The following is a 72,089-nucleotide window of genomic DNA, read 5'->3' as shown; positions in this document are numbered from 1 at the left end:
GGACAGAGTTCAGAGGCGAGTCCCAGGCCCTCAATTATCGGTCAATCACTTCGATCCTGGATCAACTAGCGCTTAGACGTATTCTTTGTTATCAATTTGCGATCCTTATTTTCTACTAATACTCAGGCAATTTTACTTGCGATATTATTTCATTATTTCTTATTAATTGTTCTAATTATTCTAAATCAAGTTTTAATAAAGTAAATCATACTGTACGTTACCGGCGATTCACTCGCGATAGAAAATATTACAAAATTGAGTAATAAATTCTGTGTAAAACTGCGTCATTCCACGTGGAAAATATTGTATATCCGGCATCTACCAGGACACTCCACATATTGTTATTTTGCGAAGCGTTTATTGTAAGTAATTGAATTTTATCATAATTGGCAATGAAACTTGCATTTTTCTAATTCATTCCTTTCACTCTATCTCTTACTCATATCATTTATTATCCTATATTACTGGTAAGAATTATTAAATCGTCTATTAAAAATATTATTAATTAAGTAAGAACTGATGAGTCTATTCATTATAAGAAATCTATTGATAAGTAATAAGCCGTAAGGTAAGTTGTTGAATTTTCCATACGTTGCCAAGTTTGAATAAGAGCGGATCTTTGCTTTGCAAGAGCCCCAGCCCACTGCTCTGTCCGGTAAAATAAAAATTTGTTAGAGGCCAGTCTAACCCAGTGTTCAACCCGTGAATTCTGGTGGCTGCTGGTAAAAATCGTGAAAGTAAAAAGCGATTTGTCATATATTGTGACCGGGTATTTAGCTCGACTGGAATCCGTCAGACAAACTATTTCCGCACAATCTAGTTGGCTTACCTGGTTCGGCTTCTGCAGTTGTTGGGCGCCAGGTGATGTATCAATCACCAAATTCGATGCTCGGAAGAAGTCAGCTCAGGGTGGCGGATCGGGAATAGGGTAGGCACTTATAATTAACGTCAAATAATTACTCAGGAGTAAACAAAATTAATTAGTCGTATATTACTGGAAAGCGAAATTAGAAACAGTTCGATATTACAAAAATACTCTGGCACAACGAAATATAATTTTGCCGTAGTCGGTGAGCCTCGATATAATTATAGTAAGAACAATTAAACGTACTCTGGGTAGTATCCGGTATTGCGACTTAACGGCAATGTGATGTTAATTCACTTGACAATCGACCGTCGGTAACTCGATCAAGCCGATAATATACTTCAATTCCCCTCAAAATGTTAGCTTGACTAACTACACTAATAATTATGATAATAGTAATATAATACTAATAATATCCGGGAGTCGGAAAATACAAGAAGAGAAACGCCAATAAGGAGACTCGAAATGCGCGGTATCAAATCAAGTAAACAATAATCAAATAAAGTACAAAAAAAAATTAAAGAGATCAAATTTCAAAATAACACTTAAATCTTAATTTTATCCGTACGTACAAGTACGGTACCAAAACGCTGCCAATGTAAATTACAAACAGAACAGAACATCCAAATTGTACCAGCGGAATAATTCGAGTTTGGAAACGCCTGACCCAAATAGAAGTTATCCGATAATTTTATTTATCAACAACTTCGGCGTCAACTCGAGTTATTCCTCGAAACAAATTGATCGGACTCGCTCACCGGTCGATGATCTCAAAGTCCCAGGATCGTCGTCTCCACGTGGTAGAAGAGAATTCGAATGGCGGGCCGGGAACGGCGTCACAGTTCTTCACCAGAGCCTGGATACTCCAAATAGGTTGATCGTGACTTGCTCGATCACTGACGGTGTTGATGAACGTTTGTATGGACAAGGTTTCGATCCAAACAGATATCCGCACGCGGAAAAATAAATCACCGGTATCGGTGTCGTCGTAGACTGTTCCAACGCACCAGCGTTCTATTTATAACAATCGCGATTGCGATGATGCCACCGCACTAAAATTAACTATCGGTTGCAAAGCACGTGTCAGTTTTTCAACGAGGTACGATCCAGAATAGCGTCGTCTGTTTTCGTTCACAGGTTCCCGCCTATAGTTCAGGGCTTTCTCACTTGGCGGCGCTTCGGTAAAGTCTCAACCGGGCAGTCATCCCCATTGTGACGGTCAGTTTCAACTCCCACTTGAGACGGTCGGTCACTTCGAAGTCACTCCGGTTTTCATGATAATTACTCGATCCACGCTACTATCTGCTGTGAAATCCTTTGCTCTAGCTGTTCGTGCCCAGTAACTAAGCTGTTCGAAGATTTTGATCGTCCGGCAGGTGAAATCACGATCCGATGTCAAATTCGGACATTTCTGCTAGCGTTAATTTCCATAAGTCGTCTCTCGGCTGGGATTGGCTGTTACCTACTCGGGCCGTGAGATGATGGTCAGCGACTCGGTCATGTCCTCTTGGGCTCTGGTGACCAGCAAACGAGTACCTATCTTACAACTACTAGTACCAACTTAAACTAACTTAATTCCTAATTGACTTAATACTATTATGACTATGACTAATTTTTCGAGTCTCGGATCTTTCTCGTACCACGCTGCCAACTGAACGAATTGATTAATTTAAATTACGCGGGCGAATCATTCGAACGTCGGGATCGGCCAAGTCAAAATACGAGCTGTCACAATAACATAAACTTACATTATTTAAAATAATGTAAGGATTAAAAATAACGTACGAATTAAACAACTAAAGTGACCACGTGTCGGCGTCGAATTATGCATTGAAATTTTAAAAGGTCACAATATATATATGTTTTTTTTTAAATTAATCATACAGAAAAAAATAGAGTTTCGAACGTATTATATATTAATAATTAAATACTTAATAAATCAGTTTTTTTTTAATTGGTTTTTCAAAGAGTTTATGTCTAAAAATCTAAATAATTATAAGGAAAATTGATTTTTTATATTAATCATTAAATACTTTATAAATAAGTTTATTTTAATTATGCTATAGAAAAAATAATAATGTAGACAAAATTTTTAAAAACAGTTTAGAAAAACTTATTCATCAAGTATTTAATTATTAATGCGAAATAAGTTTGAAAAAATTAATTATTTAAAAGAAAAAAAATTTTAATAGATTATAAAAATAATTTTTTAACTACTTACAGATTTTTTTAAACTTAATCCATGATTTAAATTTGTCATTAAGAGAAAAAACTTGTACTTTGTTGAATGTTCGGACCTAATTTCTTTTCTTTGTCTATTATGACAATTTTTAACATGAACCTACTCTCACTTTAAAAAATCTTATATGTAAGACAAAAAAAATTAACGGGTCAATCGGAAAAAAAAAATTTTTTCTCAACCAATCAAAAAAATTCTGTATCTTCTATTGTTAGTCACTGTGAGCACGTAGGTGAAAACCTATTCTGGTTTGTTTACATGTTTACAAAAATTTATTTAATCAATGTTTTACAAAAATTATATGAAAACATGAATTAGTAGTATAGTCTATTATCGTAATCATAATTTTTTTATTCATAGATTGGCCAAAAATGAATAAATTCATTCTTAACAAAATTTTGGCTCGTAAAGTTAGATAACTAAAATACCGCCACCTATGAGTAAAAAATTTAACCAACATTGTATTTGAATTATTGATTATAAAATCCCAGCCGTTTGAAATGCATCGATATTCATTGTAATCAATTTAAATATAAATTATAAATACCAGTTTTGTAAAAGGTGAAGCATTAAAGTAATAATAAATATTATAACGTTCTCTTCTATTTTACGCGTCCCACGACGGAGTGTGGTAGGCCCTCAATAGCCGTTATGACTCTCCGTTGGTTGAAAAACTGAAAATAAAAATAATAACAAAACAAAATGTCCCACCTGGAGATATCCTGAATCTCCCTAGACCCGCAGCTCTGCTCAGGCTGGGTTAGACAATCCTAGTTGGGCGCCAGTTCGTGTGCCTCACGAACAAAATTAACTTAAAATAAAACAACGGAGAAAAATGAAATGAAAATAAAAATAAATACAGGATAGCGATTTTCAGATTTAGGAATAGGATAGCAAGACAAAGATAGCAGTAATTAAAATAATAAAGTAAAATAATACCGAGTTGCTGACCATTTGCATTTAATTATCATATAAATAATAAATTCATTAATCAAGTGTATCGCATACTCACATAAACAATATCACAAAATAATAGTAGTTCATTTACAAAAAAATAATAGTAGTATGCGTATACAAAATTAGAATCAAAATAATAATACTGAATAAACAATAAGTATATCAGCCGCAAAATAATTTATCGCATACACAGAATATAATCACTCGCCTGTGATTTCCATAAGAAAATATAAATACTAGTAAATAATAATTTCACTCGCACGTGAACATAAAAAAAAAAATAAATATAATGAACTGAGAACAATCTCAAAATAATACTTCAATAAGTATAAATTATTATATCACTCGCACGTGATCATGGAAAATATTAAATAGATAATCTCACATCGGAATTCGAAGTATTCCCAATAAAAATTCCCAGTAATTTCCAATGGTGAATTTTTCCGGCATTCACAAAATAATATTATCCAATACCCAAATAATGAATATGGGATAGTATTCTTGGATCAAAATAATTGGAAAAATATTTTGATCTTTGTATCACGCTCACGTGATGAATAAAATAATAAACTAATAATACACACAAGAAAATAATTCTAATGATAATAACTCAAATTAATAATAAATGATAATTTAGCAACTATATTCGCATATGATATATATTGAGAACCCAGTCGCATCTGTTTTGTCACCAAAAAATTAATATTCACCACGTGACATAAAATATAAATAATATCAACATATTTCCCAGAATTAATATCCGGTGTTAATAAACAATAATAAATATTCTCGATCAAAACTTAAACATCCACTGGGTTTAATAATCATTCACCTCATCATATGCTTGAAGCCAATATTATTACTAGAGAATTGCTATCTTTGTTACGATCACGCGAGTGCAAATGGCCACCAACGCGGGAAAGCAAAATTACACGCCAATGAATTAGTCAAAGGTACTTACAGTCGTCGTCGACGTATAAAACCGTTACGGGCTTCATTGGTGCAACCTCCTCAGTACGAAAAAATAAATACGTATTTCCCCAATACGCTACCAGTTCAAATGGCAAAATAATAGATATGTATTTATACAATCAAGATCAAATGGCGTCACACAAAATGCCTTTTCTTATTAATTATTTGCGAGAGCAACTAACACACACACTGCTCTAACAATAGATTATCCACGTCTGACCATGGCAGCACGTGAGTTTCATGCCGGCACCTCGGCCGGCGTCATCTTTATATTTCTCTCTTGCTTTGACCAATGGAGTTTTATACCCGTCTCATGCTAATATTCAACTAGTACCCCCACCAACATAGGGGATGTTAAATGTGTAATTTCACTTGCTTCCCGCACTAGATGTCCACTTGCTTCCCGCATTATTAGTTAGAAATATTGTGAATGCCAAATCACCAATGATTTATGCGTAAAACCGGTAATTTATTTATAAATTAATAAACTTAAGACGCGTTTTCATTTGTTTCTCTATTCGCACTCAACTGGATAAATGGTACTATCTCTGTTGCACTTGTACATCAAATAGGAACTTTGTTCAAGCTTTTCTCGTAAACAAATGGAAGTTATCAAAAAATTCAAGTGCACTTCGCTAGTTCATAGAGTAAAGAATCGGGTCGGTTCGAGAGAATCTCGAAAACTATGATAGATACAGAAATGGTCTTGGTTTCGCTTTAAAGAGGACACTTGGGGCTATCGAAAAAAAATATTTTAGAAAAAAATTTTAAAAAATGAGAAAGCTTTCGAATTTAATATTTTCAAAAATCGTATGGCAACACGAAATTTCGGATTCAAATTTTTTACCACACTACCTTTGAACAATCTTAAGAGATCCTAAAAATTTCAGAGAGGTATTTGTTTTTTTTTTTTTTTTTTTTTTTTTTTTTTTTTTTTTTTTTTTCAAAATTATGAATTTTTTAATTTTGGCAAAAAAAAAAAATTTGTTTTTTTCACCCCTGAGTCTAACATAGTTAAGAGAAAAAATGTCATTTTATGTAAAAGAAAGTTTGTACAATCTAAAATAAAATTGTGGAACGCATGCAACGCATAAATGTAAGAGTAAAGAGTGGAGCAAATTATGAGAAAATTCACACATCGATTCAATTCATTTACAGTGCAATGAAATTGTTAGCTAAACTATTAATGTATCAATTATCGGTTGCATGTGTCCCACATTTATCGTTTTAGATCTTAAAGGTATTTTCATAAAACTCACAATTACAAATTTTCAGGACTATCTGTAAGAAGTTCGTAATCTAAATATGATTTTAAATCTTGATGAACCTCAGAGGTATGATTTTACAGTTGTGAGTCTGTTCAAAAAACATGGTATATTAATAAGTTTTTTTATTTCAATCATCATTTTCTGCTTCTTAATATTATGCGTGTAAAATTTATTCTCTTATAATATTCGCTTTTTTTTTTTTTCATTTTTTTTTTTTTTTTTCTTGCACTGTCATCTAGTTTTGAGTCATGCTTCAAATTTTAAATCTATACTTAGTTCATCGGAAAGTTAGTTAAAAATCGATAACGAAATTCCACCCGAACTGTTCATGAAAGCGCGTTAATAAAAACGTGGTGAAATAGTCTTTTTTTTTTTCTCAAAATGACGTTTTTCTGAACTATGCTAGACTCGGGGGTGAAAAAAAAAAATTTTTTTTTGCTAAAATTGAAAAATTCATAATTTTGAAACAAAAAAAAACACCTCTCTGAAATTTTCAGGATCTCCTAATATTGTTTAGAGGTAGCGTAGTAAAAAATTTGAGCCCAAAATTTCATGTCACCATACGATTTTGACGGTTTTTGAAAATTTTAAATTCGAAAGCTTTCTCATTTTTCAAAATTGTTTTCCAAAAATTTTTTTTTTTTCAATAACCCTAAGTGTCCTCTTCAAAACGAAACTAAGACCATTCCCGTATCTAGTATAGTTTTCGAAATATTCAAAAAATAAAGAAAAATTAGAAAAATGGTAAGATTTTGAATTTAGAATAACTTTCCAAATAAAAATTTTCTAACGTTTTTCCTTCGGCAAATCTCTGTTTTAAGGTAAAAGAAAATTTTGAACCAAATTTCGCCCAAATCAAAAGGGGTCGATTCCAACTACTGGTCGATTTGACATGGAATGACCCGTGCATATGCATGATTCTTAGAAAACGACTTTAAAGTTTTAAAACTCAAAAATAATGCGAAAAAATTTTTCCAAAAAAGTTGTATTTTTTTATGAAAGAACGTGGAAAAACGAAACTTCATTATTCTTTGTTTTTTCATTTATACAAATTTTCAAAAAGTTTTAAGCAACAAACCATGAAAAGAGTGGTTTTTTTGAAAATTCCATACCTTTTGAACCAATGATCTAAATAATCTCAAAATTTAGGAGTGTAAGTTTTTTGATGAGTACTAAAAAATATCAAAAAACGACAGAAATTAAAAATTCTTACAATCGTCCGATTTGGCGTGGAATGCCCCATATATATTTTTTTAAAAAATTCGATCATATTTTCAAATAGTCGTATAGATATATTGTTATCTAATTAACGAGCTGGTATCATCTATTGTACATTTAATGTACAACGTGCTCTGCAGTCACTCTATTTGCAGTCGTGAAATTCAAAATATGGACTTACATAATTATTACACGGTTTATTATTTTTTTAACTTCCCGCTGAGAAAATCGATGATTTTCAAAAATTTCAGGAAGTTATTGTTTTCATTTGTCTTAGAAAGTTCTTCTGACTATTTGTAGAATGATGTCCGAATGTCTGTATGTGTGGGTGTGTGTGTGTTTGTGTGTGTGTGACCGTTCTTTAACTTTTTAACTAATGAACCGATTTAGATGGCTAAGGCAGCAATCGAAAGAGCTTGTTGGCCATCAACTTTTCTGAAAATTTCAGATCATTTGATCAAGTAGACTCAAAAATATTGGCAAATTACGAAAAAAAAATTATTTTTTTTTTAGTTTTTTATTGATTTCTCAGAAATGACCTATACGATCGACTTCAAAATCTAGTCAGCTCTAGAATAATAAAACGCGTCAATTGCCACCTCAACCATCAAAATCGGATCATTTTTCTAAGAAGTATCGTGAGATAAAGAAATGGTAAAAAATGGTTTTTTGCAAATATCTTTAAAATAACTGAACCCAACGATTTTAAAATCTGAACAGCTTTAGATTTTATCAAAACGGGTCGATTACTACTTCAAACATAAAAATCAAATCATTTGTCAATGAAATATCGTGGGAGAAAAAAATGGTAAATAATGTTTTTTTCGAAAACAACGGCATACAAAAAGATTTTCGAGCTCGAAGCGCTTGAAAATGTATTCCTGACAATATTTTCGAGCTCAAGGAGTTTGAAATGAGCAGGAAGATTTAGGGCTGGCTCGCAGGGTCAACCGATAGATCGATTTTTTTTTTATTTAAATATTAAAACTTACTTAAATTGTTGACTAATTTTTTGCACGCCGCGTTATTGTTTTTTTTTTTTTTTTTTTTTTTTATTTCTAATTATTACTTTACGCATTTTTATTTATTCTGAATATTGAACTGTAGCCAAATTATGGAACATAAGATTTCTTTAGCTCGAAAACATCATTTTCGATATAACAAAAAATAATAGCAATAAACCTTCTATACACTGAAAAAAAAAAAATAATGCTGCAATAGGAACGTTCCTGTAGCATGATCTTGTGGCTGCAGCAGGAATAACCTGTGGCTGCCACAGGATATTCCTGTTACAGCTACAAGATCAGTCCTGTCACAGCCACAGGTTATTCCTGTTGAAGCCACAGGTTGTTCCTGATATAGCTACAGGAATAATCATGTTGCAGCAACAAGCTTTTCCTGTTGCAGTCACAGGTCTATTCCTTTTGCAATCACAGGTCCATTCGTGTTGCAGCCACAGGAATAATCTCAGATTCATAATAAGGGTAATAATGTGTATTAGTGGAGTTGAAAATCAATGACGGTAATATACATTTTTTTCTACACGCACAGATACATGAGTGTGTACGCGCGCACACACGCATGCACACATACATGCGCACATATGAGTTTACACACGCACACACATGTGTGTGTTCGTGCATATGCATATATATATATATATATATACATATATATATATATATATATATATTAGGGTGGGCCAAAAAAAAGTGACTATTTTTTTTTCTTTAGTTACAGTGATAATATTCTTTAAAATGATGAAAAAAAAAATCTGGTAAATTTTGAGTTCTTAATATTAATATTAAGAGGTGCCTATTTGCAATTTTTTATTTTCCATTTAAATATCATGGAAAAAATTTTTTTTGCGTCTTCTGATTTTTATAAGTAGCCAATGATGCATCATAGGAATAATTGGAAGGCATAATTTTGCAGGTCATTGAATGCTCTACAAACTAAGTGTCTTATCGTTTTTCGATAAATCTATTTGTTCAAAAGTTATTTGAGGTTGAAGTCGAATTTATATTAAATTTTGAGATCATTTCACTTTTCCGGTGGAACTATCAGACATATTACAAAACATCATAGGATCTTTTTCGTAGACAATTTCATTCCTTAAAAGTTATTGCCAATAAAGTTTTTTCGACTGCCACATTGTTTTCTAATTATTTCCATTTTAATGTTGAGCTCTTAAAATCGATCAGAAGACTATTTTTTTTATAAGCTTGACATTAAAATGAAAATAACTAGAAAGCAATGCGGAAGTCGAAAAAACTTTATTCAATATAACTTCTTGGGAATAAAATTGTCTACAAAAAAGGTCCTATGATCTTTTGTAATAAGTCTGCTAGTTTCACCGGAAAAGTAAAAAGATCTCAAAATTTAATATGAATTCGACTTCAACCTCAAATACCTTTTAAACAAAAAAATTTATCGAAAAACGATAAGACACTTATTTTGTAGAGCATTCAATTACCTACAAAATTATGCCTGCCAATTATTCCTATGACGCATCATTGGCTACTTATAAAAATCAGAAGACGCAAACAAATTTTTTTCCATGTATTTAAATGGAAATTAAAAAATTGCAAATAGGCACCTCCTAATATTGATAATAAGAACTCAAAATTTAATAGTATTTTTTTTTTTTTCAGCATTTTAAACAATATTATCTCTGTAACTAACGAAAAGAAAAATAATCACTTTTTTTAGCCCACCTTAATATATATCGACGTTCTAATCAGCAAATGGTCTAACTCCATTTTAGAAAATCCTCCATTTATACGAAAAAAAGGAAGTTAAAATTTTCTTTTCATCTAAAAATCAATTCTATATCTAGTATATGTATAGTATTTTTGTCAAGGTTACTCAGATGATTTTTTTTCCGACTATTAGTATCTGAAAATTGCACACAATCACCTACGAAAAATAATCAGTTAGATACTTTGCTAATTAGAACGTCGATATATATATATATATATATATATATATATATATATATATATATATATATATATATATATAAAAACAAAATATTCTTATCGGGGTTGATTTCCTACTCCATTAATTCAGTTATATTGTATATTTGTCACGATTTTAAGACTATTCCTATGATTGCAACAGGACTGGCCCTGTGGCTACAACAGGAAAGTCCTGTAGCATTCACAAGATCATTTCTGTTGCAGCAACAGGTCCATTCCTGTTGCCACCACAGGACTAGCCCTGTAGCTGCGACAGGATTATTCTTGTGGCTGCCACAGGGTCGTGTCCTGCTGTAGCAACAGTTTTTTTTCCGTGTTGTTAACTAATTAACTAATCTATTAAAAATGTAGTGAGCCACATATGAGATGTTCGGTCTTGGATTTTCCAAACCTTAATATAATTATGCCAAAAATTAAAGGAACAGATATATTTTAGAAATTTCTTAGAGATTTTCGTACGGCTCTAACTTTGTGAAAAATAATCGTATAGAGATTTACAAAAAAAGCATTATACAGCTTGAAATCTTTAGTTTCGATGCATTTTGATCAAAATTTTCTTATTACAACAACTACCGCGCGAACATGAGAAATATTACGAGATAAAAATGTTCAGAATTTTTGTTTTTTGAGAGTCCATGGGCCGTAGAAAAATTTAATTAGCTAAACCAATGCATAGGTCGGTTAGTAAATTTATTCAGCTTTGAATTGCTTTTTTTATTAGCCCTAATAATTTGTCGCAAAGATATCAGCCTAAAAAAGAAAAAGGATCCTTTTAACTTTGATCATTAATATCTCAGCTACCAATGATCGCACGATAAATTGAGGGACAGTGCTAAAAACTTGAATAAAACCCCTACAAGACTCTGTCATTATTTTTTAAAAGAACAATTTTTCTTTACTTCTGATATCCATTAGAAATAAGTGCAAAACATGACTTTCTTTGGCTTTCTAGTAAATCACCCGCTACTTTGTAAATATCGATGAAAAGACTAATCTCTCTAGGTTTCTTTTAGCTTCATGTACCATCAATGACCTTGTGAATTTTTAAGATAATTTTTTTTTTATCCATCCACCCGTTTTTTTGGGGTGATCGATCAAAGTTTTGCAAAACAATTAAAGGAACAAGTTTCGTTCCTTTAATTGTGTAATGATCATCAAAATGGAAAGATAATTTTTAACTTCCCACTAAGAAAATTGAAAATTTTCAAAAATTCGGGAAGTTATTGGTTTCGCTCCCATTTTCGAAAATCAAATTTCTATCAGATCTTGACGTTTTGAGGTTCTAGGAAGCTATTTTGACTAATTTCAAGGTGATGTCCGAGTGTACATATGTAAATATCTGTAACTTTTAGCAGATAAACCGATTTTGATCGTCAAGATGTCATTCGACGCGACTTGTTAATATCTAAACGCTGTGAAAAATTAAGGCTACATTCGAAGATATCCCAAAAATAAAATTTTTTTAAATATATTTTTTTGGATAACTTTTAATGTGTCCGGTGGATTGATTCCAAAATCTAATCAGTTCTAAAACTTCATAAGCCGCGTTGAATGCTACCTGAACCATCAAAATCAGTTTATTCGTTCCAGAGAAATTTGTTAACGAAAGAATTAAAAAAACTTTTTTTTCTTAGTTGTTTGAAATTTCTCAAAAACAGCTAAACAAATTAATTTTAATATCTGATCAGCTCCAGAACTTTATAAAACGCGTCGATTACCACCTCAACCATCTCAATCGGTCAATTCGTTTGAGGGATATCGTTGGAGAAAAAATCGTAAAAAACGTTTTTTTTTCGAAACCAACGGCATACTAGAGTGTTTTTGAGCTCGAAGAACTTGAAAATGTATTCGCAACAATTTTTTCGAGCTCAACGATAGACCGATTTCTTTTTACTTTCCTTCCATTTTTGCGATAATTACTCAGTAATTACAAGAAAAAGAGATAAAAAAATAAACTCCTAAAGAAATGGCAAAGAAGGAAAAAAATTAAACTATTTTTGTGTTCGAATTTTGTTTTTTTTTTTTTTGTCATAATTATGAAATTTTTTGAAAATGTCTTAACTTTCCGCTTAGAAAATCGATGATTTTCAAAAATTTCGGGAAGTTATTATTTTCATCCCGATTTATGAAAATCGAGTTTTCATCAGATGTCGACGTTTTGAGGTCCTAGGAAGCTATTCTAACTATTTTCAGAATGATGTCTGAGTGTCTGAATTTATGTATGTGTGTGTGTGTGTGTGTGTTGGCCGTCAACTTTCCTGAAAATTTTAGATCATTTGATCAAGTAGACTTGAAAATATTGGCGAATTACGAAAATAAAAAAAATTTTTTTTTAGTTTTTTATTGATTTATCACAAACGAATTGAACGATCGACTTCAAAATCTAATCAGCTCTAGAACTCAATAAAACGCGTCGAATGTCGCCTTAACCATCTCAATCGATTAATTTGTTCGAGAGATATCGTTGGAGAAAGAAATGTTAAAAAACGGTTTTCTTCAAATATCTTCTAGACGACTGAATCGATCGCTTTCAAATTCTAGTCAGCTCTAGAATTCAATAAAACGCGCCTATTGCAACCTCAAACGTCAAAATTGGTTAATTAGTTCAAAAGATATCAGCGTTGAAAAGTTAAAAAAATAACGTTCTAAGTTATTTTTTCCAGATGAATCAAAATGTACTGTACTAAAATGTGTCTAAACTCTAACAAACTTTTCCTCTTTATGGTTTCTTTTGATCATCATATAATGCCATCAAATTTGTTCTTTAGTTTGAACCATATTATCAACGAAAAAATTGAAAAAACACAATTTTTAAACATTTTCTCGGATATTTTATATATTATTTCCCTGACCTAAGCCAAAACTCATTCAAATCTTGATTTTGATCACTGACATTGATTTCTGCATCAATATATTTAGTTTGTTGGACATAATCGGTAATTGAAATTTAAAAACCGCTTGTTCATTAATGATTTTCGATTCTCAAATTTTTTTACTTTAGCATAAAGCGTAACTTGTTAGAGTTTGAAAAACTCATAATAAAACAATTGCATGCAATAAAATTTTCGAGCTTGAAGAGCTCGAAAATATAGTCACATTAATATTTTCGATTTCCTTGAGCTCGAAAACAGCGGGTAGTTTTGGGGCTGGCCCGCAGGGTCAACCGACAGACCGATTTTTTTTGCTATCTTTGGGATATCTCAATCATTATATTTACTGAACTGAAAGAGAATTTTATTTGATCCAAAAAAATATTTACTCTATTCAAAAGAATGCCCATCAAGTGAATATATTCGCTGGAATACGCAAATTTTTTTTCCTCACTGTGGGACGATTTGTGGCGCGAAAATTCTCTGCTGTTTGACAGATTTTTTTATTACTCGTGGGCCCTGTATTTATTTCTCCTTTTCTTATATGCATATCTTACATGAGTACTCAATAAATAACAAACTTATATTGAAATTAAAATAAAATCTGTATTTTTATAAAAATATTATTTTACAAAACTGCACAGGGCATCTATTTATGAAATGTGTAACAACACATTCTGATGAACGTTATGTGGAAGGGATATATACCTGATTGCTGAAGAGGTGGAGCCCAACGTATTTGAATTCTTAATGTAGCGGTATCGTTGGGTTAGCTTGGTGGGGAGTCATCTGCCTAACAGCTTACGACATGGACGAAAATGCGCTGCAAAGTAGTTTGCCGGTAGACAGAAAGAGTTAAAAAGAGCGGGTGCTAATATATTTTGAGTTATGAGACTATACCGTCTTTACAAAACTCAATGTATTGTTTATTCTTCAGAAATATAACCATAGTCGTGTATCTATCATGTGATTAGTTAAAAATTATATGAGTTGTAATTTCAATAATAATTTTTATAATGCACGGTATTCTAATGAACATTTAAACTGCATTGGAAAATTCCCAAAGAGGTACATCACCCATTCGCTAAAATTAATAAATAAAAGAATGTATATGAATATTTATATACTTTTTTGATTTCATTCAAATCCTTTTTTCAGTATAACAGTTAAGTGATAGTTTTGAAGTAACTCTCATTGATTATGAAGTTGAGTGTGAATTTTTATAATTAAAGATATTTATGTCAATGAAGATAAAAAAACTAAAGTAAATGTTACAGTTTATCCAAAACAATTTTTTATATGATTCTACCGAATTTTTGATAAATGAAAAAGAAGCTTAGTAGTAAGTATGTGGCAATATTTTTATTATTATTTTTAATATAATCATTTTCAAAAAGTTTGGAATAATTTCATGCACACGGAAGAAACAATATAGCAGTGGCGTCTCTCTGGGATAGTACTGAGTACTTTTAGTAAAAAAAAAATTCAGATAGTACTGGTTGCTATCTAGACTGTATCTACTACTATCTGGGAGAGTACTCAGTACTATCCAGAGAGTAGTAAATACAGTTTAGCTAGCATACAGTACATTCTAAAAATTTTTTTTCACAGCAAGTACTCAGTACTCAGTACTATGCCAAAGAGTTGCCACTACTATATTGTTTTTTCCGTGTGTACTTACAATATATGTACTATATATTCCTGTACTAATCTATTGCTGAAGTTTTTCTTAATTACCTTACTTCTTAAAGGTCATGGCTCACAAATTTTCGCAAATTTTTCTTGAAGATTTCTGATTGCCTATATTCTATATCAGTCGATCATTACATTTTTGAAAAAATTTTCAGCGCATTCTATAAAGTTTTCTAATATTTTAAGATACAATCTAAAGATAAATTAGTGGAATTTGTGGTAGAACATGAAAATAAATAAAAAGTAACTAGTTATCTTTATTTTTAATTTCCCGCTAAGAAAATCGATGATTTTCAAAAAATTCAGGAAGTTATTGTATTCACCCTGATTTTCGAAAATCGAATTTTCATCAGATATCGACGTTTTGAGGTCCTAGGAAGCTATTTGGACTATTTGTAGAATGATGTCCAAGAGTCTGTGTGTGTGTGTGTGTGTGTGCGTGTGTGTGTGTGTGTGGATGTGAACGCTCTATAATTTTTTAACTAATAAACCCATTCGGATGGTTAAGGTGGCAATCGAAAAAGCTTGTTGGCTATCAACTTTTCTGAAAATTTCAGATCACTTGATCAACTAGACTCAAAAATATTTGCAAATTATAAAAAAAAAATTTTTTTTTATTTTTCAAAAAGGACTGACCCGATCGGTTTCGAATTTTAATTAGCTTTAGAATTCAATAAAATGCGCCGATTGCTACCTCAAACGTCAAAATCGGTTAATTATTTCAAAAGATATGGACATTGAAAAGTTAAAGAAATAACATTTTATGTTATTTTTTCTGGTTTAATCAAAATGTAAAGTAGCAAAATTTGTCTGAAATTATACCAACTATTCCTCTTTATGGTTTCTTTCGATCATCATATGATGCCATCTAACTTCTTCTTTAGTTTTAATCATATTACCAGCAAAAATTAAAAAAACAGTTTTTAACATTTTTCTCGGATGTTTCATATATTATCGCTTTGACCTAAGTCAAAACTCATTCAAATCTTGATTTCGATCACTGACATTGATTTCTGCCTCAATAAATTTATTTCATTAAACATAATCGGAAATAAAAATTTAAGAATCGTTTTTTCATCAATGATTTTCGATTTTTCAATTTTCAAAGTTTGACATAAAACGTAAATTGTTAGAGCTTGAATAGCTCATAAAAAAACAATTGCATGGGATAACATTTACGTGCTCGAAGAGCTCGAAAATATATTCACAGTGATATTTTTAAGCTCCTTGAGCTCGAAAACAGCGGGAAATTTTAGGGCTGGCCCGCAGAGCCAACCGACGGCCAGATTTTTTTTTTTGCGAGATAATTAGCTTGTATTGTTATTTCATTTCATTTAATTACATTGCATGTAGCTGTTAATTATCTCATTCAAAAACAAAAATAATTTACTGATCCCTTTCCATTACCGTCAGACATGTTCAAATGAATTAATTAATTCAAATAGCATATTGTCAATTAAGCATATTGTAATTAATATGCCCACACCTTATGAAAATAATTATTTCTTAAATCGAAAATATCGCAAAAACGAAATTGTACACCAATATTAAATGAAAGCTTAAACTTTCAAACTATAAACTAGGAAAAAAGTAGCCGCTGTTTTTTTGACTATGTTATGTCGATTTTACCGATTTTGATCAATCTTTTCGTGAATGCAAGTCATGTTTACTTTTTGTAAATTTGTTGTAATTTTAAAACTACAAAAACGTTGATCAACATCTTACTATGAAAACCGATGATTTTTGAAAATCGAGTTTTCATCAGATGTCGACGTTTGGAGGTCCTAAAATGTTATTCTGACTAATTTCAAAATAATGACCTGGCTTATGTATGTGTATTAACCTTCTATAACCTTTTAACTAATAAACTGATTAGGAAGGCTCTTCTGGCAATCGAAAAAGCTTGGAAGGTGTCAATACCCGTAAATTTTAGAGCAGTCGATCAAGTCAAATCTGAGATATATAAGATTTTCCAAAAAAAAAAATAAGTATTTAGTTTTTTTTAAATTTCTCAAAAATGACAATCAGTTACAATATCTTATTTACTCTAGAACTTGATTAAGTGCTTTGATTATTACAAAATCCATCTTAATCGCTTTATTTTCTTCAGAGATTTCGCTGAAGAAAGAAATGGCAAAATTCCATTGTTTTTTAGATATCTTTGCAATCACTAAACTGACCAATTTAAAATTTAATCAGTTCCAGAATTCAATAAAACCCGTTGATTGCTGCATTATCCATCAAAATCGGTTAATTCAATCAAGAGATATCGATGCTGTACAAATCATCGTTTTAACAGAATCGCAAGTAAATTGCTAATATATTGACAGAATCGCAAGTAAAATGTTAGTATATTACAACCATGAATAAGATATGCGACTTATTACTAATTGATCCAGAATCGAAGTGATTGACGGATAAATTTAGGCGTAAGACTAGCCGTCGGACTCAGTTTCCACTTCACCCTTACGGACATGATAATATAAAGAAGTAGCCAACGAGTATACTGGGGACCAGGATCGCACAAGACTTTTATAAGATTGTTAAATGGGTAGTTTAGAAATGGTGTTAATTTGAATTCCACAATTATCGGAAAATTTTATTACCGTGGCTTTTTCTTAACGAAAAAAATTGGTCTATCAGTTGATCCTGAGGGCCAGCCCTAAAACTTCCGGCTGTTTTCAAGCTCCTTGAGCTTGAAAACATTGTTGAGAGTACATTTTCAAGCTCTTCGAGCTCGAAAATATTTTTGTATGCCTTTGTTTTCGAAAAATAACGATTTTTACCATTTTTTCTCCAACGATATCTCTCGAACGAATTCACCGATTGCAACGGTTGAAGTAGCAATCGACGCGTTTTATTGAGTTTTAGAGCTGATTAAATTGTAGAATCGATTTATCAAGTCGTTTTTGAGAAATTTCAAAAAAACTAAAAAAAAAATTTTTTTTAATCTTTCGTTAACGGTTTCTCTTGAACAAATGAACCGATTTTGATGATTGAGGTGGCATTCAACGTGGTTTATAAAGTTCTAGAGCTGATTAGATTTTGGATCCAATCCATCGAGCGAATTAAAAGTTATTCAAAAAAAAACATTTTTGATAAAATTTTATTTTTGAAATATCTCTGAACGTACTCTACTGATCAAGCTTAAATTTTCAGTGCATATAGTATTTAATAAGCCGCGTCGAGTTACACCTTGACGATCAAAATCGGTTCATCTGTTCAAAAGTTACAGAATATTTACATACATACGTACATACGTACATACATACATGCATACATACATTCGGACATCATCTTGAATTTAGTCAGAATAGCTTTCTAGATCCTCAAAACGTCGACATATGTTGGAATTTCGATTTTCGCAAATCGGACGAAAACAATAACTTCCCGAAATTTTTGTAAATCATCGATTTTCTTAGCGAGAAGTTAAAAAAAACAGCTTAACAGAAAAGCTTATCCTAATTTTGTAAAAATGGTCGAAGCTGATTAAGTAAGGTATCTCAAAGGGTTTTCTATGGATGATTATGAAATTCTATATACTTATTCTTTAAATGAATGCCTTGCTTAAGTTAAAAAATTACGGAAATTGATTGTATTTAAATATTGATGTGTGTGTGTGTGTGTGTGTGTGTGTGTGTGTGTGTGTGTGTGTGTGTGTGTGTGTGCGTGTGTGTGTGCGTGTGTGTGTGTGTGTGTAAACTTCTCATAACTTCTGAACTAGTCACCCCCATGAAAAAAATTTATTAAGAAAATATATGTTAAAATATAAAAAAAATATATTCAAAATATATAAATATTTATAAAATATGTAAAAAAAATATATTTTAAATAGCTAACTTTTGGCCGATTTTCGTATATATTTTATATGTTTTAGATATATTAAAAATATATATCTTAGAATATGTAAAAAATACATGTATAAAAATATACAAAAAATATAGGCATGTTAATATAAAAAAAATATATTAGTAATATATTTTAAATCTATAAAAAATATAATTATGAAAATATAAAAAGTTTATATAAAAAATATATTTTTTATATAATTTTTTAATATTTTTTTTTTTACCTAGGTTGTTGGTTAAATTGAAAATATATTTTTTATATAAACTTTTTGTATTTTCATAATTATATGTTTTATAGATTTGAAATATATTATTTATATATTTTTTTATATTACCATACCTATATTTTTAACTTCCTGCTAAGAAAATTGCAAATTTTCAAAAAAAAAGGGAAGTTATTGGTTTCGGTTCGATTTGAAAAAATCGAGTTTTCATCAGATGTCGACGTTTTGAGGTCATAGGAAGCTATTCTGACAATTCCCGGATGGACGTCCGTGTGTATGTGTGTATGTAAACCTTCTTCGTCCGACGATATTTTTGGAACGAATGAACCGATTCGAACGTACTTTGTGGCAATCAAAAGGGCTCACTAAAACTTAGAATTGATTAGATTTTGGGGTAAATCGGTCATGTAGTTTACGAGTTATACGAAGAATAAAAATTAAAATTATAATCTTTTAGAGAAGGTGTGTTTTACCGTCCTAACAAATTTTTGAGCTCCAAGAGCTCGAAAATTCACAAGTAATAATGTTTCCAAGCTCTCTGAGTTCGGAAACAGAGGGAAGTTTTCGGGATGGCCCGCAGCGTCAGGAGGTTTTCAGATTTTTTTTATATTTTTAAGTATAAAAAAAATATATTTTTTGTATATTTTTATACATGTATTTTTAATATATTTAAAATATATACGAAAATCGACCAAAAGTTAGCTATATAAAATATATTTTTTTACATATTCTATAAATATTTTGATATTTTTTATATATTTTGAATATATTTTTTTCATATGAAAAACATATTTTTTTATAAATTTTTTTCATGGGGTCAATCGATTTGAATAGTTCTTGTCACATTCGAAAGAGTTTGTTGGTCGTCAACTTTCCTAAAATTTTCAGATCGTTTGACCAACTGGACGCGGAAATATTTGCAAATTACGAAAAAACAAAATTTTTTCTACTTCCTACTAAGAAAATTGACGATTTTCGAAAATTCAGGAAGTTATTGTTCTCACCTCGACTAGCAAAAATCGAAATTTCATCAGATATCAACGTTTTGAGGACCTAGGAAGCTACACTAAAAGAAAAAAATAGTTTTCTGAACTTTAAAAGACATAATTCAATAAGACCTCCACTAAACTGCAGTTTTATTAAGTGATATGATATTAGTTAACAGTAACAGAAAAGTATACTTACGCTTTCTATTTAGTACTAAATTTAACAGTTTCTTATTCAGCATATCCAAAAAAAAATTGTTATGACAATCATACTTCTATAGTTAGCAACCCTAATTCGATATAGTTATGATCACAATGTAAATATAGTAACCACTATTAAGAATTTATGGTTTTAGCTAATTCATTAGCTGAGCGCCTTCAATTATTTCAACAATGATAAATTCAGAAAATTGATTTTTTTTTTTTATTTCCAATTCAAGTGAAGTACAAGGGTGCTAACTTTCATATTGTACTAGCTGCAAATACCCGCTTTGCTGGGTTTTTTTTTTTGGTAGTGTACTTATTTATATATTTAATTTTTTACTGTTCTAAAAATTTTGAAAACGATTTACTAAATTTTCAAATATTTAAATATCGGATATCACTTAAAATTAATTCTTATCGGCCTAGAATGATTTCGGCTCAGGTTTTTCGGATCATACTCGGGAGATCAACAATTTTTGAGTATACTGTAGAATTTTTCAAAAATTTTTAAAGCAATTCAGAGCATTCTAGATCGATATAATAATTGTTAACTAATTTAAAACATTTACATGAATATTACAGAATTTTACAGAATGTTATTGAACTTTCCGTTCAGAACAATCCAAAACATTCTAAAGAAATTAAGATCATTTTTATGAGATTCAAATAACTAAGTATAATTTGGAGTTTTCTAAATGATTCTTAAAATTTCAAGTTCAGAATATTTCGGACAAATTTGAATCATTTGTAATTGATTTAATTCAACTGTGCCACTTGGACCTTTCTTAAATATGTCTGAAAATTTTTAGGACAATCCCAAATATTCTACATTGATTAGAATAATTTTTTAGTGATTTTGAAAATTTAAATATACTCCAGAATTTTTTAGATTATCCTAAAAATTTATAGATTAATCCAGACCATTCTAGAAAAATTTGAATCAATCATGAGATTTAAATTAACTAAGTAGAATTCAGAACTTTCCAAATGATTTAAAAAATTTTCAGAGCAATCCAGAAAATTCTAGGCTGATTAAAATAATTTTAGAGTGATTTTAAAGATTTAAAAATATTCTTAAATTTTCCAAATCATGCAAGAAATTTTTAAACCAATCCGGAACATTCTAGACCGATAAGAATTATTTTTAATAATTTTAAGTATTTCGATATATTGCAGAACTTCCCAGATCATTCCTGAAAGTTTGATAACAATCTAGACCATTCTAGACAAATTTCAGTCACACATTTTTGTAGTTCATTTGAAAAATTTAAAAATATCCTAGAATATTCTAGAACATTCTGGAAAAATCTGAAATATTCTAGAAAAGTTCTAAACATTCAACAAAATCACTCATAAACACACTAAACGACATTTAGCACAATCTCGAATTTATATGAGACGTAAAATGTGTTACACAAGGGACAGAAGTATCCCATCACATATTTTTATCACCCACATTCACCCACTTCCACCCACCGAAACCAAACTCTCTTACTTGCAAGTGTAGACTAAGGGCTATCTATCACTGCAACCATGAGTGGGTGGCAGTGGGTAGTTACCCTGATTAAAAACAATCTGGGAGTCGGTCGGCCCTGCGGGCCAGCTCCAAAACTTCTCGCTGTTTTCAAGCTTCTTGAGCTCGAAAAAATTGCTGTGAATACATTTTCGAGCTCTTCGAGCTCAAAAATACTTTTGTATGCCGTTTTTTTCCCGAAAAGAACCGTTTTTGACTTTTTTGTCTCCAACGATATCTCTCAGAATAGTCGACCGATTGAGACGGTTGAGGCAGCCATAGACGCGTTTTCTGGAGTTCCAGAGCGGATCAAATTCTGGAATTGATCGGATGAGTCGCTTCAAAGATACTCAAAGAAAACCGTTTTTCACCATTTCTTTTTCAATCGATATCTTTCAAACGAATAACTCGATTGAGATGGTTGAGGCAGCAATCGGCGCATTTTATTGAATTCTAGAGCTGCTTAGATTTTGAAATCGATCGATCGAGCCATTTCTAAAAAATAAAAAAAAAATTTTTTTTGTTGTATTTCTTCTATATCATAGAGTCTATTTGATCGATCGATTCGAAATTTTCAGAAAAGTTGATGACTAACAAACTCTTTCGATCGCCACCTCAATCATCTCAATCGGTCTTAAAAAAGGTATCGAGAGTTTACATTCACACACACACGCACACATACACACACGCGCGCACGCACACACACACATCCAGACATCCTTCTGAAAATAGTCAGAATAGCGTCTTAGGACCTCGAAACGTCGACTTCTGATGAAAACTCGATTTTCGAAAATCGGGGTAAAAACAATAACTTCTCGAATTTTTGAAAATTAACAATTTTTTTAGCGGGAAGTTAAAAATTTTCTTAGCGGGAAGTTGAAAATGATTTGGAATAATTAAAAACAATTTGAAATGATTTAAAACGATTTGAATCGACTAATATATAGATATACACTTTTAACATGGAACAAATCATTTTTCTTAATCAGGGTATGGAGAAATGTTTGGACATACAAACATACACTTTCCTTTTATATATATTGATTGATTGATTAACATATTCGCTCTTCTTTCTGCGAATTGGATTTTCACCACTACCCTATGGAGGATTCGAACCTAACACCTAACATATTAAATGCGCGAGAGACCGACGATAATACCGCTACGCTATGGAACCAGTTGAAAAATTTCAGTTCGCCTGTGCTTCTAATGCTTCATTTCCATATTGAATTTTTATATCCTATTAGTTTTAAAATATTCTATAAATATTTCCGAACGGGAATATTTTTAAAGTATAGCAATATTCGTGAAAGAAAATTTTTTAAATGTTTCTAAAAAACATAATTAAAAAAAATTTTTTAGAATGTTTTAACATATTTTTTAAAATTATTAAAAATTTTTTTTTTTAATAATACTTTCGAGGAAATATTTGTAAATCCTTTTTACAACCTTTTTGACATTGATATATCATATAATTATTAAAGAAATATTGAACACATATCTTGGAAATATTTTTTAAATAGTTTGGTGTTGATAAAATATACAATCTATTTTGTACATGATAATTTTTTTTAATAACTTTTACAAGTGGCAATAATCTAATGTAAATAAATAAGTTGGGTTCGACATATGCAACACAGAGAATAAAATTTAATTACATTTATTATTTTTCAAATAAAATTACTGTTTCACCGAGACAAACTTGAATCGGTCCAAAGATACAGAAATTTTCCTTCAAATAAGTAAAAATTAAAATTACCTAATCCTATATATTGCAATATAATAATTTCATCTTAGTATTCTTAACTACACGTTCGTCCTCAAACTTTTGATAGTTGTTAATACATTAGGCAAATAATTTAATAACGGTTTTATTAATTACCATTTTAATGTTGATTAAAGTAACGTATCACAGTTCAATCGATCTACATATTAGTAGTTGAAGAAACTGTCACTGTCAGAGTAATTGCGTTGACTATTGTAAGTAGTTACAGGAACTATTCGATGATAAACTAACTAAAATGGTCACTGGTACATTCTATATTTGTAGGGATGATCTAAAAAAGTATTTTTATTATAATTGCTGAAGTACAAGTTCTAATAGATAATATTAAATAGTTACCATAACAAAAGAAAAAATGTTAATAATGCTTAGTTGAAACTACTTCTTTCAAATACGTCTGGACACTATAATATAGGACAAGAAACTAGAAATATTAGTTGAGATTACTATTTTTTCATGCTCATCACTTTCTAGTTACCACAACCATGCACTTTTCTCGCCGTGTATTCTGACTATTTTCAGGAGGATGTCCGAGCCATACGTATGTGTAAGTTTGTGTGTGTGTAAACTCTTTGTAGCTTCTCTATTAATTATTCGATTAGAATGGTTTTAGTGGAATTTGACAGAACTTGCTAGCCATCAATTTTTCTGTATACTTTGCATCAATTGGTTAAATAGACTTGAAGATACATGAAATAAATTAAAAAAAAATTTTTTTTGAGATTTTTCAAAATTTCTAAAAAACGACTGGATTGATCAATTCGAAAATTTAATCAGCTCTAGAACTTTATAGGCCACGTCGGATGCCACTTCAACGATCAAAATCAGTTCATTCGTTCAAGAGAAACCGTTGAGGAAAGAATTCGAAAAAAATTTTTTTTTGGTTTTTTTGAAATTTCTCAAGAACAACTCGACAAATCAATTTCAAAATTCGATAAGCTCTAGAATTCAATAAAAAGCGATGCCGTCAATGTGTTTACTGGGTAACGATCATCTTCAAAATCTAATTAGCTCTAAAACTTAATAAAATGCATCGATTAACGCCTCAAACATTTTGATCAGCTTATTTTTTCGAAAGATATTATCGGAGAAAGAAATAGTAAATAACGGTTTTCCGCGAATAGTTTTGAAATGACCGAATCATTTAAAAAATTTTAACAGTCATAACTCAATAAAATGCACCAATTTTCATATTGAACATCAAAATCGGTTGATTGGTTCAAAAGATATTGTCGACGAAAAGTTTAAAAAATTACATTTTATGTTATTTTTCCCGGATAAATCATAATATAATGTACTAAAATATGTTCAAAATCATACCAACTCTTTGTCTCTATGGTTTTTTTCGATCACTACATATTGTAATGTAATTCAATCTTTAATTTAAATTATAGACTAACAACAAAACTGAAAAACATCTTTCTTAACATTTTTTTCTCGGATCCTTTCTATATTAATGCTTTAGTCTTAGTCGATAGTCGATGAAATTTTTATTTTAATCACTGGCATTGATTTCTACGTGATTATATTGATTATTTGAACGTAATCGTAAATACAAATTTTAAAATCGTTTGTTTATTAATTATTTTCGATGTCTTGAATTTTTCAAGTTCAATATAAAACGTTCCGTTATGACGTTTGAAAACACCAATGTTATTGAGGGTATTGTCAAGTTAAAAATATTGGAAATTACGTTTTCAAGCTCGTTGAGCGAGAAGTTTTTGGGCTGGTCCGCACACGGGAAAAAAATTCCCGGATTTTTTACGATTTAACTATCGTAATTTTCATTATATGGTATCGTAACGGTGGACTATAAAATTTAAATCATAATTTTTACAATAGACTATCGTAAATTTTGTTTTATAATCAATACTACTACAAGATAGAAAAAATCAGATACTATAGAGTAAATTATACAAGTTGTGTTAATAATAATTACAATGCAACTATCGTTAAATGAATGAGTTGGTAATGTAGAATTTCTTTAAATATAAAAGTATAATTAGAAGTCAACGGAGTAAAATTTATTTTCTTAAAAAAGTAGAATTACAATAAAAAAAAAAAAAGAAAATTTATCATTTTGTATTTTTTTTTTTTTAATAATTAAATTGAGAAGGTAAATACAATGTCGAAATAAAAATAAAACATGTTGAAGTAATAATAATAAAACATTTATTTAATATTTTTTGAAATATACTTTTTTGGTATATAAAATTCATTAATTATTCATTAATTTAACTTATAAGTTATAATATCACATCAGGTCCAAAAAGTATTATACTTGTTTCTTTTTGAATAAAAATAACTCATTCCTTCGTATCCAAAATATGCACATGTAGGAAATTAAAAAACCATAGGTGCAATTTTTTCGAAAAATTTTTTTTTTCATAATTTATCATTTTTAAACAAATCCAAAAATTATTAGGCGTCGGCTAACTTCAGAAAGAAACATTAAATGTCCATAATTTGAGGTTATTGAAATGTTTACCTTATCGCCAAGTCGGATAAAATTATTCATTGTCGACAAATAAATAATATTCTGTAACAAAATTAGGAGAATTGAATATATTAAAAAAAAAAAAAAAATTCATTCTTTTAGATTCATTCATTCTATGACAATGATACTACTTGTTTATAAAAATAAACTTCATGTCCAGATAAATAATTTTAAAACGAACGAAATACCCACAGAATATTTAGTTTAATAATAAATGAATAGTAATAAATATACTCACACCACCAAATTATTATATTCTTTAATCTACGTAGGTTTGTTTTGAAGAAAGCACAGTGTTTTTTTTAAATTTTTTATTTATCATTGTCCGAAGAATGTCATAAACAATAACCTCTATTTCTGCAATAAAGTGGAGGTAAAGATGCACTGATTTATAAATATATATCGTTGGACCACACATAATACGAACGAAATAGATGTTCTCATTTGTATATACATATATACTCTCACACAAGCATCACATCATAGTATTGTGACAACATTTGTCTTTCATACGTAAACGCTTCAGATGACATATACTATACCATTTCAGAAAAATTTAAAATCCAACTATCGTAAATTTTGTGGCTTGTATTGTAAAAACATAGAGGCAGCACTGTAAATTAAGAAGAAGAATAAAGGAATAAATATTATAATTAAATCTTATTGTTTATTCTTTTACTATTTACGATAGTAAGATTGTGATATTTCTTATTGAATTTTATACAACAAACTCTTAATGAAATTACGATAGTGAATAGTAAAAAATCTTTTAGAAACTGTAAATTTTCGTATCATATATTCGAAAGTTACAGATAATAAAAGTATAGTCCAGGATTACGATAGTAATATTGGAATTTTTCGTCGAATTTTTTTTCCCTGCAGGGTCAACCGATTTACAAATTTTTTGTGTTATGATAATTATTGCTAGTTCATCAAGGTTTAAAGATAATGTGCTGATCCCAGTATTATCATTAAAATACCATTATTATAGCTTGAAAATTTCTGATAAATGAGATCAAATTTTATGTACTTCTTTTTAAAACGGTTACACTGATCAAGTAAAAACATTTTCAAAATTATTCTAGTATAAAATCTACTTCCAGCAAACCTATTATAATGTTTGCTGTAGTGATTAAGAGAAATCACAGAAAAAAAATTTTGGTATTTTATTATTGGAACACTTGGTGAGTAACATGATAAGTTATCTCAAGAAAATAAAGTAAAATGTTATTTTTAAAAATATTTTTACAGTATATCTTAAACGAATTAATCGCTCAAGATGATTCTTACAATCAATCCCTCGCGGTTTTGGAAATACCGAAATAATACCGGAATTATACGGTATAAATACTGCATAAATATGGTATTACTCGAATTATTTTAGCCAGTTTTTTTGCCGCATTATTACCAAAAATTTACGAAATAAATTCCTAATATTTACGGTAATAAAACAGAAAAAATACGGTATTTTCACAAAATTAAAACAGTAATTATACAGCATATTTATAGTATATTTTCGGCATTTTTGCAGCATCAAACCGTTCTACCCGTAAAAAAATTTATATATAATTATATAAAATTTTATTCAGTTATATCTAATTTTATATAATTATATAGAACCTTATAAAGTTATATATTAAATAACTGTCATGAAAAAAAAAAAAAAAATAAAAACACCCGTTAACTCGTGGACTCGATCCCGAGACCTATTTGTTCAAAGTCTGATCTGGTAGCCATTATGCCAAATCACTTACTAGAAATATGTTACTAATTGTATTCAGATGGATACAAACAAACTTACGAAAATTGAAAATATCAATTTTCACAGATAGTTATTTTCACTTACATGTTTTTGTTTGAGTAAGAATTGTGTGAACCAATAAAATAAAGTAAAAAATATTACATTTTGCAAATTTTCGATGATTTTAAATGCAGAAGCGAACAAAAAATAAAACCATATTTTTTTACAATTTTCTATTTTATCAGCGTAAATCTGGCGAAATTGCAGGATACTGACGGTATTATTATCACAAAAACAACGATTTTGTTATTACTACATTATCGTATTATAGTTTTTATACAGCATTTTATTGGTAAAAGTTCGGCATTTTTACAGTTTTTTTACAGCATTTTTTTGGTAAGAGTTCGGTATTGTTATAGTCTTTTTTACAGCATTTTTTCGGTAAAAGTTCGGCATTTTTATAGTAAAATTATTGTAGTAATCTGGTAACTCTACAGCATAAGTGCAGTAAGTATATGGCATAACTGCAGGAAAAAAACTGGCCAAAATAACTATTTTAATACCAAATTATTACGGTAAATTTACGGCATATGCATAAATCCCGAAAATTTACGGCATTTTTACGGCATTCGCAAAACTGCGAGGGAACGCGTTTTGTGGAGTTCTTGAGCTTTTTAGAATGGAAATTAATTAAATTTTTTTTGTGAAAAACAAAATCGAAATGAATGAATTATTTCATACTTATTAGTACAAATGAAACTAAAAATTGTAATTATTATTTTATATTTTTGTTACTTAAATATAATTCAATTAAATAGAATTTATTTGCATTTGTATTGTTAGTTACATTAATTTATCTGAATCAATTAAATTTTTCAAAGTGTTTTATAGAATTTGAACGTTTATAACTCAAAACACTTAAATGTTTTACTTTGAAAATGTGAACTTTGAAAACATTTGTAGTGATTTATACAATTATTTAAACGCATATCCCGTTTTATTTCTAAACGCTTCAGTTGCATAAAACACTAACGTGTTATATTTTAAAACACTAAGTTAAACACTTGGATTTGTAGTGATAGACATGCAACAAATTTCAGGTTTATTTCAGGTTCTTTTCATCTGATTATATCTGAAATAGAAAATCGTTATATCTACCTATATATACTAGTAATATATAAAACTTTTTTTTTTCTGAAAAATAAAATGGAGAAGGAAGTAAAAATCAATTCTTATAATATTTACATTTAAAACTATTAAAACAAATACAAGCCAGATCTTTTTCAGTTAAAAATTTAAATACATGGCTCTATTCATGGTGCCAGAGGTCTTAGTTGTCGTATTCTTTCCATCTTCTTCATTGCATCTTTATTACACGGTGTTTGTATATCTGTCTTTCAGTAGTCAGCTATATTCAAGAGTCAACTTATTCAGAAGTTAGTTTTAAATTGATTATAAAAATGTATACTGAATAATTTTCATATACGTTTGCGTGTCAACAGACAGACAAACGAATGCAAATATTGTCTTTATTTTGGTTTTTTTCTCCTTCTTCTACTTTCTTCTCTTCTTTTTGTTTCATCTTCTTATATTGACATCTCACTCTGAGCTATGTTTAAAATTTCAAGTTCTAGCTTATCGGAAAGATAGATTAAAATCAATTACAAAATTTCACCCGAACAGACATACATGAAAGCAAGTTAATAAAAACGTGATAACATGGTAAAAAAGTACTGATTTTCAAAGTTAAAAATTTCTAAATTCAAAATAGAGAATAAAATATTTAAATTTGCGATACTGTCAATAACTATCCATTGTTTTATATACTAAAAATAATTATCTGCAATATTATCTTTTTATTTGCAATAAATACCCTGATTATACAAAATCATTCGATTGGATTAAAAATGATCAATATCTTAAAAATTTTCAATTCCACTAAATCATGTCTATCAGTTTTGAAATTTAGCGATTAATCATACCACATTATTCTTAATACTGTAATAACATCAGAATATAAAATGATTTAAAACGATTCAAAATTTGTAATTGTACTTAATGCTATTAAATCCTGAAATAATATTTGAAATTCTGTTACCGATTATGATATGAAATGATTTGTCCAGTATTCAACATTGGTAATCATTCTGAATATTTTTTAATCCTTAAAATATAATTAAAAATGGCTTGAAAGTATTAAAAATTTTTTCATATTAAATCATTTCGTTTAATCATGATTAGTACGATAGTAAGCTTACAATTTTTTTTTACTGTAAAATGTTAAAATGCATATATCTCATGAACAGTGCACTTTAGCAATATAAATGTTGTGAGCAGTTTTGTAGAGGGTAAAATTTCCTAAAAGATTGGTCATATGCTTATTTTTCGTAAGATGAGCTATTTCTTTACTATTATCAAAAATACATGAAAAAAGTGAACAATTGACCCTCGGAGATGACACAATTGACATGGATCGAATTAGCGTAAAACCATTTTAAACACTTTCAGAAAGCAACAAATTACAAATAAAAACTGGTTTCAAAACAATAGCTTAAAATTGGGTTTAGTTATAGTAATTTAGAAAAAAAGTTATTCGATCTACGTGCTTTTTAAATGGGAAAACTTTGATACTCGAGAGGAAGTACTGAAAATTAAAATTAAGAGTGTGTCCGCTAAAAAAATAATGTTCGTTTCAAAAGAAACACCCTAATAAACATGTATAATCGTATATAATTCCATATATGACTATACATTACTATATATGATCTCATATATAATCATATATAATCAGATAAAATCATTTTTTATCGGGTAACTTATGAGAAATGAGATGATCTCCAAAACAGGTATTATGGCATGTTGTGATAAAACTGATAGCTTTACTGAAAAATTAAATAATATTAAAATTTACTTTTACTACCGTAAATTCAACTATGCATTTGAACAGTTTCTGAAAGAGTAGATATGAAGAAAAATAGTAAGCGACCTTTTTTGGAGAACGTTTGAAATTCAACGCAAATAAGTATCGGCCGATTCCGCAGGCTAATTCTTTGATGAGTTGTATTAATATTAAGAGCTTATACTTTAGGAGAAACGTTTCTCTACTTTAATATATATGAATATATATATATATATATATATATATATATATATATATATATATATATATATATATATGTATAATTGAAGCACTGGAATTCATACGATAAATTGTTATGACGACTTTTAATATTAATTATTTAGATAGTCTTTTACTACGATATAGCTTACGTAGTTGAAATTCTCATTGCTTAGAAGGACGCAATGCAAAAGTTTTTTGTTGACAACGAACCCGGGGCAAAGCTTGATTTGCATACATCCTTTACTCCAGGTGTGCTGTTATTTGCATACGAAAGCATAACGTTCCCAAACTTCACCCTACTCTCTCTTACCTAGCTTCTCTCCCCACGAGATTACCGTTTATGGGTTACCAGCACAGCATGTCACGGCGTTAACCCTGCATTACAATTTCGTCGTTAGCTGAATATTTTATTTATTTTTAAGTCGACAAATATAAGATTTTTTTTATGATAAATATTTTAGAGAACCTTAAATGTATAAGGATTGCATTGATTGAATTTATCTTGAATTTTCGAAGTTTTATTTATATTCTTACCATCATATATATATATATATATATATATATATATATATATATATATATATATATATATATAAGAGATAAATGAAAGTTTTATAAAAAATTAAATATCTTTAGTATTTAATAAAATTTCGATAGATATAAATATGTGTTTACTAAATTCCCCACAATCGTTGTTTTATGACGGCCATCTTTAATTTGTATGAAAGTGTCAAATTTGACTGCTGTTAATTAAAGAAAAGACAACGTTTGTGAACTACATACGAGAGATATTTAATAATGGAAAATTTTCAATGAAGATAATGTTTTCTTCGATATGATTTGTGCATTTATTATGTTTTCATGAATTTAACCTAACTTCAAAAATTAAAAATGTTTTTTTAGATGAACTATACTGGAATTAGTTTATAAACTTGTAAAAAGTAAAATATTTATTAAAAAATTTGAATTATTTCATGATTTACGTGAATCGAAAAAACAAAAATATCCACGTCTCTCAAACTATCCAAAGTTCAAAATTTAAGATTATAACCTAGATAACACTTTTTACTTTAAATGTAAGGATAACTTTTAATATTTTGATATTATTTACTGCTAGTAAATAAATTTACCTGTAAAAAAATTTTTTAATTTCAATTCATCTATGAAATACAACAAATTTTTAGATTTCACATAATCATACATTAATTATTCTTGATATTAAGTTATTTAATAATTAAATAAACATGTGGTCGATACTTATGAACACGTATTAAATACTAATAAAATTTAAAACGGGATTTAAATAAAATTTTGATTCGTGATTAGTAAACTTATTATTTGCGCATGACCATAATACGTGTTTTACTAAATACAAATAAATTTTATTGCTATGTAATAAAAATGTCTCTGTGATTGATTATAAAATTCAAGATCAGAAACTTCTTAAATAAACAGTAATTATTTAGGATGACCAGAGCATAGGAAAAAGAATCATCCCTGATTAAAAGAATCGATTCGCAATGATTTGCAATGTTAAATGCCTATAAGAAGGGTAATTCAAAAGTATTCAAAAGCATTAAAAAGTTTAAAAAATTTTTTTTTTCTAGTCGTTTTAAATCCTTTCTTTTAATAAGAGATACCCTTATTGAAGTAAACATTATTTATTGATGTTATTTATTTTTACTCAGAAAATTCGATCAATAATTCAAAGAGATCTAAGCAAAAAAAAACGAATTACTTATTAGTAATTAGCTCTTGAATAAAAATATGATTCTCTTTCCTATACTTTAATCATCATTGAATAGATAGTTTTTAGTTCGAAAGTCTAAATTTTAAATTTTATAATCGATCCCAAAGGTTCAAAAGACAATTTTTTCAAGGAAATTGACGATTGAACGCAAACGACTGATGAGCATTTCGAACTTTCGAAAACTAAGAAATTAAAAAAAAAGAGACTTTTTTTATAGAGAGTCAATGTCTAATCATAGTATATATATTATCCTTTTGAGCCGACTAATTGATTGATGAGTTATAGAATTCCAAAGTTTAAAAAAATAAGCATGTTATTTTAACGAGACATAAAAAATCGCAATGCATTACATCTTAATATTAACATTAAGAAACAAAATATATATATTCGATTTATTTGGACCTCCTTAATATATATTTGTATAACAGCTGAATGTTCCATGGACTTTTTTCGTAGAAGTGTTAATCAGATGATAAAGTTCGAAAAATTATTCACGTATTCAGTGGAATTCTAAAACTATGACACAAAATGCTTGACATCGGAAATTTAGTTGTAGAAATTTGTTTAATAATAGAAAAACATTTTTTTTTAGGATGTTCGAAGGTCATATAAAAAAACCGGTCGATTCAAGGCAGACTATAAAACAAGCAGGAAAGGTGATGCCTGCTTACCTATTCAGCGAGTCCTCAATCTATTATGATATATTCTAATGGGTATGACAAAACATTTTATGAATAGTTCATTGTTTAACTTAAAAAAATTTTTAAATAATATTTCATGTCGTGATTTATATAATTTCTCTTAATTATAAAAAATTTGCTATACCCAATCCAATGTTTCATAATGCTACTGAAAATAAAAATCCTTTATAAATATTAAACAGATAACTTAATTTTTAAAGGTTACTTAGATATGTTAAAATTAAGAAATAGCCAACACTTTATTTTTTTTATGAGTACTATCATACAATAAAATTTATCGAGACAATAATGATAAATTTATTTACCAAAAGTAATATAAAAATTTGATTATTACAAATAAGCTTGAAAAAGTATTTTTATTATTTAGAGAAATCTTGATTTTTCATCACAATTTGCCTATACTTTAAATGCACAGAAAAAAAAGTTATTTTGAGCCAAGAAAATATTTTTGCAGACAAACGTTTTCGAGAACCAAGTCAAGATTTTTTTGAGCCAAGAGAATTTGTCTTAGTTAAAAAAAAATTCGTCTTGGTCGGAGAAGATTTCTACTTTATCTGAAAAAGTTTAGGTCTCCAAAAAAATTTTCTTGAATCAAGAATATTTTTCTTCAGTCGAGAATTTTTTTTTTCTGTGTGGTAAAATTAATAAGAATACTTTGATTTAATTATTTATACTAATTTAACTTGATATAATAATAATTGCTTGTTTTCATTTTTTGTAGTGAAATATAATGTAAAACATATCTTTTATACAGAAAAATCACCCGTAAAACATACCTAAACGATTTTACAAGTTAATATTCAAATTCGCAGGCAACTGATAGATAGCAAGGATACATTTCAATTTATTGCTTACATTGATCTAAGTAAAAAAAAATTTATTTAACAAATGCTTTAAATAAACGCTGTTAAATGCCTAACATCGGCCTCATATAAACTTGTTCACTAAACACTGATAGTTTCTGAATGGTCGGATGCAGTGGTTAATTTTTTTTAACCCATCAGCACTACCGTTATGAGATTTTGTTCACGTTTGATTTTAAACATAGCCCGGGAAAAAAATCATCATACCTGATCACGCATGACCATGCTTAAATATGCTTTCTCATGCAGGATGATGCATGGCTGGCGAATATTCAAGCCTGATTATGTTTGACCAAGCATCATCAGACCTAATCAAGCACAATCCCTAGAATTGATTAAAAAAAAAAATTAAAATAATGATAATTTAATTTTACGTTAACTTATTTTGTTATTATTGATGGATAGTTAATGTTTACTCGCTGAAAAGTGCTAATGAAATTTTACCCGTAACGAGTCTCGAACCCATAACCGTCGTGTTATGAAGCACGTCCGCTGCCGACTAGGCTGACCTGTCTCGTTCGGTCTAAGACTAGATTTTTTTGCAATAATAAATAAAAAACATTATAGTTATAAGCAATTAAATTAATCTTAATTATTAATTGAAAAAATAAAGAAATGCAATTTTATTGATTATCATTATCCATTTCGCAGGAATTTATTAATTCAATTCGTCAATTAATTAAAAAAAAACTTTTCATGAAATTTATTTTAACTTATAAAACAAAAAAGATTAATTTTAATTATTAATTGAACCAAAAATTATAAATTGAATATATATTTTATTCTTCAATAAAAAAATAATATTTTTAACTACTATCGTCGAAATAAAAATCGATATTTGGTTATTTAAATTTTTTCATCAAAAATATTAGATTATCCCTGATTAAAAACCTCAATTGAATCCGATTGAAGCTAGATCGGATTTTGATTTTATTTTTCTGCATGATCAGACATGACTTAGCATGAATCATGCTTGATCTGTATGATCCGCGCTTGACCTTGCCTGAATCTTGCATGATCATGCATGCTGATTTTTTTTCGGGCTGTCAAAAAAAATCCACATTGGAATCCAGTATATGCGAGATCCCACATGGTTTCCTATGTAGTAATCCAGCATAGATGCCGAAATAGACTCTCACATAGACTCTTATAGGAATTCACACCATGCCAAAACCATATGGGAAACGTATGGGATCTCATGTAGATGTTGGCCTCGATTTCGCATGGAAACGGACACCATGTCAAAATGGGAATCTAAGTACTCACAGTTTCCTATGTGGATTTCTTATATGGGGATCAAGATACTCATGGTTTCCTCATTTCCTTATATATATATATATATATAATAATAATATGGCCATATATAGTTCATACATAAGCATATATGGATTGTATATGGATCATACATGGGTATATATGGCCAGACATAGTTATATATGACCAAATGATCATGTGTGCCCATAATTAATGGATTGTATATGGCCATATACAGCTATGTATAGTTCATACAAGGGCATGTATAAACTATATACAAAAATTTTGTTTAAATTTGCTGCGTAAACTGATGAATTCTGAATTTTAGGCGATTTTATGTCAATTATAATTAAGGCCATCCTTTCAAGCTCTGAAACTTGAGTACGATTGGTCGTACCTATTTGGCGCTCATAAACTTTTTTGTAGCAAATTTCATGCACTATGAAAACTTTAATCTTCTGCTTTCCAAAAAAAATTTTTTAACACCCAAAAATTAAGTTAAAACCGAAAAAAAATCGGTCTATTGGTTGACCCTGCGGGCCAGCCCCAAAACTTCGAGCTTCTTGTGCTCGAAAATATTGTTGTGAATACGTTTTCGAGCTTGAAAATACTTTTGTATACCGTTGTTTTCGAAAAAATGTTTTTTACCATTTTTTTCTCCAACGATATCTCTCGAACGAATTAATCTATTAAGACGTTTAAGGTAGCAATCGACGCGTTTTATTGAGTTCTAAACCTGATCAGATTTTCGATTTAATTTATGTAGTCGTTTTTGAGATATTTCAAAAACACAAAAAAAAAAAAGATTTTTTTTTAATTCTTTCGTTCTCGGTTTCTCTCGAACGAATGAACTGATTTTGACGGTTGAGGTGGCATTCGACGTGACTCATAACGTTTTTAGAGCTAATTAGGTTTTAGAATCGATTCATTGAGCACATTAAAACTTATCCAAAAAAAACATTTTTGAAAAAATTTTATTTTTGGAATACCTTCGAACGCACTTGATCGATCAAGCTTAACTCTTTACGGCTTTGAGATATTAACAAGCCGCATCGATTGACACCTTAAAGATCAATATCGGTTCTTCCGTTCAGAAGGTACAGATATTTACATACGTACACACATGCACTCGGACGGGTGAATGTCAAAATCCCACATAGCCAAAATCCCACAACGCCAAAATGATTTATTAGGACTACATCCATTTACTTCAGATATGGTAAAGTAGAAATTTATCTAAAAAAAAATTTTTTTTTTATCACTTTAAAAATATCTGCCATCAAGGAATTATTACTTGAACCAAAAATTTAAAGTTTTTAAAATAATAATATGACATTTTTAGTTGAAGACAAGTGGTCTTGCTTGAACAATTCAATAGTATCGATTGAAGATAATATAGTTTCGGATCAAGACACGAGAGTTATCCATCAAAGATACAAAATCTTTAGAGCCAAGAAAATCAAAATCAAGACAAGAATTTCTTGAAGCAAGACAATTGGTTTTCTTCAGAAATAAATTCTTGGCTCAAGAAAATATTTCTTGAGTCAATATAAAATTTCTATCAGTGTATGGCTTTGTTTTTTGGATCTACGGCGCCGGGAAAATTTTTTTCATAAAAATCAACTCATGGTTCGTTTAGGAAATTTTTTTAACTACAATTTGCTTTTTCTATTTCTTTGTACGACAATTTGCTGCTGAGATATCAGCCTTCAAATGAAAAAAGATCTTTTTGTCTTTGATTATCGATATCTCAGCAACTAATGGTTGCACAGTACGTTTGAGGACAGCTTTCGAAACTTAAATAAAACCCCTCCTTTAAATAAAAACCCCAGTGAAACGTAGAAAAAATAAAGTAATAAAATTCTTGTTTTATCTCGTTTTTTTGGGATTTTTTTCTTTTTTTTTATCTTACATTTACTAAATAATTAACGTAAAAATCCATAAAAAATTAATTTTTTTATTTTGGTAATGATTACACAAATTAGGGAAAAAAACCTGGTCCCTTTAATTGTTTTGTAAAATGTTGAGCAATTAGTCCGGACACACGGTTTATTGGATCAATTTAAAAATTTCCAGGGTTTTTGGGAGTACATGAAACTGTAAATCAACTGGAAATATTACCCTTCCCATGATCTTAAAGGAGCGGTTGATTAACTGAAAAACCATAAGAAGTCCATTTTTCCTAGGCTTTTCAAGTTGATATTAAGGATGAAAAAAAATTTTTATTTTTGAATCGAAAATGATACTTGTGGGGGTTTTATTTAAGTTTCGAAAGCTGTCCTCAAAAGTATTGTGCAATCATTAGTTGCTGAGATATCGATAATCAAAGACAAAAAGATCCTTTTTTATTTGAAGGCTGATATCTCAGTAGCAAATTGTCGTACAAAGAAATAGAAAAAGCAAATTCTAACTAAATAAATTTCTTAAACGAACCATAAATTGATTTTTAAGACAAAAAATTCCGGCGTCGTAGACCCAAAAAACAAAGCCATATAGTTAAAAACAATTTTATCTCGAGTTATTTCTTATGATTCTGCGGAAACCGTGGCTCAAAAAATTATTTTGCTGAAAGATCTTAAAACTAGAGATTTCAAGCTTCAATTTGCCTTTTTTATTTTTTCGATACGATCATTTTTTACGAAAATACAGCCTTTCAAAAATCACTAAAAAATTTATGAAATTTTCTTGTTCTTTTAATTTTAAGTATGAGTTTATGCGGGATTTTGTCTATGTGGGATTTTGGCTATGTGGGATTTTGGCTATGTGGGATTTTGGCGATGTGGGATTTTGGCGATGTGGGATTTTGGCTATGTGGGATTTTGGCGATGTGGGATTTTGGCGATGTGGGATTTTGTCTATGTGGGATTTTGGCTTTGTGGGATTTTGACATCCACCCACTCGGACATCATCGTGAAATTAGTCAGAATAGCTTTCTAGAACTTCAAACGTCAAGATCTGATAGAACTTCGGTTTTCGAAAATAGGACCAAAATCATTAACTTCCCGTATTTTGGAAAATTTTCAATTTTTTTAACGGGAAGTAAAAAATGACTTGATTTTGATGGTTGAAGTGGCAATCGACGCGTTTTAATAAGTTCTAAAGCTGATTAGACTTTGGAATTGTTTAGTCCGGTTGTTTCAAAAATATTTGCAAAAAACCGTTTTTACCATTTCTGTTTTCCGCGATAACTCTCGAATGAATTAGTCGATTAAGATGACTAAGCCGGCAATCGACGAGTTTTATTAAGTTCTAGAGCTGATTAGATTTTTAAGTCGATCGTATGTCATTTCTGAGAAATTAATAAAAAACTATAAAAACAATCGGTCTATCGGTTGACCCTGTGGACCAGCCCCAAAACTTCCCGCTTTATTCGAGCTCCTTAAGCTTAAAAATATTGTTGTGAATACATTTTCGAGCTTGAAAATAGTTTTGTATGCCTTCGTTTTAAAAACAAGTTAGGTGAAATTATACCATGATAGAAAAAGACTATAAAGAGTAAGAGTTGGCATGATTTCAGACACATTTTAGTACATTACATTTTTATTTATACAGAAAAAATGAATATTGTTATTTTTTTAACTTTTCAGTGCCGATATCTTTTGAACTAATTAACCGACTTTGACGTTTGAGGTCCCGGGAATAAATGATCAGACATGAACAGGCATGAGTCTTCAGGCCTAATTAGACATGAGAAATAACCGTGCCTGACCAGGTCTAGCCAGGCATATTCAGGTCTGATCAGGTATGTTCATGTCTGTTCAGGCCCATCCAGGTAAAAAAAGTTATAAATGAAAAATGACCCTAGATTAAAAGTTATCCATATATAAATAGGCCCTAGATAAAGTTATCCATAATTATTTATAATTATGGATAACTTTATTATACAATTATATATAATTATTTCTATAAAAAAAAAAAAAAATTGGGCATGTGAAGGATTCGAAACGTCGACCTTACGCTCGGAAGCTTAACCCGCTACCCATTGATCTAAGAGATTGACTTGAAAAATTAGTTTCGTATGAACTTCAAGTAATAAAAATCTTATACGTGATAGATTTTTGGTCAACAAAATGTTATATCTTATACATGATAGTTTTTTAATCAACGAAATTTTATATCTGATTTATTAATTATTGATTAATAGTTATATGAAATTCTATATCAGTTATGTATAATTATAACTACGTTAGCTATATGTAATTATAACTAAGGTAGTTATATTTAATTATAACTAAGATTTAAAATTTAAATCCATATATCAGGCTTGATCAGACATGAAAAGACATGGACAGATATGATCAAGCCTGAACGTATTGAACGCTTTAGACATGAACATGCATGGACAGGTATGATCAGACCTGAGCGTATTCAACGCATCAGACATGAACAGGTCTGAGCGTATTCAACGCTTTAGACATGAACAGGCATGGGCAGGTCTGATTATTTTTTCCCGGGGTGGCAATCTGCGCGTTTTCTTGAATTCTAGAGCTGAATAAAATTTGAAATCGATCGGTTCAGCGGTTTCAAAGATATTTGAAAAAAACCGTTCTTTACTATTTCTTTCTCAAACGATATCTTTCGAACGCATTAACCGATTGAGATGATTGTGGCAGCGATCGGAGCGTTTTATCAAGTTTTAGAGCTGATTAGATTTTGAAATCGATTGTTTGAGCCGTTTTGGAGGAATAAAAAAAAAAATAAATAAAATAAAAAGTAATTTTTTTTTCATAATTTGCAAATATTTTCGAGTCTACTTGATCAAATGATCTGAAATTTTAGGAAAGTTGATGACCAACAAGCTCTTTCGATTGCCGCCTTAATCATCCGAATTGGTTCATGAGTTAAACTTATAGACTAGTCACACACACATATACACATACATACATACAGACACTCGGACATCATTCGAAAAATAGTCAAAATATCTTCCTAGTACCTCAAAACGTCGACATCTGATGAAAACTCGATTTTCGAAAATCGGGGTGAAAACAATAACTTCCCGAAATTTTTGAAAATCATCGATTTTCGTCGCGGGAAGTTAAAAATTTCCCCATGTTTTGTAAATGGAAATCATTTGCTGAAATTCAAAGTCAAGATATAAATTGTTAAACGTCACTCGATATTTTTGAAATTTTACGAAAGAGGTATCAGCTGAGCTACTTTTTGGCAATCACTAATAATGATAATAATTTTGAAAAATTTAGGGTGCACATAAAATCTCAAAGTTTTGAATGATTTTTAAAGATGAATAGCTTGATTCGATGTGAATTAAATAACTCGTAAGTTCCAACTATTCGCATACTTCAAACGCGTAGTTGTCTATTATCATATTTGATAGCGCACTGTCTGTTTTCAGACTGTTTTATACATCATATATGCCCATATATAGGCATATATGGTCATATATAGACACGCAGATCTTTTATATAAAAAATTTGAGCCAACTATTACAATTACTTATAAACAGGACGCTGTAGTGTAAAAAAAATAGGAAATTTTTTTGATATCACTAACAGAATATTGATTATTATATCCCGCTTTTTTAAAAGTAATCATATTCTTTCATTCTTACGTAGCAAAACTAAACTTCGCTGTAACTTTCGGTTGCATAGCCTTGTCGTCAAAGCGTCGGTCTCTCTTACGGAAGATCCCGGGCTTGAATCCTACTAAAGCGGGTGCGGACATTAAGAAATCTAGCGTTTTTCTCTGAATTAAAAATTTCCAATTCGATTAGGATTTCATTTATTCGCATATCTGATAATCTCTGCGTCACCAAAATAATTAAAAAAAAATTTTTTTTTTAATTTAATTACAATTTCTGTACATAGTCATATCAACTCATATATGGCTGTATCAAACTATGTATGGTCATACATGGCCATCCTAGCCAATTTACATACATAGCCATGTATGATCGTACATGGCCATACACAGTCATGTATGATCATATATAATCATATTTGGTCATATATTGTCATTTCTGGTCAATTTTGATAGATGTCCATGTATGGAGCATTCATATATGGCCATGTTTGATCTATTTTTCACGGGCTATATTACCCTCGCAAAATTTCAGATTGCCTTAAAAGCTATAACGTTCTCTTCTATTTTACGCGTCCCACGGCGGAGTGTGGTTGGCGCTCAATAGCCGTTATGGCTTTCCGTTGGTTGAAAGACTGAAAATGAAATAATAACAAAACAAAATGTCCCACCTAGAGATATCCTGAATCTCCCTGAACCCGCAGCTCTGCTCAAGCTGGGTTAGACAATCCTAGTTGGGCGCCAGTTCGTGTGCCCACGAACAAAATTTAAACAACATAAAACGCAACGAAGGAAAATGAAATGAAAATAAAAATAAATACAGGATAGCGATTTTTGAATTTAGGAATAGGATAGCAAGAAAAATATAGCAGTAATTAAAATAATAGAATTAAATAATACCGGGTTGCTGACCATTTGAATTTAATTTCCATTTAAATAATAAATTAATTAATCAAGGATATCGTATACTCACATAAACAATATCACAAAAATAATAGTAGTTCACTTACAAAAAAAATAATAATAGTATGCGTATACAAAATTATAATCAAAATAATAATACTGAATAAACAATAAGTATATCAGCCGCAAAATAATTTATCGCATACACAGAATATAATCACTCGCCTGTGATTTCCATAAGAAAATATAAATACTAGTAAATAATAATTTCACTCGCACGTGAACATAAAAAAAAAATAAATATAATGAACTGAGAACAATCTCAAAATAAAACTTCAATAATTATAAATTATTATATCACTCGCATGTGACCATAGAAAATATTAAATAAGATAATCTCATATAGGAATTTGAAGTATTTCCAATAAAAATCCCCAGTAATTTCCAATGGTGAATTTTCTGGCATTCACAAAATAATATTATCCGATACCCAAATAATAAATATGGGACCGTAGTCTTGGATCACCATAATTATAAATAATATTTATACCCTTGGATCACTCTCACGTGATAAAGAAATTAATAAATAATGTTATGTCTGACTATTATTTAGTAAATTATTTTGGTTGCGTGGATTAGGCGTTCGGACTAACCAATGCAATTTTCGGCTCAAATGTTTAGTTCAAGCCTTAATTTATTTATTTTGGGATACGTTTCGATGTGGACTTTCTTTCATCTATATTTCGATAAAAACAGAGTTATCTTTATAGGTATATGAAGATCAAAAATGCGCGGATCAATACATACGATTTTTAACTTGATAGCTTCCTTATTTCCTCTTAAACTTTTGAGGCTGATTGGAAAAGTTATTAGAGTAGAAAAGAAATGAAGTCAATTATTATTACCTTACCTTTAGTGTTGAGGTATAAATTTATATTTTTCCTTGCGCTAGTTCCCGTGTTGTAGACCCTTGAATTGGCTACTAGATCTCGGTGCCAGCGATCTCCTGATGAGGGTGGGGTGAAGACTTATTGCTTAACTTATTTGATGAATAATACACGAAATTTATTATCACTTATGTTTTTTTTTCCTTTATTTCAAAACCCCAATTTTAATTTGGCAATAAAAACTCCTTTAATTTTTCTTTAACGAAAATAGAGCTAATACTCTTTAAAGGGATATCTTTATTACCTTATACATTAATTAATTACACTCCAAATTTTAAGTTTGAATTTTCGGATATAATAATTTTCGCAACTTTTCTATTAACACTTATCACTCACAACCAATAACACTTTTATTATTATTTATTATTTTTTTTTTATATTTTTTATCTCTTTCGATACAGAAATTTTTATTTTATATTGAACTAAAAGAACAATTCCTTTATTTTCCTTCGCAGGAAATAGATACAGTGCTCTTTAAAGGAAATTGGTTTTTTTTTTTTCTTTGAACATTTATTTAATATTTATTTTTGGTTATACTTGTTTCCGCGATGCGTGATTATTATTATTTTTTTTTTTTTTATATATATATATGACTGTATAAATGTATACCTTGATATATTTTTTTCTGTTATGATTTTCTTTCGCGATGCGATTTTTAATGATTTATTTTATGAATTTAATTGAATTATAAAAGCGACGTGATCGGTTTTATTTCTTTTTTTTTTATATGAGAGATTTGAGGATACCGCTGTACCTAGTAATTGACTCTTTGCTGAGGGGTAACTCAGCTACAAACCGCAATGCAAACCGGTGCTCAGTAGAGTGATTTTCAACTTGAAAATTTTGAACACCACAACCATGGGGGTCTGAGTTTGGGGAAGGGAAAATTTTAAGTGAGTTGCATCTTGTGAGATGTCCGGTTGACGGAACTTAATTTAAGTCGATGCTAATTGTGCGCATTAGAGCAATCTTAGCTGCGGTAAGTGGGGACCGAAGAATAAGAGAATGAGAGGCAGAAAGAAAGAAATTTGGTAGAATAGGTTTTGTCACACTCCATTGAACCCATCCTTGTTTCTCTCATGAGAAAATGGAATTGTATTCCTATGGAGAGTTCAACATGAGTGACTGTAGGAAAGCTTGCGAAGTCGGACATAACAATAATAATACGCACAAAAAATAATTATAATACTAATAACTCAAATTAATAATAAATGATAACTTAGCAACTATAGTCGCATATTATATATATTGAGAACCCACTCGCATATGTTTCGTCACAACAAAATTAATATTCACCACGTGACATAAAATATAAGTAATATCAAAATATTCCCCAGACTTAATATCCGGTATTAATAAACAATAATAAATATTCTCGATCAAAACTTAAACATCCACTGGGTTCAATAATCATTCACCTCATCATATGCTTGAGACCAATATTATTACTAGAGAATGGCTATCTCTGTTATGATCACGCGAGTGCAAATGGCCATCAACGCGGGAAAGCAAAATTACACGCCAATGAATTAGTCAAAGGTACTTACAGTCGTCGTCGACGTATAAAACCTTCACGGGCTCCATTGGTGCAACCTCCTCAGTAAGAAAAATAACTACGTATTTCCCCAATACGCTACCAGTCAAATGGCAAAATAGTAGATATGTATTTATACAATCAGAATCAAATGGCGTCACACAAATTGCCTTTAATTATTAATTATTTGCGAGAGCAACTAGCATACACACTGCTCTAACAATAGATTATCCACGTCTGACCATGGCAGCACGTGAGTTTCATGCCGGCACCTCGGCCGGCGCCATCTTTATATTTCTCTCTTGCTTTGACCAATGGAGTTTTATACCCGTCTCATGCTAATATTCAACTAGTACCCCCACCAACATAAGGGATGTTAAATGTGTAATTTCACTTGCTTCCCGCACTAGATGTCCACTTGCTTCCCGCATTATTAGTTAGAAATATTGTGAATGCCAAATCACCAATGATTTATGCGTAAAACCGGTAATTTATTTATAAATTAATAAACTTAAAGATGCCAACTGTTGCGCCGACGCGCATGCGCCGACCAACTATAATAATTACAAGCATATAAATAAATGCATGATTATTTTCCCAGCATCCTAAAATTCAACTATATGCGTGTAATAATCAGTAAATTTTCATGACTACACCACAACTTATGCGTACCAAATCGGATTAATAAAAATAACGTATTACTTAAAATAAAATTATACATGTAACAAAAATAATCATAATAGTAATGTATGGAGGGACGTGTGAGCAGCGTGTGCTGCCATCTGTTGCCCACCGACATGATGTGAGACTGCCGCGATATTTAAATATCGTGACAAAGCATTTTTTGAATTTGTTAAAAAAACTATTTTTCAATAGTCTGGTTAACATTTCGACTCGACTAATTGATCTGGCTTCTTTATATTTCAGTTTTTTAAATATCTTACTCAAAAATATAAAAAAATTGAAATGCCCCAAAAACATTTATTGAATAAGGAAATTTTCTTTTTAAAAAATTCAAAGGCTGCAGGGGGACCGCTACCCTTCAGCCAGACCTTGTTTTTTTTTTCGGGATCTTTCAGGGGCACTTACAAAATTTTACTTATTGCCTCAAGAACCTACCCAAAATTGTTCACCAGCTCTCGGAATATTTTATTGATCCTCTAAATAAATTTAGTTACGTCCCCTGGACGATTTTATTCACGTAAATTTATGACCAATTAACCCGATGCACAAGTCCCCTAGACTCTCAACATCTGGGACAACGTATATATCCTGTATATCCGCGACGTACCTGTGGGCTCACTATACTCCTACTGTGTCTTCGCAATTAGTAATAATAGCTACATTGAAATCGGGCGACCAGCCACGACTTCCGTCTGCTTTTACCTTGGTTTTCGCGCTATTTGCTCGGACTCCGATTTTCCTGGCCTTCGTTACTTAATCGCACTGGTGCTGGATCCGATAGTAGTTGACGTGCAAGGTCTAGGAAGCTACCAACCAACTCTTACCTAGAGCTCGACGTAGAACAATCTTTAATGACTAGAACTGCTGAATACCCTCCACGCAAACTGTAGTCTGAGTGACACGAGCTACCAGCCAACGTTATCTCTCTGTTCCGGAGAGTTCTTAACCTTGAGGGACGAGACTGCTGACTCTCTTCTCTGGGTTAAAACAGACATTTTTATACCCAGTCTGGGCCTGCCCTTTGTTCAGGAGGTCACCTGACCATTGACGTCGATTGGTGATTCCTTTTCTTCTCGTTCGTAAAATTAAAGGGCTCTTACTGACTAATTAACTTATTCGACTAACTATATCTAAATCGGAAAATGTACACTCCGTGCAAACTTCAGTATGCACGGATACCCAGAGCAGCTAATTGACAATATTTCCCTGTCACTAAAGTTCTATGAACTTTAACTGTGAATAAAAACTGTTTCTTTCAAAAAAACTGTGCAAATTTCGAACAGCCATAACTTCTAAACTAGTCGACAAATTTAGCCTATCTTCGAAATTAACCGTGATAAATACCCATAGAATAAGTGTGGAAAATTTAATTAGGATCCGATAAAAATTGTAGACGCAATCGTATTTACAAAGTTGGATCTATTACATATATGTACATATCTATTTATGCATACAGTAGCGCTCAAAAGTATTCTGACAACAAGAAATTTGTTATCATCTTCTTTAAAATGAAACTATATTAATAAGATCCCTGAATATAATAGGGAGCAGTCTGACTGCAATCATTTGAACGCAACAAACGTCAACTTGTTTGCATACATTACATGCCATCAAAAGGAAAATATTAATTGTGTTACGTTTTGGGAAATTACCCAAAATTAATTAAAAATCAAAATAATTTTTAATTATTTAATTTTATCCAGGTTTGGCCTCGTAAGAGTGTCTATAGACCCCTGGTGGGCCGTGGTCGTCGATTATTTTATTAATTATTAATTTTAATTGTTTTTCGCGATTTAAAGTATTTTCGTTGCCGGTTCCAACTCCATATAATTATTTTTACAATAACAGGCGAATGGTAGGAAAATTGGCAGGAAATTTGAGGGAAACCCGAACTGCTGTTAAGCGCTCAGGGTTATAGGACAGGGTGGAACTGCTAGTAAGCACTCGCCCCTGGGTATTAATAGGGATATGGATAGATCATAGTGTAAGAGAAAATATTGGGGTGCCAATTGGCACCCCACAGTAAGGTTAAATTAATTTAGGATTAATTATAATTTATTAATTATAGCTGGAGAGCAGAGGTTTGAGCTCCATGAGCTCTGTCGTAAGACTGACTATCAGACGTTATAAAAATATAATAGAGCCAACAGAGCTGACAAAGTGTCGACGCTGCATCTCAGGTTCCCAGTGAGAGAATTGTCGTAACCCGGGTCTCATGCATCGTCATCTGTTTTGACTACCCGCGAGCCACGGCGACTCTCTTATCGTAACCGATTTCCGTTATATTGCGTAAAATTAATTTAATAAAAATAATAAATTTAATTTAATCAATAAAATATTACGGGAACGTAACAATTGTAAGCTCAAAAATATTTTGACACGCAGTTGGCTTCAAAAGTTCACGTACGTTACACAACTCTGAGTTTTCATTTTCGCTTATATTTACTTATCGTAGTTATTTTAACTTACCAAAATCTTAGCAATATTTTAGTAACTTTCAAAAAACCGTTATAAATGCATTGAAACAAGAGTTGAAACAAACAAATGTTACTTGCATTTTCAAAGTCTCTCAACAACTCATCGGTATATAGAACAAAGTGTATAATACACGAAACACAGTCAAAAACAAGCCTAAATGTGGCCATCGAGGAAAAATTTCTCCTAGAGTCGATAACATTATATAAAAAATGTCATCTGGCACCCAGAATGGAAGATAGATTTTCCGAAAATATTTAACACCTCCCTGACTTTTCGCTAGCTCAAGCTTAGTTTAAAACAAAGGGGGCCTGTGTCCATTTCTACTAAGGTAGAAGCCAATTTTTGAAGGTAAGTTTTTCAATACGAGATCCTTAATCCACGATTCAAATGTTTTTAGCATACTTATATATTTATATATAAATGTACAAGCAATACGAAGTTGATCGCGCACTACAAAAACCTCGGATTTATATAATAGCTTTGAGTAAACATGATTAGAATCGAAAATATATATGCGTGATAAAATATGTATTGATGAATACTTACACAATTCATCAAAAATTCGAGATTTGTAAATTCATTTAAATTTTAAAAAACGGCACAAGCAGATATTTAGATATTAAAAACTTAAAACTTAAATAATAAGTTCAAAGATTTTTCATGAAATTGGTAGAGAATGATAACACATTGATAAACAAATAGTTAAATAACAGTAATAATTTATATTTACCTATTATTAGTGAATTTAAATACGAAATAGGTTAAACAGGCATATCACACTGGAATAGAGACACAATATATTCACGCCACCAAACCCTGTGGAAGAACTCTATTAGAAAATGTTAAGTTCCAATAATAATCCTGATAGGCCTATCTGGATCGAAAAATGTGCAGATAGAAATTCTATCATAACTTATCTGTTGATACCGAAAATTAAAATCTATACGTGTTTTCCATATGGTAATCTATAGGATTGTTATATGTTTTTACATTGATTGGATTTGACTTGGATAAGTGGGTAGAGTATTCATTGGATTAAATATGGCGCTGTCAATCTGGCGCCAGATCAAAATAGTGAACTTATAAGTATACGTACACGGAGAAAACAAAACAGGTAATTTTCCTATTGTTACGTTCCCGTAATATTTTATTGATTAAATTAAATTTATTATTTTTATTAAATTAATTTTACGCAATATAACGGAAATCGGTTACGATAAGAGAGTCGCCGTGGCTCGCGGGTAGTCAAAACAGATGACGATGCATGAGACCCGGGACACGACAATTCTCTCACTGGGAACCTGAGATGCAGCGTCGACACTTTGTCAACTCTGTTGGCTCTATTATATTTTTATAACGTCTGATAGTCAGTCTTACGACAGAGCTCATGGAGCTCAAACCTCTGCTCTCCAGCTATAATTAATAAATTATAATTAATCCTAAATTAATTTAACCTTACTGTGGGGTGCCAATTGGCACCCCAATATTTTCACTTACACTATGATCTATCCATATCCCTATTAATACCCAGGGGCGAGTGCTTACTAGCAGTTCCACCCTGTCCTATAACCCTGAGCGCTTAACAGCAGTTCGGGTTTCCCTCAAATTTCCTGCCAATTTTCCTACCATTCGCCTGTTATTGTAAAAATAATTTGTGGAGTTGGAACTGGCAACGAAAATACTTTAAATCGCGAAAAACAATTAAAATTAATAATTAATAAAATAATCGACGACCACGGCCCACCAGGGGTCTATAGACACTCTTACGAGGCCAAACCTGGATAAAATTAAATAATTAAAAATTATTTTGATTTTTAATTAATTTTGGGTAATTATTCAAAACGTAACACTATGTTACATAGTAATATTTCCTCTGTTCGCATAGGAATTTTTACTATGCGAACATAGGGAAATTTACTATGTTAATATAGGAATTATTCCCATGTTGCATAGGAATTATTCCTATGTTGACAGAGTGAATTTCCCTGTGTGAACATAGGAAAATTTACTGTGTAGCATGGGGAAATTTACTATGCAACATAGGAATAACTCCTTTGTCACATGGGAATTACTCCTATGTTAACATAGTACATTTTCCTATGTTACATAGGAATTATTCCCATGTTAGCATAGTAAATTTTCCTATGCTACATAGTAAATTTCCCTATGTGCATATAGGAAATTTTACTATGTTAACATAGGAACAATTCCTATGTCTAGAAAAATAAAAAAAAATATAATTTACTTATTTCCTTACATGTAGGGGAAGTGGGGGCAGAATGGAGCCCCTAAAATTTTTAACATGAAAAGTGTTTGGAGTGAGGGAGGGGCAAAATGGATCACTGAGGCAAAATAGGCCACTGAGGCCAAATGGACCACTCTAGGGCAAAATGGCCACCCAAAATTTTTTTACATATAAGAAAAACAAATCTCATCCTTTTATGATTTTTGTAACACAAGGATTTTTCCTATGTTAACATAGGAATAATTCCTATGGTACATAGTATTTTTTCCTATGGTAACATAGTAAAATTTCCTATGTTCGCATAGGAATTTTTCCAATGTGAATCATAGGAATAATTCCTATGTAAACATAGAAATAATTGCTATGTTTCACATAGGAAAAATTTCTATGCTACAAAGGAAAAATTACTGTGGTAACATAGGAAATTTTCCTATGTTACCATAGAAAAAAATGCTATGTAACATAGGAATTATTCTTATGTTAACATAGGAACTTTTCCTATGTATTATAGGAAAAGTTCTTATGTAACATAGTACTTTTTCCTATATTTTTATAGGGAATTTCCCAATGTTTACATAGGAAAAATTCCTATGTTTACATAGGAAAATTTCCTATGTGCACATAGGAATAGTTACTATGTCAACATAGGAAATATTACTTTTTTTTCTCCGCGTAGTTACTAGAAGTTACATTTTTTTATCTGCACATACATTTCGGTTGTACAAGCTATATATGTATCAGGTTTTCCTGTCAATGAATGTGTCCGTATTACACGGGATGATTTACTCAATTTTCCTATCAGAAGCTAACAATAATTGCTCATCTAATTTTTTTATCTTCATCATTAATAATAATGTATTTACAACATAAAAATGTGATTACTTTGTAAATTTTTATTTAAAAAATACTGTTTCAATAACACATTGAATTCCAATAACTAAATCTGACATTCCATTAAATGAATTGTAATTGTAACTGTAAGCAATTGCAGTTTTTTTTTTTTTGTAGTAATAGTAGTAGTTACAATAAACACATTATTTCAAAATTCATAAGCCAGTATAAGAATTTTCTGTATAGTAAGAATCTATCTCTATCGGATATCAAGGCAATATTTTTTTGAATTTCTATACGTTATACACAGTTATAAATTTTCATTATGGTCATTTTTATAGAAGACTATATTTTCCGTATGATTTGATTTATTGAATGTATAAATCTGATTGAAGCCAATTTTTATTGAGAATTTTTTCGTGCCGATTGAATCAGCTATTTATTACAAATAATAAAAATAAATTATTTTATATGGCATCATTTTTTTCGAAGATTTTGATTTTTAAATTTATTATTTTTTCAAATTAAGAATTGTAACAAGGTAATTTTCAACCTTGTCAAATTTGGCCCCTTTATTAATTGATTTTAATAAGGGCGCCACTGGAAGATAAGACTCAGCCTTCCAGAACCGGAGATGTTAAGTTTAGAAAATTTCAGGGTCGTTGAATTTTATAAGAGTGAGATAGGATGAGGAATTAAATTTATTACACAATAATTTTATTAATATAATTGACAATTTATTTATCACAACCAATTTTACCCCACCGGGTTTCACTTTACTCATAATTATTTTATTACATCGGAGTCCACCGGACTTTATTACAATAATTTCTTAGTTCCCTGGACTTTATAAATTAAAATATTTGATTGGCCACCGGCCTGATCCCCTGGATTTTAAATAAAACTGAGTCCCTGGACATTATAATAAACTTGGCCACCAGCCTGATCCCCTGGATCTTAAATAAAATTTAGTCCCCTGGACTTTATACTAAACAAAATAGGCAACTTGCCAGATCCCCTGGATCTAATTATTTCAAAATTATTAATAAAAAAATTCCCCTGGAATTATTTCCGATCACACACACACACACACACACACACACACACACACACACACACACACACGTTGATTAATCTTCTTTTCGTCTACTGGACTAAATTCACACACACACACAGAATTTAATTTTCTTATAATTTCTCACTAACATTTTAAATTTTCTTAATTTAGTTAAATTCAATTTCCTCTTTTATATAATCATTAATTTTAATTCACCAAATCTTACCAGTAAAAATTTCCATCAAATATTAGATTTCTTTCTCGAATAACTGATGCTATCTCTCTCGATTCCGTGTCTTTCTCTCTTCGCGTTAAACTTTAGATTTTCTTGTAACAATTTTCGGGCATCAACTTATTATTCTCAATTTTAATTAATTAAAATCTCAATCTTTTATCGCGATTTTCACAGCACTTGATTTTCAGTCTTGTAAGTTTTATTTTATTAATTTACCGATTAATTTATTATATAACAAAGACTAAATAACTATTATAATTTCTGGCCTCCTGCCGAGAAATTCTACTCCTTAATTTACAATTAATGATTAATAAATTCTGGCCTCGCTGCCGAGAATTATTTGACCAAACACGTGGTTAATTATTATTTTATTTCTCTACAATAAATTCTGGCTTCCCCGCCGAGAATTCGCTCTATTCAAGACGCAAAGTTGTTAATACTTCTGATAACTTTATTCTCGATGTAAGTTAATTTAATAATTCTGGCTTACCTGCCGAGAATTAATTTATGCACAGCACTTCGATATTAACATTAAACTTTACACTTATTCACCGGATGATACTGTTGGCGTCTCTCTAGCTTCCCTTGGGCTTTCCTTGGTTTCCGGTCTTCTGGATAAGGCTCACGGCAGATGGACGTCCGTTAGGCTTGTCGGCTCGACCGACTCTCTCTGATTTTGCTGCTGTCCTGTTGTTATATATTTTCAGCTAGGCCATTTTCGGAAACTTCCGGAAAATGGTCTCCCCACTTAATTAATTTTGGGACAGAAGTCCGAGCTCCTTCAATTAGCGCACCCGGCGACGTCGAAAAACTCTAACGGGTACTTATTTGGAGTTTCGGCTCGGGTAACTGACCAGCCGTGGGAAGCCACGATTTTCCTTGATGATAAATTAAATTTTGCCCCATTACAGAATTATATGTCATTTGTTTGCATTGAAGTATTTCATGAAATGTTTATAATATATTTTTATTTCAATAACGATTAAAATAAAATTAAATTTAAATCCGATTCACTTCAATAGGATCTCATCGGAAATTTCCGATTGAGTCCCATTGAAATGAATCGGAAATTTCCGAAAAATATATTATTTTTTGATTGAAACCAATTGAATCCCATTCAAACCTTTTGATCGAAATGAATTGGGTCAAATCGGAAAATAATAACGAAATAAAAATATGTTATAACTGTAACAAATAATGTACTTCGAAATCGTTTGAAAAAAAAAATGTTCGTTTTCAAGTTACCAGACATCTTAGAGAAATTGTTTTATTTTATAATTTGTTATAACCGACATTTTAATTTATGAGAAAATAACATTCCATTTCTCTATTTTTGAGTATCAAAATTACATAGTTTTGGTGGTTTTTTAATATTATAAAACTTTAATTCATCGTTTTAAAAGTATCCGTTGATAAACAGGGTGAGTACGAGCAGAATGAGTATTTGCATACTGAAGAATAATTCGAGGAAAATGTTCTGCAATAGTGTGTAAAATACGTTCATGTATTGTAATGGAAATTGTTTGTAGTGGACAATGCTGGTGGTAGGGGTAAAGAATTTGTTAGACAAAATGTAAATACATAACTAGAGCCCGCCAAAGTTAAGCCGGTAGTCAAGTTGTCTGTCAATTGTTTCTTGGCCGTTAATCGTGCTATATCGACAAAAATCTAAGTGATATTGTATGTGCGTACTGTGTTTACCAAATATAACCCACAATAATCCATCTACACCAGACTATGTAAGTACTAATTATTTAATTCTAATTTTATTGATTTTACAAAAAATAGGATAAGAAAGTTGATTAGTTTTGGAAGACTTTTGTTTTTAAATTTGTTCTGAATATTCGTTTTTCAAAAAACTAAATATGATCATTGATAATTTATAAAAATAATCGTTCTTTGGTAATTACATACTTCTTCGTTTAACAATAAATGTTTAACTTTCTAATAACTACTGTTCAACTTTGTCAGTGTTTTCAAACATTAGGCGCTTTAGTGTGTACTTGAAACATTGCAAAGCAACTTTAAATTTCAACTTACATTGTAAAAAATTACTAAGTGATTTTTTTGATACGCATCAACATTTAAGAGATTTTTTGAATTATTTGTTTCACTCACGATTGAACTAATGATTGAATTATTGATTAAAGAGATAATAAGAGAGTTTATAATTGTGATGATAAATTTGTTTGAACAAATTTCGTGATTGATAGGATTGTATCGGAATCTCCACTTTCATAAATAGAATCCTGTAGATTCCTTTAAACGTTACTACCCGATGAAAAAAGTTTTTGTCTAATTATATATAATTATATATGTTCATATATATAATCATATATGATTATATATAATCATATATGAATATATATATAATCATGCATGATTATATATAATTATATATGACCCCATACATAATTAGATCTGACCATACCTGGCTGTTATTAGCCCATATATAAGTCTATATATGATCAGATCTAATTATATATAAGTCTATATATAATTAGATCTGATCAGATCTGATTATATATGAGTCTATATATAATTCGATATGTTCATACTTGGCTGGTATAACTCCATATATAACCATATATAAGTCTATATATGATCAGATCTAATTATATATGACTCTATATATAATTAGACATGATAATACTTGGCTGTCAACTCCATTTACTACCATATATAAGGCTATATATGATCAGATCTAAGTATATATAAGTCTATACATAATTAGATCTGTTTAGACATGACTGATACAAATCCATATACAATTAGATCTGATCAGACATGGCTGATATAAAGTTATATGTAGATATATATATATATATATATATATATATATATATATATATATATTACATAATATGGCAATTTTTTAATATAAATGTTATTAAATTTTTATTTTGTCAACTATCAAATAAACTTAAATTCCCAATACTTAAAAAATGTTCAAAGGTTTCGGCAGCAATTTAAAAGTATTAATCGATATCGATTTATATACGAATATTTATAAGTTTATAGATAAATAGATTTGATTATATGTATCTATTGAATTCTATTGTAATTTATGTACAAAATCAAATTCATTATTAGGTGCATTATTTACGTATGATGTATCGACTTGATTATTTGAGTTAAGTAATGCCATAAACTTTTCTTTATTGTAAGTTCATAACAGACTAGAGGATCAGAGTACAATCCAGCGATCACTAAAGTTAAGCAGCATCGGCGTAGGTCATTGATTGGATGGGTGACCTCGTAGTAAAGTGGTGGTCAACGAATAGTAATTTTTTTTTTTTTATTTGAATTTAATCGATATTTATATTGATGAAATCAATAAATCCTAATTAAATTACTTAATTAATAATTTAAAGGTATTCTAAATGAGATTCTAAAAATGACTATATTCATTTATGCATGATCATGTATAAACAGATCTGATTATATATAATTAGACCTGGCAAATTTTTGGATCCAATCATATATAGACGATTATGCATAATTATATATGATTAGACAAAAACTTTTTTCATCGGGTAGCTACATGTTTGGGTGGATTTGTTTTCCTTTTTATTATATGATTGTTTGCCAAAATTCAATTACCAATTATAATTTTAATGTATTCTGAAAACATGTCTATAAAATCAGCACAATCCTGATTAAAAACTACGATTGAAAGTCTATCGGATTTCAATCGGATTTAATCGGAATTCATTGATTTTAATCGGAGTTTTCAATCACGGAAATAATTGAGTTAGGTTTGATTTTGTCTATTTATTTCAAAAATTTAAAAAAATGTTCAGATCTACAACAAAGTTTCAGAGGAGTTTAAATTCTTCAATTTTTTCATTCATTTAAACAATCTGTGACTATAATCTGTATAAAAAATTAGAATAAATCTCTTATTTCCTTTATCTATAAGATATTTATCCGTTTTAAAGTAATGTTTTCATGATCAATTTTTGATTCCTTTAAAATTGAAAAGGAAGTATACAAAATTTTATTTTTGAACAATTATTTTTTCTAAATATTTCTGTATTAATTTGACTTTATTTGCATGTGTTATAACGGTTTAATTTTTGCCTCCTGAAATGTGTTCTCTGAAATACAATTTAATACTGTAGCAGTGATTAAACTTTCTATAAAAAATTTTTAAATTCTAAATTTGGAGAATCTACTTAATTATATTCATTATTTTTGAATGACTCGATATACGGAAATATGCTATAACGTGAATAAAAATGCTCCAAGAGAATTAATTGATACATGACAGATAAACGCTCTATAAAACATTTGATTTAACAATAGATTAAAGAAAAGAGCTCTGACCGCTAGAGCGCAGCTTACAATTAACCGGTCGTCTTTTATATTTTTCATTAATTGCTGTAAAATTCGCTATCATTTAATCGTTCATTTATAAAATTTAGCCTTATAAAATTATCAAAATATTCATAACTTCTTATACTGCTTGATTGTTTTCAGCATATACAGTTTTTAAAAATGATATTTTCTAATCTAAATATTTGTACATTCATTGTGTTCAAAATGTCTGGATTACTGTCTCAGATTATAGCAATGCAAAAGCTGCAGCTGGGACTGATGCAATCTTTGTAAAAAATATAGGAATAGATATATTTACTCGAGACGTGTTGAAGAATAGTAGAATGACAGGTAAAAGCAACATAAGAACCATAGGACCTGCAAAGCCAAAACTAGATCCGGTCAAAATGCTTGCCGTAAGAGGTAAATAAATTGTATTTTTGGTTACGAAGTGAATTTTCTGCAAGCTAATCAAATGTTTTTACAGATATTTATATAGACATTATCTGAAAGAACATAGACAATTGTCGGAAAAACAAATCAATGCAAAGATTGGAGATTATATAGAATATATTCGGACAAAGATTTCAGATCCTACCAAAAACAGATTCTCTGTATAACATCGCGCCAAGTACAGGTTTAAAATTTTTTACAAATAAGAAAAAATTATTTTTTACAAAAAAAATGAATCAAATCGAAAAAATACCAAGTACTTAAAATCCTACCAAAAACAGATTCTCTGTATAAAGTCGTGCTAAGTACACGTTTAAAATTTTTTAAAAGTAAAAAAAAAATTATTTTTTACAAAAAAAAAGTCAAATCGAAAAAATACCAAGTACCTAGTATGATGCAAAATCATAACAAACATTTTCATAAAATTTCAAAAAAAATTGTATAACAAAATTTCAATGTACTTGGTGTGCGTTACTACATGTACTCAAGCAAAATTAATTTCTAATAAAATCAAACATGTTTTTTTTACTCTTTTGTAAGCACACCAAATACATTGAAATTTTGTTATACAATTTTTTTTGAAATTTTATGAAAATGTTTGTTATGATTTTGCATCATACTAGGTACTTGGTATTTTTTCGATTTGACTTTTTTTTTTGTAAAAAATAATTTTTTTTTACTTTTAAAAAATTTTAAACGTGTACTTAGCGCGACTTTATACAGAGAATCTGTTTTTGGTAGGATTTTAAGTACTTGGTATTTTTTCGATTTGATTAATTATTTTTGTAAAAAATAATTTTTTCTTATTTGTAAAAAATTTTAAACGTGTACTTTACGCGATGTTATACAGAGAATCTGTTTTTGGTATGATTTGTTTTCTTTTTGTCGTGTTGATTGTGAATAGTTTCAATGTATACTATTAGAAATCGACTTCCAAACTAAACTCAAAAAATTCGTCTTAAAGTAATGCGTAGTCGTGATATATAACACGCGAGGGTATACTGTTTATAGTAATATTTTTTAGAAACAATGTAATAGTACTAACTAATAATTTAGTACTGCCAAACATTATAACCTGTTTAATCTATTTTTATAAGACAAATAGTTGCAGTTGTTTAACGACAGTTTCCATTAAAATTAACGTCAAATATATTCATCAACGTCGGGTTTTTCTGTTAATAATTTTAAATATCAAATAGTTTAGTGGTTTGACCCCTCTTCCAGCATCTTTCACCTATTACAACTAGCAAATGGTGCTAAGTACTTATCCTCCCTCTCCTTTGACCCAAGGGTATGCTTTTCTTTTTTTTCAGAATCTCCATGGACATATGAATATATATATATATATATATATATATATATATATATATATATATATATATATATATATGCACTAGCTATTGTTTGCGCGCTTCGGTTGACACGTCGTAATGTTGGATGAGTCTTTATTTTTTATTTATTATTGACATCGACATGTTAACATTTACCGTTCAAATATTCGTAAATATACTTATTCTCTTGCACCTTTCTACGGAAAAAAAAGTTGTGAGTGGTTTTGAAAATTTTTAGAATCATCTGATGCGTCATTAGTTGTTAGTCTATAATAATGACTTAATTAGAGAAAATTATGCGTATTTTTAACGCAATTAGTAAGTAAAAATATTTCAATTGATCTATATATATATATATAAAGCACTAAAATGCCTGATTTTGGTACTGTCTAGCGGATATAACTATATGGGTCATTCCACCAAATAAAGTTATTTTTACGGGGTGACCCTCATCGATTTGATTAAAATTTTGTGGAGTCTTTCCATCTATTGAAAAAAAAATTCTCTGAAAATTTAAGCCTTTAATATGCAGCAGTTTCAAAGTTATGATTTTTTGAATTTTTTAAAAATTTTTGTTTTCAACTTTTTCATTACTTTTTTTTAAGAAAACAGTTTTAAAAAAAAATGAGCACATAATAGTTTTTCGTAGGGAAAATTCTCAATTCTGAAATATGTAATTTTTACCATGTGCATATTTTTTGTTTCAACAAAATCAATAATTATTTAAATACAAGTTGTTGATTTTATAGTTGCATCAAACTGTAATGGTTCATTGTGTGGCAAGAGATGAAACAAAGTTAGAACTGTCATTAAGGCAGATAACATCAATAGCCTGAAATCATTTTTGAATAAAACGCAAGAATTAAAGTTCAAATTACTAATTCCAAAACTTGAAACTTTAATGCTGGTATCATGAAAAATAGTTTTATAATTTTTGTTGTCAGAGCTTTACTGCAGACACATATCAGAAAACATATCCTCACACCGCAAGATTTATGCATCCAGGCTATTCAAAATTTTACCGGCGTTGTTTTCACTTTTATAACCAACTCTTATTAAAAGAAACGATTGAAAACGATTTGAAAAAAAATTTTTAATACTTTTTAATGCTTTTGAATTCTTTGAATACTTTTTAATCACCCTTTTTATGGGCATTTAAAATTACAAATCGTTTCGAATCGTTTCTTTTAATCAAGGAATAGTGACTTTTTATAGAAAATAAATGTTTTAAACGTACGATACTTAGAGTCAAATACGGTGAAAGAAACACAAGCAGTACATCTTTTCTCACCTATTGTTGATAGACTAGGATATATTTGTGTTAAAAATGTATCAAGATCCTCAAAAAAGTTAAGAATTAAAGTTTTTTAATCATAGAGAGTTTATATTTCATTTAATTTTGTTCAAACAAAAAATATGCACAACGTGAAAATTACATATTTTGTGGAAAAAGGTCTCAGCTTTCAGAAAAAAATATCAAATTAGATGTATCAAGCGCCGCACAGTCATAAAAATCGTTTTACCTATTTTAAACGAATTTTAAAGGGTCTTCTGTAACTTAAAATAAAAAATAGATATTTTCGTTGGAAAGCTGAGAATTTTTCCTACGAACAACTACTATGTACTCATTTTTTTTTCTAAATTGTTTCCTTCAAAAAAAGTAATGAAAAAGTTGAAAACAAAAATTTTTAAAAAATTCAAAAAATCATAACTTTGAAACTGCTGCATATTAAAGGCTCAAATTTTCAGAGAATTTTTTTTTCAATAGATGGAAAGACTTCACAAAATTTTAATCAAATCGATGAGGGTCACCCCGTAAAAATAAATTTATTTGGTGGAATGACCCATATATACAAACTGTCTAGCGGATATAACTATATATACAACGAAAGGGTTTAAAATTTTGACGTAAATATTGATTGCAAGTTGTTACCAACGTTCGTAGAAAGTTGACGATAATCTACTACCGCAACCTGTCACCAACTTTCTGAGAAAATTGAAGGCAACTTTTCGTCAATCCTGTAAACTAAGGGAATGCCAGCTATTGACATACATTGGAACAGTATTTGCGGCCAACTTGATAGCAAGTTGCTACAGTTGGTTGCCACTAGCTCGCTTCCAAATTGATTATCAGAAATCGCTTAATGAAGTTGTATATTTGAGCTCCAACTTAACTCCTCATTATAAACCAACTCAATATAAACCGATCCGATTTATTTCAATTGCAATCGTTTGTTGGTCGTTTGTCGATCAATGTTAACCTCTCAAAGTTGTTTGAGAGTTAATTGCTTAATTATGAAAAAGTAAATAAAAATTAACTTTTAATTTTTTTCATTGAACCCCTCTATTTCGATATTTTTTTATTTAAATTGCTAGGAAACCGTTTGTCGGTGATTGTTGGTGAAAACAAATAAAACAGTAATTTATTTACAACAAAAATGTAATTAAAAAACAAGAATTTCCATTAGTAGTCTTCAATAAATAATATTTTTTTTTTGTATAATGATATTTTGTTTTTGTATAATGATATTAAATCTTGCGTTAAAAAATTAACTTAAAAAATAATTATTTGTTTCCATTGATTAAAAACCTGAGTTCCAAATTTCGCCAATAAGGTATTGACAGGTAGCGCCATAATGTTGTTAGATGTACGAAATTACCCTAAAAGCCACTTTAGATTAAAACTGACAGTAATTTGACAATTGAAATTATCAAAATGTGCTGCCTGAATTGGCCGACAATTTGATAGCAAAACTTGAAAATAAAATTAGCGGTTAATTTTTTTTTTAATTTAGAGGTTACTTTTTTTACTAGAAAAAAACCCTAATAAAAGTTCCCATGAAATTTTTGTCAAATATCTGTCAAATTCGGGCTTTTTCGTTTTTGACGATAATTCGTATACGACTTTCAAAATGAATTTGCATTCGAATTCGGGTAGTAAATTTACGTCAAATTGTATAGCAAGTTGTATGCAAATTCTCGTCAAGAACGGAATAGCCCGAAGTTGACAGACATTTGAGAACAATTTCATAGGAACTTTCCCTAGGGTTTTTTTCTAGCCAAAAAAAGTAACCTCTAAATAAAAAAAAAAATTAACTGCTAATTTTTTTTTTTTCAACTTTTGCTATCAAATTGTCGGCAGATGCGGGCGGCAAATTTCGGTAATTTCAACTGACAAATTACTGTCGATTTCAATCTGGAGTGACTGTTAGGGCAGTTACGGCAGACGTCAACTAACCCTAATAGCACAATTTGCTTGAGCAAAAGTTTACTGTACAAAAGTTTCGTTGAATTTTTCCTCAAATTTCCGTCAACTTTGGACATTTCCATTTTTTATGACAAGTTGTATGCAACTTACTATTGAATTTGTCGTAAATTTACTGCCCGAATTTGAATGCAAATTCACTTCAAAAGTTGACTAGAAAAAAATTGTCTTTAATTTTCAGGCAAATTTTATGTCAATTTATCGTTAATTTGACTTGAAAAATTGTTAAGTATATTTTTACGTTCAAATTATAGACAATTTTACGTATAAATTTGCATACCTTCTGAAATGGTAAGAATGAACATTATCGACCGTTTTTTTCGTACAAGTTCATCTTAAAATTGAAGAAAAATTAACCGCAAATTTTTATTTTCAACTTTTGCTGTGATATTGTCTGCAGATTCAGGCAGCAGATTTCAGGTAATTTCAACATCAAATTACTATCACTTTCAATGCTATTAGGGTAAGTTTAGTGATTCCAGGTATTGGCCGTGCTTAGCTGAATTAAGTCCTCTGTAAATTAAGTTAAGATTTAGCATAGTAGAAGCAAAGCATACTTATTAGACTAAATCTTAACTAAACCTTATTAGGTACACGTATACGATTTAGTTCCGCCGAATACGGCCATTAATGACAACATCTGTACCTATCATCGCGCTAAATGACACGATTTTGGTACCACCTTTAAAAGCCACACTCTAAATATAATTGCTTAGCAAGTTCTGCAGTGGAACATTTATGGGTAACTTAACAATAAGTTTCTGGGAAGTCTTGGCTGGATAATACTTGCGAGCAAATTGATGCAAATCAACTACCGTCTGAACGTAATTTGACAGAAAAACTTGCCATCAATTTGAAGTGAAACTTACAGTCAACTTAACGTCATTGTCTGACAGTAACACTTGGTCGAATTGAATTCAAGTTACAGACAATTTACTGTCAACTTGAAGGTAACTGTTTGCTCTCCAACACTTTTCCTTCGAATTGGCTAATACGGCAGTAGCTTGAAGTTAACTCACGGTTGGAGGCTATCAGGGACCTCGCGAATATAACTAGAGAGAACATACAACATTCAAAATTTTTTAGCAATCCACAAATTATATTTCCTAAATGAAAGGTATTATTTGACGAAAATTTAGTTTTAGTCAATAATAATAACTTAATTAGAGATAATCATACGGATTTTCAACGCAATCACTAAGTAAACATTATACTTTAATTGATCACTACATAAATATATATACATAGCACTAATTAAAAAGTTGGTGTCAATTAAATGTGACTAAATTGGTGACAACTTTCAGCTTTTGGAAGAGTTCCTATAAATTTTTATCAAGTTTCTTATAACTTGGCAACCAGTTGTGGCTAATTTAAGGAAATGCCAATTTCCGCGGTCAACTTGATGACAAGTTGCGGCAATAGATTGTCGTTAGCTTGCTGTCAGCTTGGCTATCAAGGTTGATACTGCTTAGCGAATAGAACTACACCATAAGGACGTTAAACATGAGTTTTACATAATCGTAAAAGTTTTTTTTGCAACTATATAAAAGCATTCCTAACAGCACAGTTTGCTTTAGCAAAAGTTTACTTACACAATTTTCCTTGAATTTTTTATAAAATTCATGATTATGAAACGAATTTATTTATGCTTATAAAAAATTTGCATACGAATCTATAGTAAAAAATACAGACTGAAGCACCGCTGGTGGCGAAAAAACAAATCACTGCTACAGAAAAATTTCAATATTTACTGAATCATGGCATTTCTTACAACTTTTTATTCTCTGGCAGTGCCCTTTTCGCATGAAAAAATTTGTAAAAGGATTAAAAATGGGGGTACTATAGTATATGCTGGCCTAATTTAATTATTTAAATTAGTTCTCATAACTAAAATGGGTAAAGTTTCATAATTTTATGACGAACAATCAATCATCTTTCGATTGCAAAAGAAATTTTCTAGATATTTTGTTTTTTAAAAAAGTTTTTAAAAATTGGAGCTAAATACCGTTCTGTTACGGTATAGAGACACGGTAGGCTAGCGCCATGACACTTCACACATATACATGTGTTTGAACGTGTACTTGGCGCGAGACACTACCGTGTCTCCTGATTTAGAACGACCGAAAAAAACACCACCCAAAATTAAGAATTCAAAGTCATCTATGTTATTTGTATATTAAGATTCCCCATGATTAAGAAAAATGATTTAATCCATCTTAAGTGTATATCTATATATATCTGCATATATCTATATATCTACATATTAGTCGATTCAAATTGTTTTAAATCATTTTTCTTAATCAGGGGCAGTCGACGATAAGATGAAAATTCATATACAATGTTTAAACCTAGTTTATTAGATAAAAATTAGATCTAAACATTTTACTGCCTCAAATTTAATTTTCAGTACATCAATATTCGTATGTTATAGAAACTGAGGAAAAATCTGATATAATAGTAAAAAAGGCTAATGGAACAATGAAAAAGGGAGAAGGTATGAAGTGGATAGAAGTTTCTAGTTCCGGTGGCAGTAGCAGTGCCAGTAGCAGTTCTGGTGAAGAAAGTACCAATACTGAAAGTAAAATTAGTAGTGATAAACATGGTGATAACTGAGCTTTTTTAAGTCAATCTTTAATTTTTGGAATAATAATTATAATCAAGTAATATAACATAGTACAATTATTGCGAGTAAACTTTATTGCTAATTATGTTGATGACTGTTAACTAAAGAAAATACCGAAAATAAATTTTTATAGATTCCTTGAAGTTTAGTATTTTGATTTTGGTATGATACACATAAGTAATTATTAAAAAAAAGATCAAATTTAATCTCATTTACTGTTTCCAAATAGTAAGTAAATGAAGAAGATGTAATGTGATCAACCCCATACCATCTGATCATTTTCTAGTTTAGAATACCTGGTAAATTTTAATGCAACGTCAAGATGGTACAGTACATCAAAGAATATTATTACATTGCTAATATATTCTTATAGGTTCTTATCAACATTAATAATTTTTTATTTGGTGAAATCTATATAGATAACTACACTGTAAAAAATTTCATGGACCCGGTGTGGTGAGAATGCATCGGTGCAAAAATTTTAGTGCGAAAATTACACCAAATCCCGTGTGAAATTTGAGCAATGTGAATTTTTATTTTTTGCACCACCAAACGTGTAAGTGTATAATTGTAAGGAAAGGGGGTGAGGCAAAATGGGCCCCCTAAAATATTTGATGCCTCGAAATATTTGGGGGCAAAATGGGCCCACCAAAATTCTTAACATGAAAATTATTGGGGGGGGGGGGGGGGGTAAAATGGACTACTGAGGCAGAATGATCCCCCCAAAGTTCTTAACATGAAAAGTGTTGGGACGGGTAGGGCTAAAATGGGTCACCGAGGCAAAATGGGCCACTGAGGCAAAATGGTCCCCCCAAAATTCTTAACGTGAAAAGTGTTGGGAGGGGGAGGGGTAAAATGGGTCAAAAAGGCAAAATGGGCCCTTTAAGAACAAAATTTTCAAATCCTCAGTTTTTTTACTTGTTTTACTTTTTTTTATTATCTTGCCAAGTTTTTAACCTTAATTTTTTCTGTCCATTAAAAATAAAAAATTAAACAATGTAGGTAAATGGGCCCCCCTTAAAAATTTTTTATAATGTGAGTTTTTCAGCTTGTTTTACTTTTTTTTCCTTTCTGCTGAGTTAGTTTATGGTGTTAATTAGCTGTGTCTATTAAAATTAAAAAATTCTGAAGAGTTGGGTAAAAAAGGCGCCAACAAAACTCAATGTATGCTTCTCGCATGTTTTATGTTTAAAAACATTTTGCTATGTATTTTCTATAAAGAAGAGTTGATAGTGAAGATTTGGACCTTGAAATAACAAAATTCAAAGTTTCCCGTTTAAATACTAGTCGATTAATTAAAAAAATGGATTTTTCGCCAAAACATATAGTTTTTCAAATAATCCCCCCTTCAAAGAACCCCTTACCATAATTCTTTAATCATTTCTGTTAAAAAAATTTAAGGAACCCGTTGGCTAAAAGATATTCATCGGTTTTCAAAGTCCGGGCAGCCCATATTACCACCCCCCCTCCCAAAATTTTCATGTTAAGAATTTTGAGGGGGCCATTTTGCCTCAGTGGCCCATTTTGCCTCGGTGACCCATTTTACCCTTCCCCGTCTCAACACTTTTCATGTTAAGAATTTTGGAGGGACCATTTTGTCTCATTGGCTCATTTTGTCTCGGTGACCCATTTTACCTCTCCCTGTCCCAATACTTTTCATGTTAAAATTTTTAGTGGGCCCAATTTGCCTCCAAATATTTCCAGGCATCAAAAATTTTAGGACTCCAACCCCCCCTCCCCCAACCCTTCCTGTACATTTATACATTTACACGTTTGGCGGTGTGAAAGATAAAAATTCACTGTTGAAATTTCACACGTGATCGGTGTAATTTTCACACCAAAATTTTTACGCCGATGCATTTACACCACATCGGGTCCATCGAATTCTTTACAGTATATATATATATATATATATATATATATATATATATATATTAGGGTGCTTCGTTTCCAGCGAAAGTATTTTTTTTGTTGTTCATCAAGCAAAATATTGTTTTTTATGCTAAAGCAAAAATTCCTGCCAAGTTTGAGCTCTTAATTCTAATCCTAAGTACTTTCCATTTGATTTCCAAGATTTCCCATTTAAAATACACGTACATTAAATTACTTTTTTTAAACTTTCTAATTCTCAGCTAAGTTTTATGATATCGACGCGGTTTTAGTCGCAAATTGTAGGGCATTTAGTGTTCTTCAAGTGTGCCCATAGTAACTTAGCTGTAATTCCAGCTGTTTCACATGTGTCTGCTACAGAAGTCATTTTTCCTATGAAATCGACCTTTATTGACTTGCAGAACGTAAACCAATAAAATTACAATGAAAATAATAATAGCAATTTTATAGGAAATTTTATTCCTTTTAAAAAAAGTCATATGAGTCAAGTCGCTAAAGTCAATAGTTTCCGAGTTGTAGGAATTTTGATAATTTAAAAAATGAAATATTAATTATCATTTTTTTTTTTTTAATCTTATATTTCTCAAATTATTAAAATTCCTATTACTCGGAAACTATTGACTTTAGTGACTTGGCTCTTATGATATTTTTAAAGGGAATAAAAGTTTCTACAAAATTCTTCATGACATTTTTAGTGTAAATTCATTGGTTGACGTTCTGCAAACCAAGAAAGGTCAATTTCATAGGAAAAATGACTTCCGCAGCGGACACAAGGGAAACAGCTGGAATTAAATCTAAGTTACTATGGGCACTTTTAAAAAACACCAAACGCCCTACAATTTGCGACTAAACCCGCGATGATATCATAAAACGCAGCTGAGTATTAGAAAGTTAAAAAAAAAGTAATTTAATTTACGTGTATTTTAAATGGGAAATCTTGGAAATCAAATGGAAAGTACTTAGGATTGGAATTAAGAGTTCATACTTGGCAGGAATTTTTGTTTTAGTATAATAAACAATATTTTGCTTGATGAGCAACGAAAAAAATACTTTCACCGGAAACGAAGCACCCTAATATATATATATATATATATATATATATATATATATATATATATATATATATTTATATATTAGGGTGGGCCGAAAATCCGCTTTTTTAGAATTTTGTTTAGTAATAGCAAAAATATTGTTTATTAAGTTATTAAAAAATTTTATGTGAAAAGAAAATATTTTTGGTCAACATCTCAGGCTCGTCCATTGCAGTCAAAGATAAAAATGCTCAAAAAATTTTTTCATCAACTTAGTTTGATCATAAAATTTTATAGTCTACAAAAAAGTTTCTTACATAAAATTACGTAAGACCCATAGATTCTGAGATAATCCCAATTTTAGTATCAAAATAGTAGATTTTCGGCATTACAATAATCTTATTAGTTTGAAATCTATTTATAAGTTTTCCCTTCGACAGAAAATTGAATTTTCTATCAAAATGTTTTTTTGTTAAATTTTTTACGAATGATAATTATTAAAGTTATTCCAATTTTCGTTCGAAAAGTGGCATTTTCGGCAGAAAATGAATTATATCTTGGTATAAAATGATTAATAAATCAATTATTGTCTACAAAATTCAATTTTTTACAAAAAAGTTCTTATATTGAATCACGTGCCTTTAATATTTTTGATATTAATTACAAATTTCCGATAAAAATCAGTTTTCTAATTATAGTCAAATGCATAATATTTTTCTATCGAAATTCGTAAGAGAACTCAACAATTCAGGATAGGAAGTAGTAAGATAGTGAATTGAAAAGAAAAAATGAGTGGAAGATTATGATTAATACATTGGTTTTTACTTTTAATTCATATTTTTACAGAATTTAAACATTAAATTGATTTTTACTGTCGAACGTTGGATTTTTTCGACGAGATTCTAAAGTCGATCAAATAGCTCCATCTCTACTTTCATAGCCACAAACTCTATTTGAAACTTCTGTCACAAGCTTAACCGTACGTTCTACAGCTTGTGTATAACAAGGAAAATTTTGAAATTCCCATATACTTCGCGGACTTACATTATTATTTGCTAAAATTTCTCTCAATGCTTTGGTAGATACATTAGTTAGAACGGGAGGAGATGTCACCGTACAGTGATTCCAATTAATCATTTTGGTGTAATCTTTGGCATTGATCTGAAGAGCAGGTAACTTAAAGTAACGAATAACATGTCTTTTTGCTGATTCTGAATTTTCTCTTGCTTTAATAATAGTTTTTAAAGCAAATTCACGAATATCTGTAGTATCATCAACAAACATCGCAAGAAGTAAATTTTCCGGAAATGCAAAAAAGGCATTCCGTGAGAGACAATCAGTAATAATTTTTTTTTCAGCTTTAGGCATATAGCGAGATCTCTTGAGCAATTCAAAAAAATGTTTTGGACCTTGATCAATTGTACTATTTGATTTGATCGAAAACTAAACAGGTACATAAACTATAAGAATATAGACAAGTAATTTTTTCAATTTTCGGTCAGGTTTTTCAGTAGAAATATACAATCTCAAAATTCAATTTGCAGTTGTCAACCACCTGGCATGACATAGAGGACCAAGGTTTTTATTTTGTAAGTCATCTGAACGATTACATGTTTTAATAGCAGTAGCAATCGCCAATATATATTTTTGATCGTTACTCAAATCAAAAATTCAAACAGACGGTAAATCACAATCCACAACGTTATATTTTACAATGGGACGTTTCTCACACGCTAAAAGATTCTTTCCTATAGGTCCTTAATAAGAGTTAGGCCCAGATGTTGTGCCATCGAAAAATTGAAAAAAATGTTTCAACGGTAACACTGACAAGTGTAATAAACAATCTACCCACTGGAAAGGCCGATCGGATTTTTCCGCAAGACTTCGAATTATTCCACCCTTCCACCCAGTGTTCACAGGACATCCATCGCAACCGATTACATTAATATCTTCCTTAGACTGCGAGATATATGCTCTTCGTTGATTAATTGGGGGAAATATTTAGTACTTTTTTTCTCTTGAACAGCAGTATCACCTTTCCTACCATCGAAATAAACACATTCAAACCCAGTATAATTTTCTGCAAGTTTTAAAGCATTCTGAATTTTAGATTTTTCTCTCATGATTTTATTTTTATCCGTAATCAAATTCTTATCAGTTTTAGTAATCAGTCCTATGTCTAATAGAGTCGATGTTACAACGGCAGCAGTGGCACGAGCACTTAAATTATACCTTTGGCTGGTAAGAACAGTTTCTTTGAATTCAATTCTATTTTGACTTTGAACGAGATTAAAATCCATTTTTCTTCTTTGTCTGTAGCTTGGTTCATAAAATGAAATTGTTGTCGACGAAGTACTGTTAATAGAAGATCAAGTTGACCAAAAATTTTTTTATTTCACACAAAATTTTTTTATAACTTAATAAACAATATTTTTGCTATTATTAAACGAAATTCTAAAAAAGCGGATTTTCGGCACACCCTAATATATATGTATATATATATATATATATATGTATATATATATATATATATATATGTAGATATATATATATATATATATATATATATATATATATATATATATATATATATATATATATATGTACACTAACGCAAAAAATTAAAGGAACAGAAAAATTTTATAAATTTATTAATAATTTTTAGAAGGCTGTAACTTTGTGAAAAATAATCGTATCGAGATTTAAACAAAAGCATTTTTGAACTTGAAATCTCTAGTATCGGTGCATTTTTATCAAAATTTATTAAAAAGTCTGGTTATTACGCAAACATGAGAAATAGCGCGAGACAAAAAATTTCTAAATTTTTTTTTTTCCAATGAGTTCACGGACCGTGAAAAAATGTTGTCAACTAAACTAATGCATAGGTCATTTAGCGAATTTATTCGGCTTCAATTTGGCTTTTTTTTTAACCTCGTAGGACAATTTGTCGCAGAAATATCAGCCTACAAACGAAAAATGATCCTTTTGGCTTTGATCATCGATATTTCAGGTACCAACCCAGAACTAGTAAGCCCAGCTCTGGCTTCCTAGTGTCGGCCCTAGCTAAGGCCCAGTCGTGGGCAACCTAGCTCTGGCTTCCCAATGTCGGCCCTAGCTTAGGTCCAGTCGTGGGCAACCTAGCGCTGGCTTTCCATCCTTGGCCCGAGATTAAACCAGAACTAGTAAGCCCAGCTCTGGCTTCCTAGTGTCGGCCCTAGCTAAGGCCCAGTCGTGGGCAACCTAGCGCTGGCTTTCCCCTGTAGGCCCCAAACGAGACCCAGTCATGGGTAACCCTGCTCTAGCTCTTCAATATTGGCCCAAGCTTGAACCAGCACTAGTTCACCGAGCTCTGGGTTTCCACGGTAGACCCTAGCTAGGACCCAGCTATGAATAACTTCTACCCATACAGGAAGCCCCCGAGTTGAACGACGGGGCCATGCCTGGGACATTATTGGGAAGCCCGTCTTGGCAAACCTATACTGTCCCATGCCTGGGCCATAACTGGGTAATTAGTATTGGCCATTCCAATGATTACCCAGGCTTGGGCCAAGATTGAATAACCTAGCCTCGGCCGTTGGATGGTTACCCTAACATCGGCCAACACTAGATGACCTAGCCTTGGCCAAGCCGAGAGTCACCCTAACTTGGGAATTATGGTGGTAGAGTAAGATAATTAAGCTGGGTTCTTGATAAATAATCAATTAAATTTAATAAATTTTATTTTAAAAAATTATGTAATTATAATATAAATAATACGAAATTATTTTTTTCTTTCTTAATCGAAAATATAAATTAAATTGCTCTTTATATTTCATAAAACCGAGTGGTTGTAGTAAAATGAACAAGTAGAACATATAAAAGTTTCAATTGAACGTTAGTAGGTTCGTCCAGTAGCCAGCGTTCAAACCCAGCAAGCAGAAGGACGGCAGTTCGCGCCCAGAGCCCAGCAGAATTTTCACCGAGTTTTTTTCACGTTATTTACTTCACTTAAATAGTTTAAACGTTAATGATCACAAACTCTAGTACTTTAATAATAATAAATTTTTTTTTTAATTGAATTTATGTGTTTTTTCGATGCATGGGCCAAGTCTGGCAACCAAGCATGGGCCAGGCCTGGCAACCAAGCATGGGTCAGGTCTGACAACCAAGGTTGGGCCAGGTCTGGCAAGCAAGCATGGGTCAGGGCTGGCAACCAGGCTTGGCACCCAGTTATCATTCCAGACTTCTACCAAGGCTGGAACAAGGCTGGCTTACAAGCTTGGCCCAGAGTTTAACATAGTTGAACCAAGCCTGTGCCAAGCCTGGGCCCGTCGTACTTTCCTATCTGGGAATGATTGCAAAGTAAATTTGAGGGCAGCGTTAAAAACTTGAATAAATTCTCTACGAGACCCGTTCATCATTTTTAAAAAAATTTTTTTTTTTTATTTTTAACATCCTTTAAAAATAAGTACAAAAATGACTTTTTTTGGTTTTTTAGTTAATCAACCGCTACTCTGCAAATATCAATAAAAAAAATAATGTCACCAGGGATTTTTTTAGCTTATTGTACCCATAATAACCCTATCAATTTTTAAAATAATTTTTTTCTTACTTTTCTTTCATTGTTGCGTTGGTAACTCAGTAAATATGAGGGAAAGAGAAAAAACGGAAAATTTCCAGAAAATGTAAAAAAAAATTTTCGATCCCAAAAAACAAGTTTCAATTTTTTTGATTTCTTTGATTTTTTTGACATTTTTTGGAAATTTTTCTTCTAATTTCTCTTTCCCTCACATTTACTGAGCTACCAATGCAAAAATGAAAGAAAAGTTAAAGAAAAATTATTTTTTCATTTTATTATGATTACAAAATTAAAGGAACAAAACTTGTTCCTTTAATTGGTTAGCAAAACTTTGATCGATCACCCCCAAAAAACGGCTCGATAGATCAATTTAAAAATTTATAGGGTTATTGGGGGTACATTAAGCTAAAAAAGTCCCTAGCAACAATTTTTTTTTTATCGATATTTGCAGAGTAGCATTAAAAAGCAGATAACTTTGACTGTAGTCATGATAATCCTACGTCGTGGGGGGGGGGTCATTTTGTTCGATTTTTTACGCTCTTTCTGAAAAAGAATTCAAAATCAAAAATAAAAAATTTTGTAATGCTTTTTTGGCTATTTTTAGTCAAAATATTAA

General features: G+C 30.3%; 1 long non-coding RNA gene across 1 annotated transcript; it reads left to right on the top strand.

Annotated features, from left to right (window-relative positions):
- Window positions 1-14,230: 14,230 nt before the first annotated feature.
- LOC128667595 (uncharacterized) lies at window positions 14,231-63,979 on the top strand. The gene is made up of 4 exons (XR_008403535.1): window positions 14,231-14,438; window positions 14,529-14,712; window positions 33,322-33,442; window positions 63,803-63,979. It is a non-coding gene; the product is annotated as an uncharacterized LOC128667595 (long non-coding RNA).
- The last annotated feature ends 8,110 nt before the right edge of the window (window positions 63,980-72,089 follow it).

The sequence above is a fragment of the Microplitis demolitor genome, chromosome 4 (assembly GCF_026212275.2).
Source record: "Microplitis demolitor isolate Queensland-Clemson2020A chromosome 4, iyMicDemo2.1a, whole genome shotgun sequence".
In the NCBI taxonomy this organism is placed as follows: Eukaryota; Metazoa; Arthropoda; class Insecta; order Hymenoptera; family Braconidae; genus Microplitis; species Microplitis demolitor.
This window is presented reverse-complemented; position numbering and strand designations above follow the sequence as displayed.